The sequence below is a fragment of the Pantherophis guttatus genome, chromosome 4, assembly GCF_059756535.1.
Source record: "Pantherophis guttatus breed Tessera chromosome 4, ASM5975653v1, whole genome shotgun sequence".
Classification (NCBI taxonomy): Eukaryota; Metazoa; Chordata; class Lepidosauria; order Squamata; family Colubridae; genus Pantherophis; species Pantherophis guttatus.
Window position 1 is genome coordinate 20,227,439 of NC_142066.1, and position 72,089 is coordinate 20,299,527.

Sequence of the window (72,089 nt, forward strand, 5' to 3'; positions counted from 1 at the left end):
CTATTCCTCTGGACCCTAAGGACTTCCAAAGACAGAGCAAAGCAAGAACACAACCAAGACTACTGTTATCAATATTCCTTGTTCCTAAACATATTCAAGTAGCTTGAACAGAAAGACTACATGAGTCTAACTGTTTTGGGTACACATTTCTGCATTCAGATCAACCCAGAAAAACAGATCTGGATTCAAATCATATATCTATAAGCCATATCAATGATCATTTGTGGAAAGGACAGCTGTTTTGCTATGTTATACTTCAGGTTGTGGCTGATAATATGGCTTCCTCAGATCATGTGCCATGATGCTAAATGCACCAACAACAACCCAATTATTAAATACAAGTCTTATCATTCAGGTGATTTCAACATTGGTGGAATTATTTCTCTGATCTATGTGATGTCTAATTTGATAACTTTCAAAACAATTCCATCGGAAGAACTTCTTGATGATCCCATGTATGTAGATGTTATTCTTAATTCTACCAACACTCAAATATGGCTGGATAACGGGTCCGTGTGTTTTGGGAGGGCAGAAATTATTGCAATTTCAAATTCAACTCCTTTTAGTCATCTTTCCACTGCTCAGAGAGTCTATTCTTTTTATGACATACTGTACTTCATAGGTGTTGCTTATTTTTAAAGACAGTCCTTTTCTTCCAATTTCTTCAACTTCATAAAATTTACAAAACTGCACTTGCCTTGGTCTCACTTAACAGATATTGCAGTTTCCCCCCATTCTCTGCTTCCTGATTTCCCAGTATTTTCTATCCCAAATTTCCATGGCACACCAATTCAGCAATAGCATGTATGCAAACAATCAGCTTTTTCTCTTGACTGATTGAGTCTGACTGAAATTCATCAGTGAAGTAAAGCATATGTCAGGCTTCTGTATATGCCAGAGGCTCAACCAAGCTTGTTTGTGATTTTGAAGGATGCTTTCTATGTTGTTTTATGCTGACGTAAAGTCTATGCAAATTTTTATTTCATAGACTTTTCCAGTTCATATACTATTTAATCAGACACATATCAAAAGATCCTCACAGAGGATGTTTTGGGATGTGTAAAGGGGTGGGGCGTGGAATGGTGCTACAACAGACCTGGTATTTGGCTGTCCCTGCATGGCCCACATGAGATTATTAGAAATTAGAAATCAAATGTATAAAAGCATATGCCATGCATGCAATACAACTGCATTTTTATTTTGAAGGCAACATTTATTTCTTTATCAATTCCATCTGTTCCTACACACCTTCACAGTAATGTGTTCAGCTGTCCACAACAGTCGCATTTTCTCATACGGCTTCTAGGGAAAATTAAATTCCTACCTCCATTCTAGAAAACCAGCTAGAAAAATTCTTTAAAGAAGGAAAAGAGTTAAATAATTTAGAGGCAAAAGACAAGCAGAATCATTTTATGCAATGACTATAAGCAAAGCAGTAGCACCAATGGCAAATGTTTTGCTTTGAGAAGAACACTTGAATCAATCTTTTGCAGCAAAATCTACATTTTTAGGTACAAAAATAAGTTCATTGATTATTGTGTGAGATTCTTATGTTGAGAAATGAGTTTAACTATACCAGTGTAGAGAGGGAAGAGGGGAAGGTGAGAGACAGAATTCTTTTAAGTGTGACCATGTAGAAAACATAAACACGGAAGCACAATACTTTGGTCTTCACCTTATAGAACTAGCACTAACACTTAGACCACTTATATACCACTTCTTAGTACTTTACAGCCCTTTCTACGTGGTTTACAGAGTCAGCATATTGCCCCCAACAATTTGGGTCCTCATTTTACCAACCTCGGAAGGATGGAAGGCTGAGTCAACCTTGAGCCTGGTGAAATTCGATCTGCCAAATTGCTGGCAGCTGGTGATCAGCAGTAGTAGCCTGCAGTACTGCACTCTAATCACTTTGCCACTGCGGCTCATTATATGTAGAAAGAATGTTGCATCTTCAGTTGAATTTCACCTTGGCAGTTTCACAGTCTAACTCACCTATGTGATTACTTTTCTAGTGTCAAAAATCCTTGATATCAAAGAAAGGACTTCTTAGGAACTGAAGTCCATAGGAACTGGCAATGTTTCCTTTCCAAGTTTAATATATTGCCATTTCTAATATGGTTCAATGCACAACATTTAATCTTTCAAAATGATTGAAATAGCCCAATGCTAGAAAAAAAATGTATAGATAATTTAGTTATCTCAAAGAAATGGATACCAAACATGTTATTTGCAAATGAGCTGATTCTGTATTCACCTTTATGGAACAGCAAGGACAAGTATTTTCCAGTTTTTCCTTGGGGTGGGAGTAGTGGTGGGATTCAAATAATTTAACAACTAGTTCTCTGCCCTAATAATGCCCTTCCAACAACCAGTTCACCAAACTGCTCAGAAAGTTAACAACCAGTTCTCCCGAAGTGGTGCGAACTGGGTGAACCCCACCGCTGGGTGGGGGGATACAGTCTATTTTTTGTACCCAATGCTTACAGAGGTTTTTAATTTGATATGTAACAAATTATCTGTGTGGAAATGCAAGTCTTATGACAGAGGCATTAACCTCCCTTGAAGTATATTTCTACAGAATCATCTACATATCTTGTCCTTGATGTTTGCTGTAAAGGAGATCAATGAAAACCCTCAGATCTTGCCAAACAGCACTCTGGGCTTTAGGATATCTAACAGTTATTTCATGGCAACATGGACCTACCTGGCTTCTATGGAGCTTCTTTCTTCACATGACAGATTTGTTCCCAATTACAAATGCAGCATCCACCAAAACTCAATTTGCGTTATTGCTGGACCCAACTCTCATATCTCCCAGGTTATGGCAGACATCCTGAGCGTTTATAAAATTCCACAGGTAAGGCCTGCTCAAGAAAAAAAAAGCAGAAATGTTATTGATTTGTAACTTTCTCTTGAATGACATTTCTTCTGTTTGTTGTAACTAATGGCAACCAGAACATAATAAAATAACATCTGGCAACACAATACTTTCATACTTTTAATCCTAAATTACTAAAACTTGTACAACAGGTTTCAGAAAAATATGTCCTGTTTTAAGAGATATTTTTATTTTAATTTGAAATATTTATTTGTTGATTTCCATGAGAGCTGTATAGTTGTTAAGAGAATCCCAACTCTAAAATAACAAGAAAAATAATACTTACTGCACAGCTAAAAGATTAAAGCTGTTAAATAAACAAAACATGGCTGAACAGTGATTTCAAAATAGCATTTTGATTCAAATAGCAAAATGATTCAAAATACATTTTGGCTTGTCTGCAGACAGATGTCGAAGTGACTGATCTATAGAAGCTAGGAAAATTTTCATTGAAAAATTCAACAACCTTTTCACAAAACATCAATGAAGTTGCTTCCTTGCTCTCTCAATCCCTCAGTGGAATCTGGAGCAGGAGCCATTATCACCTTTGAGAAAATAGTTGGAAGTTATACCTAGAAGACATCTAGAATCATTTATAAAATTTAGAAGATATACAGGTGAAACTCGAAAAATTAGAATATCGTGCAAAAGTTCATTTATTTCAGTAATGCAACTTAAAAGGTGAAACTAATATATGAGATAGACTCATTACATGCAAAGCGAGATAGTTCAAGCCTTGATTTGTCATAATTTTGATGATTATGGCTTACAGCTCATGAAAACCCCAAATTCACAATCTCAGAAAATTAGAATATTGTGAAAAGGTTCCATATTCTAGGCTCAAAGTGTCCCACTCTAATCAGCTAATTAAGCCATAACACCTGCAAAGGGTTCCTGAGCCTTTAAAATGGTCTCTCAGTCTGGTTCAGTAGGAATCACAATCATGGGAAAGACTGCTGACCTGACAGTTGTGCAGAAAACCATCATTGACACTCTCCATAAGGAGGGAAAGCCTCAAAAGGTAATTGCAAAAGAAGTTGGATGTTCCCAAAGTGCTGTATTAAAGCATTAGAAAGTTATGTGGAAGGGAAAAGTGTGGAAGAAAAAGGTGCACAAGCAGCAGGGATGACCGCAGCCTGGAGAGGATTGTCAGGAAAAGGCCATTCAAAAGTGTTGGGGACTTTCACAAGGAGTGGACTGAGGCTGGAGTCAGTGCATCAAGAACCACCACACACAGACGGATCCTGGACATGGACTTCAAATGTCGTATTCCTCTTGTCAAGCCGCTCCTGAACAACAAACAATGTCAGAAGTGTCTTACCAAGGACCCAGAGTCTGGAGGAAGAATGGCTGTACACCGCCCTGAGTTCTTCGGGAGGGGGCGGTATACAAATTAAATTATAAATAAATATAAATAAATAAATAAAAATGATAGATTATATTAAAAAATCTTGCAAGAATTTAGAAGGGTTCTTTCTAAAAGGCTTTCTATATCTCCTCTACTTGTGGATTGAGATACTTTTTACATGATCATTGGCTAGTCTATGGCTCTGCCTCCAGCTTCTCAAGGTTATCCCCACATCCCATGTCCCAGATACTTTTTAAAATAACTATATCTATGTCTATCTCTTTTTCTATTTTCTTTTTAGCTCACATATGGCTCTGCTCCACTGATCAATAATGAGATTCATGCAGCTTTCTTTCATCAGATGTTTCCGAATGAGCACCTCCAGATTATGGGGATCCTCCAGTTGCTGCTACATTTTAAGTGGACCTGGATTGGGCTGATTTGTCAAGCAAATGAGATTGGTGAAAGATTTCTGCGGGAAGTTCTGGTTGTGTTTTCTGAGAAAGGAATCTGCTTCGATTACATTGAAGAGCTTCTAGTAGAAGTTTTTTCCAATGGAGTGGGAGAAAAAATGGATACATTTCTTAAAATGTACGAAACCATTATGACAAGTTTGTCCAATGTTGTGATTGTATATTGTGAAAACCAGCTCATGGCCCTTTTCAGAATGATCTCCTCTGTTTCAGAATATTGGGACACAACGGTTGAGAGAAAAGACAAAGTTTGGATTTTTCCAGCCCAGATGGAATCTACTTCAGTTCCATTTCAAAGAGACTGGAGTATGGACTACATTCATGGGGCTCTTTCTTTTTCAGCTTCATCAAAAGAATTATTAGGTTTCAGTAGGTTTCTTCAGATGGGAAACAGCATTCTAGGAAAGGAAGACAGTTTGTCAAGGGTCTTTTGGGAACAAGCATTTGGATGTTCTTTCTCACAAGCCACATTAAACCTCAAGTCAGAGAAAAGGTGCACTGGGGACGAGAAGCTGGAGACTCTTCCAATGTCTGTTTTTGAATTGAGCATGACTGGACAAAGCTACAGTATCTACAATGCAGTCTATGCTGTGGCACATGCTCTCCAGGCCATGCTTACATCCCACTCCAAACACAGAGCAATGGCCCTGGGTGGGAGACAGAACCCTCTGAATCCTCAAGTGTGGCAGGTAATTTTCTGTATTTATTAATCTAGAAGTTGATATTGCTTCCCTATCTACATCTGTCCACAAAGAATATGGAAACCAAATTAAATATAAGGTTGGAGAAATGAATTAAATGGATCACAATATCCACATCTTCAAATCCCATATAAAATGGTGGGTTTCTCCTAGATTGTTTTTTTAATGACACAAAGTTCCAGATATTTTGATTACTTTTCATATTTATATTTTATATTTTTTTTAATTTTTATTTTCCATTTTTCCAATTTACATAACAATAAGAATTTTTTAACAGTACTGAGACATGTGTCTCTTACAGTTATCTACATTTATTTCTATACATTTTTGTTTCTCTTTTCTAACCACTTATATCACTTATCCCAAACTGACATATTTATATTTTATATGAATTTTTTGTATTATTAAAAATGGTACCAGTTCTGTTTTGCAACAATGCAATGCTTCAGTAACCTGATGATCAAAATAGGCTTTCTACCAGGGGTGAAATCCAGCAAGTTCTGACAGCTTCTGGAGAACTGGTAGTGGAAATTTGGAGCAGTTCAGAAAATTGGCAAATACCACCTCTGGCTGGCCCCAGCGTGAGTTGGGAATGGAGATTTTTCAGTATCCTTCCCCTGGAGTGAGGAGGGAATGGATATTTTGCAGTATCCTTCCCCTGCCACACCCACCAAGCCACCCCACACCCACCAAGCCACGCCAACAGAACTGGTAGTAAAAAAGTTTGGATTTCACTCTTGCTTGTTACTATTGTGTCTCCTCAATACTATTTATTTTATTTAATTATTTAATTAAATTGTAGGGAAAGACCATAAAAAAAAGAACATCTTCCTAGTTGTTTAAGAATCATGCAAAAAACATTCTTTTCTCTGGAAATATTCACATGAGGCATCTATTTTCTCTCTCAACAATATAGCAGAGAATATTGAAAGGTCATTTGTGTTTAAAGATAAAGCATAACTATAAGAGGGAAGAAGAGGGACAAAACGTTGGTGGCTTCTGGCCATGGGAATGAAAATTAGAACACAGAGAGAAGAGTAGGCAGAGGTGAGATTGGAGAGGAGAATGCCAAATGATAGTAAGGAGATGAACATGGTACTATTGCTGGTGGCATCATGTACCTCTGAGTGATAGACAAGAAAAAAGGACTGTTGGGGGGGCGGAGCTGGCATCGCGATGGTACGACAGGCGATTTTGAAGCTCCAAGATCGCCGTCAATATCTTCATCACTGGACAGTCTGTTTTTGGACCTCACTGTCCTGTAGAGATGGTGATAGTGGAGGGCACATTCTGTTGATCCCAAGGACACCGCAAAGTCCCTGGTTGATCCAGGAGAAGCCCTTTTCTCCAGTGATGAAGAGGCAGCCATAAAAGCTGCTGAAGTTGGGACAGCTCCAGAATGAAAGAGATCGAGTGAAAGTGTGTCAGCTTGATGAGAGAACTTTTAAATAGATTATTTTGAGAGAACACCCTGAGGTCTTAAGGAAATCAAAATTGAAGACAGAAGAAGAGGAAGTGGCAGTATTAAGCTTGAGTCGAAGGTAGTTTTGCTTATTTTTCGATTTATTTTTATGTGTGGATGCTTAAGGACAATTTTATTTTGTAACTCAGACTGGACTGGATTGGATTGGAGATTTCCACTTTATCTACTCAAGTAATAACTTTTTAATGCCTTTTGAGTATAAATCCTTTATTTGTTTTCTTTTTATCTATTTTTCTCTTTCTCTCCATTTATATTTTATGGTGGATTGAACAGCAAGAAGGCAGGGAAGGTGGAGAAAATAAGTAGCACTGCCATCTAGTGGATTAGAAATATTGTTGCCTTTTTTTTCTTTGGCTTAAGAAAGTAACAACTGTGTTATTCTTTCAAGGACTCTGAGCCTAGTCATAGATAAGATAGTGGGAATAGCATCAAAGACAGTCTGTAGGATTGTTTATCCAGGTGGTCTTCTGGGAAACTGTCAGTGGCAGGAGTCTGAGATTGAGAAGAAGAAGATTACAGTGACTCTGGAAAGAGAGCTGTAAATATATATTTGAGATTCAACAAAAGAATATGTTTCTCTTTTCTTTTCTCGTTTTTTTTTTCTTTTTCTGGTGCTACTTCTCCACTCTCCCTTTATTAAATTACCTTTAACCGGACTGTGATTTTTTTTGAAGGACTTCTAATTTTTCACATACATATAGATTTTTTCCTCATGTTTGGCTCTTCTTTTCTTTTTTGGCATTTTTCTGTTCTTATTAAATTGGATTAAGGCATACAAGAGCTTGAAGACCTTTTCTTTTCTTTTTTTTTAATATACTTTATTGGTTTTGTAATTAAAAAAGAATAACAACAGATCTCTACTAAGATCAGCAGTGCAGTGTTTGTACATATTTACAAGATATATAATAGATATACTACACACTTAAATTGCAAGTAATAAGCACAGTAATAAGCATACCCTGACATCATGATTTTATCCTATTATTTAACCATTCATACTACTTTCCCCATATTACTCGGTGTTTAAACTCCTCGTCGTTGTTTAGCTCATTCGTTAGTTTTGACATTTCTGCGCATTCTAAAATTATATTTATTAAAATTTCCTCCGGTGGTATGGTTTTTTCTTTCCAAAATTTCGCATAGACCTTTTCTACCTTCTTTTTTTTCCTTCCTTTTTTGTGGTTTTTTGTGGTCTTTTTTTTTTTTTTTTTTTTTTTTGCTTACTGGTACCTGGGACAACATCTGTCCTATATATAAGTGGATTAAGGTATAGAAGAACCTGAAGATTTTCTATTTGTTTGAACCTTTCGCAAGCACCTTACAGAAATGTGTAGAAAGGCAATAGCTATTGGTTCATCTACACCAACTCCTTCCTCTTCACCATCTGGAGGACAATGATCAATACAGTGTTACAACAGGAGAAGGAAAAGGAAGTGACACTGCATATGATTTGGCAAGGAATTCAAAAAATACACACAAGAGTAGAGAATATTGAACAGAGAACAGAAAAAAACAGATGAAAAGGTGGAGAACATACAGCAGATGATGAAGAAATATGAGGATAGACTCCAAAAGATTGAGGAAAAAGAAGAACAAAGAGAGAGAAAAAATCAGTGACATTGACAGCAGATTGGATGAGGTCAAACAAGATAAAAGTGGAATATTGGGATGGGAGATGGATAGAGCAGAATTTTACCTCAGATTCCAAAATATAGAAGAAGAAGAAAAGGGTGAAAACATGACAGAAATAATGATAGAAATTCTAGCAGAAGCATTAGAAATTACTAAAGAAAAGATGATGGATGGCATAGATGAGATATTTCAAGTCTCTACAAGATATGCAATGAGAAACAAGTTACCAAGAGAAGTCCATATAAGATTCACTAAGAAATATTGCAGATTATTAGAGAGAAAACATTGAAGTGCTAAACAGAACTATTTTGAAGATGCAAATAAACCAGGTAGATGGTTAGCATACAAATTGAAAAAAGGGAGAGAATCAAGAAAAATAATACAACTAGTGGATGACCAAAGACAAACTAGATATGGAAATAAAGAGAAGAAAAAAATTATACAAGATTATTATAGAAAACTGTATGAGCAAGAGAACATAGATGAGAAAAGTGTTAAACAATACCTGCAGAAGGCGAATTTACCCCAGATTTCTAAAGACACTGAAATGATGTTAGAAGGAAATATAACGATGATGGAACTAACTGAAGCACTCAAAAAATAAAAGAATGGGAAGGCACCAGGCCCGGATGGATTGCCAGCAGAATATTATAAGACACTACAGGAATCACTGAATCTTCCATTGTTAGAAGTCATGAATGAAGTCATGTCAAAGAAGAAATTACCCAAGTCATGGTTAGAAGCATATATTACACTTATTCCAAAGGAAGACACTGACCCACAACAAATCAAGAATTATAGGCCTATTTCTCTGCTACATTCAGACTACAAAATCTTCGCTTATATATTGGCAGAAAGACTCAAAAGATATTTAAATAACTTTATACATTCTGATCAAAATGGGTTTCTGCCAAAAAGACAGAGGTTTTGGTTTGCCTAATTGGGAACTATATTATCAAGCAACAAGTTAGATGTGGATCAAGGAATGGATAACATTAAGAAATACTAGATTATTGACTTTAGAAGGACATGACTTGTTATTGGTTGGCATGCATTTTTGTGGTACAAGGAAACAAAAACACAGGGGTATTTTAGAAGGCACTTTATACAAGAGGCTTTGCTATTAAATTGGGAGAAGGTAAAAAGACAACATTACTTAAAAATTCCAGTCTGGTTATCATCTATTGAAGCATTCTCATATTCAATAATATTTAGAAAGGGACAAATTGTTAGATATAGTGAAATATTGAATGAAAAGGGTGAACTTAAATCTATGCAAGAATTAGAAGTACAAGGTATAAAGATGAACTGGTTTTCTTATTTGCAAATATAGTCTAGACATGATAAAGATTATAAAACAGAAGGTTTTTATAATAATTTGACTAGTTTAGATAAAATTTTAACAGGTACTGATGAAAACATAATTAAAAAACTATGGATATTTATTAGAGGTTAAATTGGAAGATGAACAAGTTAAAGAAACAATGATTACTTGGGGGGGGAATTTTGGACATAGAATTGATTTAGAGAAAGGGCAAAAACTGTGGTCGCAAAATTATAAAATGACAAGGTCAACTGCATATAAAGAAAATTTGTATAAGATGTTTTACAGGTGGCATTTACCCCCGATGAGAATAACCAGAATGTTCAAGAATAAATGTTGGAAATGTCATCAGATACCGGGCTCATATTACCATAAGCAGTGGATGTGTGTAGAAGCTAAACGATACTGGACTAAAATCCACACATGGGTGGAAAAAATGACACAAAAGCATATAGACTTTAAACCAGAGATCTTTTTATTGGGGATGGTACCTGAAATATACAATAAAGAATTGAGATATTTGATTGTGAATGTATTAACAGCAGCTAGAATTGTGTTTGCTAAAAATTGGAAAAATGAGAAAATCCCAACGCAAGAAGAAGTTATTAAGAAAATAATGGAGTGTGCTGAAATGAGTAAATTGACATTTGAAATTAAAGAACAAGAAGATAAACAATATTATAAGCTATGGGACTTATTCTACCAATGGTTAGATAAAAAAATATGGAAATGAAATATGATCTTTCTAATACAAGAAATGTAGAATTATATAAAATATAAGATAAAGATGTTCTATTATTGGAGCGATTTAAGAGAATGAAATGAATGGTATAATATAAATTAACTCAATTTTAGAATATCTGAAATGAAACGGAGGGAAGAAATAGCCATAGTTAAATATATGGTTAATTAGGATAATAAATCTATGGATATACATGAATAAGGTGAAGACACACAAAAGATTTGTAACCAACAGACATACTGTTTGTATTTGTGATTGAAGATAGCTTTTTATTTGTTTTTTTTTATATTTGTATAAAAAAAATTTTTTTCAAAAAAAAAAGAAAAGAAAAAAGGACTGTTAAGGTCTCTTAGCACTTCTGTGTGTCTCTGTCAGCCTTCTGGTTTCTGTTGATAGTAGTGAGGAATTAGTACTATTATTGTCATGCCCCTGTTGGAGTCTGAATCCGAAGGGGAAGAGGAACAGAGAGTGAGAGAGTGGATCTGTTGGCTGTGGAAGAAACTGGGGAAGTGCAAAGTCAGGCTGGGCAGAGCAGGGGAGAGGTAGAACAAGGGTGAGGGGGTTCAGATGAAGACCAAGGCCCACTCTCTCCTCATCCTAGGCAGCGCAGGGAGGAATAGAGAAGAGAGCAACATGGGTTGCATGGTTTACGAGGGAAGAAAGGGATCCGATCCTCTTTACAAGGCACAGCTGCTGATGGAGTTTAAAAGTAGAGGCAAATGGGAGGGGCGGTTGTCGGGAACAAATGCTGAGTTCATCTGGTGTTTATCTGAGTTCCTGGCATCCTCCCAACTGGTTTGATTTACTGCTGTGCTACTTCACTTCTGGAATTCCCTATTTTGCTTGCCCGGCCAGATTTATTACCTTGTCTTGCCTTGTTGGATTTTTTTGTTGAAAGTTTTCTGTTTACAACATTTGGGACTGAAGTATTGTCAGCCAAAGACTATTACAGGTTGGTGGAAGAGCTTCTCCAGCCGGAGAGTTGAAAGGGACATTGAAGGCACAGTTGGTGATAATAAAGGGACTCATATTGGTTCTCTGGCTGTGTTGCCTTTGTGTCACACCCTGGATCATCACAATTATCATCATATCAGTAGCATTATTACAATGCTGCGGGAACACAATAATATTGCAGGATTCAATCTGGGTCAGTCACTGGAGCAGAGTTTTAGTCTTCTGATCTTTCAGACTCATGCTGGAGCTCATCCTCAGGGAACTTCTCTCTAGCAGAGTGTGTGCTTTGTAGTATTTATATGTGTGTGGCTTTTTAGTTGTTGAGTTTAGTTGTCAACAACTAAAAGGCCAGGCACCACATAAATGCTACACATAGAATAGTCCAGAGAACACATTCTGGTGAGAGAGAAGTTCCCTGAGGATGAGCTTCAGCATGAATCTGAAAGCTTGGAAGACTAAACCAGTTCCAGTAATCCACCCAGATTGGATCCTGCAATGTTATCCTGGGACACATACATTTGTCTTCATTCGTAACACAATAATATCCTCTGAAACAATGTTGCTGTAGATTTTTGGCATTCTTGTATGCTTTTTTAGAATAGAATAGTATAGAATTCTTTATTGGCCAAGGATGACTGGACACACAAGAATTTGTCTTGGTGCATACGCTCTCGGTGTACATAAAAGAAAAGATACATTCATCAAGAATCATAAGGTACAACATTTAATGATAGTCATAGGGAAACAGTCAATATAAATCTTAAGGATACCAGCAACAAGGTTACAGTCATACAGTCATAAGTGGGAGGAGATGGTTGATAAGAACGATGAGAACAGTAATAGTAATGCAGATTTAGTAACTAGTTTAACAGTGTTGAGGAAAATATTTGTTTAGCAGAGTGATTTTATTAATTACGGTTATGTTCTTCCCTTGAGCTTCATCACTACCTAAGAAAAGTCTCATTTAACAACAGTGCTGGAGAAAATATTTTCTTTGACCAGAATAGGAAGGTTGCAACTGGCTTTAATATTATCAACTGGGTCACCTTCCCAAATCAATCATTTCTTAGGATCAAAATTGGAAAAGTACATCCATCAGCTCAACTAGAAAGCCTTCTCTCTCTATCAGAGGATGACATTGTCTGGCCCAACGCTTTTAAACAGGTACCTATTATTCATTTTTTTCAAGGAGGGGTTGAAAATGTATCAGCAAATATCTGATTCATTAATTTGTCCACCTGTTGAAGCAATTATTTGGAGATCATGCTGCAGCTGATCTCCAAATAATTGCTTCAACTGCTGGACAAATTAAGGAATCAGGTATTTGCTGATAGTTTTAAAACTACAGTGGGAGAAAAGTACATGAAAAGCAATATTCTAGATGCTCAAATTGATTTTGCAGAAAAAAAGTATCTCAAAACAGTCATTCCTACTTCTGAGCTAATTAGATAATTAGCCCTAATCCTTGAGATCTATCAGATGAATGAGAGACAGTTCAGTTTGCATGGCTCATTATGCCAGAATAGTATTTTAAGGGATAAGACAAGTCTTGTACACTAGCATAAAATGTTTGATAACTCTAATTAGGAGAAGGAGAAGGAGAAGGAGAAGGAGAAGGAGGAGAAGGAGAAGGAGAAGGAGGAGGAGGAGGAGGAGGAGGAGAAGGAGAAGGAGAAGGAGAAGGAGAAGGAGAAGGAGAAGGAGAAGGAGAAGGAGAAGAACTCTTTTCATGTATTCAAATTATGTTTATACTTTTACCTGTTATCTTATATATGCTTGACAAATAAACTTATGATGATGATGATGATGAAGAAGAAGAAGAAAAAGAAGAAGAAGAAGAAGAAGAAGAAGAAGAAGAAGAAGAAGAAGAAGAAGAAGAAGAAGAAGAAGAAGAAGAAGAAGAAGAAGAAGAAGAAGCAGCTAATCAAGGAGAGAAGCAACTTAGAACTAAGGAGAAATTTCCTGACAGTTAGAACAATTAATCAGTGGAACAACTTGCCTCCAGAAGTTGTGGATCCTTCAATACTGGAAGTTTTTAAGAAGATGTTGGATAACCATTTGTCTGAAGTGGTTCAGGGTTTCCAGGGGGTTGGATTAGAAGACCTCCAAGGTCCCTTTCAACTCTGTTATTCTATTCTATTCTGTTCCGTTCCGTTCCGTTCCGTTCCGTTCCGTTCCATTCCATTCCATTCCATTCCATTCTATTCTATGAAGAAGATATTTCTCAAAGTTTATCAATCTATTAGTAAATTGCTAATAATTAGAGTATAATTTGCTCTTTTTTAATTTACAGACTCAACCTTTTTCTTTATGCAATGAGCATTGCTCCTTGGGGTATAGCAAGATCAAAATAGAAGGGAAGCCATTTTGCTGTTACAAATGCCTTCATTGTCCAGAAGGGAAAATTGCCAATCAGACAGGTAAGAAATGTCATACAAGAATGTTTTTGATGCGGGTGGTCCTCTCAAATGTGGCGTGGCCAACATGAATGCCGATATAGCCAGCTGACACCATCACTGGCTATTGGGGGTGAATCACTCGCCCCCACGGAGAGGGCTCGTAATTTGGGCATCCTCCTGGATGCACGGCTGTCGTTAGAAGATCATTTGACGGCCGTGGCCAGGGGGGCTTTTTATCAGGTCCACCTGATATGCCAGTTACGCCCTTTTCTAGATCGGGACTCCCTACGCACAGTCACTCGGGCACTCGTCACTTCCCACCTGGACTACTGCAACGCTCTCTACATGGGGCTCCCCCTGGGGTGCACCCGGAGGCTCCAGCTGGTCCAGAACACGGCCGCGCAGGGGATTATGGGGGTGACAAGGCGCTCCCGTGTAACACCTCTCCTGCGCGAGCTGCACTGGCTCCCGGTGGTCTTCCGGGTGCGCTTCAAGGTGTTGGTGACCACCTTTAAAGCGCTCCATGGCTTAGGGCCGGGGTACTTATGAGACCGCCTTCTGCCACCAATAGCCTCCCACCGGCCAGTACGCTTGCACAGAGTGGGCCTCCTCAGGGTGCCGTCCGCCAGACAATGTCGGCTGACGACTCCCAGGGGGAGAGCCTTCTCTGTGGCGGTGCCCACCCTCTGGAACAACCTCCCCCCAGAGATACGTACAATAACAGACCTCCGGATTTTTCGTCGGGCCCTGAAAACCCATTTATTTCAACTAGCTGGGCTGGCTTGAGTTAATTTTAAATTGATTTTAAATTGGGTTGTTTTAATTTACGGCCAATAATATTTAATTATTTTAAATTGCTTTTAAATTTTGTATGTATTGTTTTTTACTCTGGCTGTTCACCGCCCTGAGTCCTATTTTGGAGAAGGGCGGTATAGAAATTTAAATAATAAATAAATAAATAAATAAATAAATGTTGATATCTATTAGTTGTGAAGGTCAATAGGTTCAAAGCACTACCCAGACTTCAGAGGCTGGGAATTTACCCTACATTTACCCTGGAGATAGAAATGGTTGCAACAACAACCACAGGATTGTCCCAAATCAACATGGTTCCAATTCACAAAAGGTCCAATAAACTGTTCCAAAAATTCCTTTATTTCACTGGTAACAAAACAAGGCTAAGGATCATTCCTAGCTAGGGTAGATCAATATATGGAAAACAGAAGTGAGATGTTTAAGTTCAAGGCTCAATTCAATTTTAAGCATGTACATAAAATCAAATGTTATCTGATTAATTAAAGTTAAATTTCAAGGTTCTGTTCTCATCCAATTTAGCATTAGTATTTAGGCTTACATACCCTTCCATAGCAATAGCAATAGTATTAGCAACTGGACTTATATACCACTTTACACAGCTTTACAGCCCTCTCTAAGCAATTTGCAAAGTCAGCATATTGCACACAACAATTTGGGTCCTCATTTTACCTACCTTGGAAGGATGGAAGGCTAAGTCAACTTTGAACCTGGCAAATTGCTGGTAGCCGGCAGGCAGCAAGCAGCAGATGTAGCCTGCAGTACTGCACTCTAATCACTGCACCACCATGGCTCATAGCACTTAACAGCACTGTCTGGATGGTTTACAATGTAGAAGCATTATTTACATGTTACCCCCACCAATCTGGGTCCTCATTTTTCTGATCTTGGAAAGATGGAAGGCTGAGTCAATCTTTTTTTTTTTGGGGGGGGGGGGGAATTTTATTAAATACATATTAAAACATTGGACACGGTGTAACCGTCCTGGCATTATCTTTGCCATACATACTAAAGATAAATACTAAATACTAAATAAATACTAAAATAAAAGATAAATATCATATATACCTTACTACTTATATACATTTATTCTATTCAGTAATTACATATATAAAGACATCATTCAAAAATTTGTCTCATCCACTTTCATTCTATTGTAATTACATACATAACCTTAGTTCTCCATTCTATGAATTCTAGTCGGTTCATATTTTTCGTCCCTCTTTTCCATTCCAACCATTGATAAAATTTGTTCCATATCTCATAGTATTCTGACTCATCTTTATTTTTCAATTCCAGCATTAATCTATCCATTTCCGCTCATGTCAATTTTTTTTTAATCACTTCATCTTCAAGGGGGATTTCCTTACCTTTCCAATTTTGGGCAAAGATCATTCTTGCTGCTGTTATAATATGTATTATTAAATAAATTACCCCTTTACTATATTTCCCCTTTATAATTCCCAATAGGAATAGTTCTGGTTTATATTCTATTTCTTCTCCAGTTAATTCTGCCAGCCATAAATGAATTTTCTGCCAATACTCCTTTGCTTTTTTATATGATCACCACACATGGTAGTACGTGCCTGATTCGTGGTTGCATTTCCAACATTTTGGTGATAAATTTCTAAACAATTTTGCCAATCTCACTGGAGGAAGGTGCCACCTGTAGAACATTTTATATAAATTTATTAAGGCTGAGTCAATCTTGATCCTATCAGGATCGAATTCCAAGCTGTGGACAGAGTTTGCCTGCAATGCTGCATTTTAATCATTGCGCCACTAAGGCTGACAATTTAGTTATAGGGCTTTCCTGGTCCACAGCTTTAAAAAAATAACTTAGACTTTCCCAACTTTCCACTCTGTATGATGATAGTCTGGAAATTCCAAGGACTGAAGCAGGAGTGCTATTCAGCAGGTTCTGACAGGTTCTGGAGAACCGGTAGTGGAAATTTTGAGTAGTTCGGAGAACCGGCAAATACCACCTCTGGCTGGCCCCAGTGTGGGGTGGGAATGGAGATTTTGCAATATCCTTCCCCTGGAGTGGGGTGGGAATGGAGATTTTGCAGTATCCTTCCCCTGCCATGCCCACCAAGCCAACCAAGCCACACCCACAGAACCGGTCGTAAAAAAAATTGGATTTCACCAGCGCTTGCTATTATTGTGTCTCCTCCTTCATGTCATTATTTACTTTATTTAATTATTTAATTAAATTGTAGGGAAAGACCATTAAAAAAGAACATCTTCCCAGTTGTTTAAGAATCATGCAAAAAGCATTCTTTTCTCTGGAAAAATTCACATGAGGCATCTATTTTCTCCCTCAACAATATAGCAGAGAATATTGAAAGGTCATTTGTGTTTAAAGATGGATGCATAACTGTAAGAGGGAAGAAGAGGACAAAATGTTGGTGGCTTCTGGCCTTGGGAATGAAAATTAGAACACAGAGAGAAGAGTAGACAGAAGTGAGAATGGAGAGGAGAATGCCAAATGATAGTAAGGAGGTGAACATGGTGCTACGGCTGGTGAAGTCATGTACCTCTGAGTGATAGACAAGATAAAAGGACTGTTAACATCCTTCCCCTGGAGTGGGATGGGAATGGGGATTTTGCAGTATCCTTCTCCTGGAATGAGGTGGGAATAGAGATTTTGCAGTATCCTTCCCCTGCCACACCCACCAAGCCATGTCCACCAAGCCACACCATGCCCACCAAGCCACGCCCACACAACCAGTAGTAAAAAAAATTGAATTCCACTACTGGACTGAAATACAATTCTTTGGAAAGTTGGGGAAAACTGAGCTAATTGTGAATGTGCTTGACAACTCTGTTTCATCTTTCAGATTTAGATGACTGTTTCCTGTGTCCTGAAGGAAACTATCCCAACAAGAACAGGGCGCTTTGCATTAAAAAACTCACATCTTTCTTGTCTTACAAAGAACCCTTGGGAACCACCTTGACCAGTGTTGCTTACTTCTTTTCTGTCATCTCAGTTGTGGTGCTGGGGATTTTTATTAAACACCAGGACACTCCAATTGTCAAAGCCAACAACAGGAGCCTGACTTATACTCTTCTCCTTGCTCTCCTGTTCTCTTTTCTTTGCATTTTGCTTTTCATTGGGCAGCCTAACCAAATAAAATGTCTCTTGAGACAAGCTGCTTTTGGCATCATTTTCTCTGTGGCCCTTTCTTGCATATTGGGCAAAACAACCATAGTGGTTCTTGCTTTTATGGCCACCAAGCCAGGCTCCAAAATAAGGAAATGGGTAGGGAAAGGACTAGCCAACACTATTGTGTCATCTTGCTCTCTGGTGCAAGTCACGATTTGCAGTGTTTGGCTGGCAATTTCTCCCCCATTTCCAGATTCAGACATGCATTCCGTGGCTGGAGAAATTGTCCTGGAATGTAATGAAGGTTCAACCATCATGTTTTATATTGTTCTAAGCTTTATGGGATTCTTGACCATTATCAGTTTCACAGTGGCATTCCTAGCCAGGAAGTTACCAGATAGCTTTAATGAAGCCAAATTTATCACCTTCAGCATGTTTGTTTTTTGTAGCGTTTGGGTGTCATTTGTTCCCACCTATCTGAGCACCAAGGGAAAATACATGGTAGCTGTGGAGGTCTTCTCCATTTTGGCTTCTGCAGCAGGATTACTGGGTTGCATCTTTTTCCCCAAATGTTACATAATTATTCTGAGGCCTGATTTGAACAGAAAGGAGCAGCTGATGAAGTAATAAAAGTGATTTCTCATTTCTTCTTACTATTCATTCGGTAAGCATCTTACTCTAGTTCAAGCCTCATTTTAATGAGTTGCTTTCAATTTGCTAAGCATTTTTTTTTTCAAAATAATCAGCAGCAATGTATGCAGTGTGCAGGAAAGACAACCCAATTGTTTATCTATGCAGTGGATAAAAGCCTATGGAGATTCTCAGTTATCTAGATCATGGTTGTCCCAAAGGTGCTTTTTCAGGAGACAACTGGACTTTCTTGTTTTTTTTCTTTGAAGATGTTTCACTTCTTATTCAAGAAGCATCTTCAACTCTGACTGGATGGTGGGGAATGGAAGGGTTTATATTCCTTGCAGACAGCTGGTCATTTGCATTCTTTTAGAGAGTCGTTGAAGCTACTTGGACATTTATCTGTGTCTTCAGGGTAACCCGAATAGTGCAAATGGGTGTGGACCCTTCTTGGTTGCAGGATGTTTTCTGTGCTGTGTCTCTTCACTGTCGAAAGAATGCAAATGACCAGCTGTCTGCCAGGAATATAAATCCTTCCAATCCACACCATCTAGTCAGAGCTGAAGAAGCTTCTTGGATGAGAAGCAAAACGTCTTCAAAGATGAAGCAAGAAAGTCCAGTTGCCTCCTGAAAAAGCACCTTTGGGATAAGCAGTGGATACATTTTCTTTTTAAGGTATAGAAATAGTCTTATATTGGAACTATTTATATTTGATCCCAAATAGCCAGTGTAAAAAAATTACCATTGTAGAAAATAAAGTTTAAATTAAAAATGTGATTTCTAGTCCAAAATGGTTAGTTTTCAAAACAAAATTCTAGAGAGAAAACAGGTGGGAAATTCCAACATTTTATTCCAAAAAATGGCTATCCTCTACAGTACTGTGCAAAAATATTAGCAAATATGCAACATTTCTGTAAATTGAGAATGCTTTCAGAAATAGCAATGTTAATCGTTTATTTTTTTATCAATTAACAAAATGGAAAATAAATGAACAGAAGAGAAATCCAGATCAAATCAATATTTGGCATGATCACCACTTGGGTTCAAAACTCATCAATTCTTATACACTTGCACAAAGTCAGGGATTTTGTAGGATTACAGTCCTATGGTATTGGTATGATTAACCAATTATATCCAGCTGGTGCAAGTGATCATCAATTTCATACATATGTTGAAACACAGTCATTAATTGAAACAGAAACAGTTGTGTAAGAGGCTTAAAAGTGGGTGAGGAACAACCAAATTCTGCTACTAAGCTGAGGTTGTGGAACACAATTTCCTGTCACAGGTCATACACCATGGCAAAACTGAGCACAGGAACAAGACACAATAGCCATAGCAATAGCTCTTAGACTTATATATCGCTTCACAGTGCTTTTACAGCCCTCTCTAACTGGTTTACAACTTTACAGAGTTAACATATTGCCCCCAACGATTTGGGTCCTCATTTTACATACCTTGGAAGGAATTTTACCTAGCAAAATTCTGATGAATTGGAAGAGGAAGAAAATGTTCATGGATTTGATCAATGCTTTGGAGTTAGCTTCAAGTCTTGACTGAATGAGTTCTAAAATCAAGATGTGCTGGTCAGGGAAGATGTTCTGAGTAACAATGGAAGAACTGATTGACTTGTGCTTCATACAAGGCTGTCCTGCTTATAGCAACTGTATTAGCAATGCTGCCCCTTTGGGTGGCCAATGTTGCTGCCAGAAGTAACTGCATTTTTTATAGACTTTTCCAGCTACCTGAACAGAATTATCAGTCTGGGAACCTCATCATTGCAGGAGTTTTTTCTCAGAGCTTCATCATGGCTAATCCTATAACTTTTATAATATACCCCACTCTTGAACGGTTTGAAGATCACTTGTAATGTTTAGGTTTTATTAGGATCACTACTAATATCAGTCTTTTGTAGAATATTCTCTTGCAGAATCTAGTGGTGTTAGGTTAAGGAGAAGTTAACAATTCCATCATTATGAGCCGAGGTGGCGCAGTGGTTAGAGTGCAGTACTGCAGCATAGAAATATGAATAATAAATAAATAAATAAATAATTGAGTTTTCTCAAATAAGCATTTATGTTTCCTGCTGTGTGATTGATGTGATTCCTGCAAAAGCTTGCTAAAATGCTACTGAGGTTAGGGGATTGCAGTGAACAAAACTTGACTTGAGGCTTCATTTGTATAGTAGTGGCAGGAATATCAATCATTCAATAGCAATAGCATTTAGACTTATATACCGCTTCACAGTGCTTTACAGCCCTCTCTAAGCAGTTTACAAAGTCAGCATATTGTGCCCCGAACAATCTGGGGTGCATTTTACCCACCTCGGAAAGATGGAAGGCTGAGTCAATCTTGAGCCTGGTGAGATTTGAACTGCCAAATTGCAGGCAGCCGGCAGACAGCAGAAGTAGCCTGCAGTAGTGCACTCTAACCACTGCGCCACCATGGCTCTATCACTGCAAATCAATCTTTATTGCAGTCACAAACCAGCAGATAGAAGTAGTAAGGATATGTCTTCTATGCTTTCTCTGGTTCTAATCCTTATACCATTATAACATACATGCACACATCAATGGACATGTAAATGTTCCTTTCTTCATAGTCATTGTCCAGCCAATTTATGTAGTATGAATTATATCCAGAAGGTACCTGTAGCTTCCAGCTATTTGAACACGATTGATGTTAAATCACCCAGATTCTTTAAATGGCAATAGTAAAACTCTCTTGTTTTAGTACACTGCAACTTATTTTCTGGATTTTGAAAATTAGGTTCAGTTTAGAACCTGAGAAGTATTATGGCACCACTATACATGCATGTGCATGCATTCATGTACAAACACACACACATATACATATACCGTATTTTTCCATGTATAAGACACTACTTTTTCTTTAAAATATTTATTTGAAAATGGAGGGGCGTCTTATACACAGGCTGCACATGCAGGATGAGCCTCTATCTTATATGCAGCTCTATCATTCCTCCCCATTGTAGCTGTTTCCTGTATCACCTTGCCACTCTAGGTTTCATCTCTATTGTTCCTGTGATGCATTTCCTGTTCTTGTTGTATTATTCACTCTAACAAGATGGCTTCTGCACAGTGATGGCTTATATTGTGCTTACTACAAGAAACTACATGAAACATGGGGGTGTCTTATACATGGGGGCATCTTAAAGATTGGAAAATACGTTATATTGTAAACTGAATGGTTTAGGAAATGTTTCATTCCTGCCACAACCCCCCCCCTTTTTTTGTAGATCTGTATTTTTTTTTCCATAGCATAGAAAATATGCATTTTCTATCCTATGAAAGAAGAATCGAAATTTACTTTTGTTCAAATCCAGGCAATGTGTTCCCATTTTCTAAAGAAAAAGAAAACCATTGCTCTAACATAATGTAATTATTATGTTTACTCTTGCAATTATGAAGTTGACTTCTCCAGATCCTTGGGGAATGCTAATCTATTGGAAAAAACAATAACAAGTCAAAACATGTAAAACTAACATGAGATCTATAATTCTTAATCTGTTGCACCGGAGATAACTTGCAGAGAACAATCATGGCTTCAATTCTCATAGTCAGCAACCAGTCAAGATAGACTGAGACCTTGTGCTAGACAGAGATCACTGTCTTTGCTTTCATTTCTCTGGCCAGAAAGTTCCACAGAAGATGATAACTTCGGCGTTGATGATAACCTCGGTATTATTGATATTAATGCTATTTCCACTGGCAGTATGCAAAGTTCCTAGCTTTAGATGTAATGTTAGTGAGCCTCTTCCTATTCATCATAAGTATTATAAACCCGGAGACCTCAGAATGGCTGCCATTATTTCTCACACTTACCGTTTTTCCAATTTGACTTTCTTTGAAAAACGTCCTTCTTCTGCACTCTTTGGTGATTTTGTGTAAGGACCTTTGATTTTCTTAATTAAAATTTATAGTCTCTCCAGGTGTGGCAAAACTGTGGGTACGAATTTTCTTCTCATTGTTTTCCAGCTGCTTTCTTACCTTTCTAAAATAACGAATGCTGATTTTGGCACCACTTTCTGTTTGGTGGTTTAATAGTTAGGCTTGCTTTGCTTTATTATTTATTTATTATTATGATTATTTATTTATTTGTCAAAGGCGTATTAGGTAACAAGTATAAACATGGATTGGATACATAAAATAGATACAAATACAGGGACGGCAGGCACACTGGTGCACTTATGCATGCCCCTTAAAGACATCTTAGGAATGGGGTGAGGTCAACAGTAGACAATCTTAGGTTGAAGTTTTGAGGGTTTAGGGATGAAACCACAGAGTCAGGTAGTGCATTCCAGGCATTGACTACTCTGTTGCTGAAGTTGTATTTTCTGCAATCAAGTTTGGAGCGGTTCACTTTAAGTTTGTATCTATTGTGTGCTCATGTATTGCTGTGATTGAAGCTGAAGTAGTCATTGACAGGTAGGACATTGTAGCAGATAATTTTATGAGTTACACTTAGGTCATACCGAAGGCAGCATAGTTCTAAGTTTTCTAAGCCCAGAATTTCAAGTCTGGTGGAATAAGGTATTTTGTTGTGAGCAGAAGAGTGGAGGATTCTTCTTGTGAAATATTTTTGGACACTTTCAATTGTATTAATGTCCGATATGCAGTGTGGGTTCCAGACAGATGAGCTGTATTCGAGAATTGGTCTAGCAAATGTTTTGTATGTTCTGGTTAGTAGTGTGATATTACCGGAAAAGAAGCTATGCAAGATTAGGGTTACAACTCTTAATGCCTTTTTGGCGATGTTGTTACAGTGGGCTTTGGCACTTAGATCATTAGATGTGAGTACTCCAAGGTTTATATAAAACCCAGTTTAACTGAAAATGGATTGGCTCTGTCCCTTTAAACAGTAGAAGTCTAAAGTCCAACCACTACATCTAAAAGGAATGATACTGTTTTGTACTGGTAGAAATGAGAACCCTTTATATGTCAAATATTAAGAATAGAATAGAATAGAATAGAATAGAATAGAATAGAATAGAATAGAATAGAATAGAATAGAATAGAATAGAATAGAATAGAATAGAATAGAATAGAATAGAATAGAATTTTTATTGGCCAAGTGTGATTGGACACACAAGGAATTTGTCTTGGTGCATATGCTCTCAGTGTACATAAAATAAAAGATACGTTCATCAAGAATCATAAGGTACAACACTTAATGATAGTCATAGGTTACAAATAAGCAATCAGGAAACAATATCAATATAAATCTTAAGGATACCAGCAACAAGGTTACAGTCATACAGTCATACAGTCATAAGTGGAAGGAGATGGGTAATGAGAACAATGGGAAGATTAATAGTAATGCAGACTTAGTAAATAGTTTGACAGTGTTGAGGGAATTATTTGTTTAGCAGAGTAATGGTGTTTGGGAAAAAACTGTTCTTGTGTCTAGTTGTTCTAGTGTGCAGTGCTCTATAGTGTCGTTTTGAGGGTAGGAGTTGAAACAATTTATGTCCAGAATGTGAGGGATCTATAAATATTTTCACAGCCCTCTTTTTGACTTGTGCAGTATACAGATCCTCAATGGAAGGCAGGTTGGGTAGCAATTGTTTTTTCTGCAGTTCTAATTATCATCTGAAGTCTGTGTCTGTCTTGTTGGGTTGCAGAACCAAACCAGACAGTTATAGAGATGCAGATGACAGACTCAATAATTCCTCTGTAGAAGTTGATCAGCAGCTCCTTGGGCAGTTTGAGCTTTCTGAGTTGGCGCAGACAGAACATTCTTTGTTGTGCTTTTTTGATGACGTTTTTGATGTTAGCTGTCCATTTTAGATCTTGCGATATGGTAGAACCTAGAAATTTGAAGGTCTCTACTGTTGATACTGTGTTGTCTAGTATTGTGAGATAACATCTGAAATCTTATGGAAATCTTCCAAAGTTTTGGCAGTACTGCTATGAAGTAAGACAAAATAGTTTTCTTGTAGTAAAGCAATGAGAAAAGCCTTAATGGACCTTTCAGAAGCTCTTCAAGTTCACCATTCCTGGAAATAGACAAATCTATGTAAATCAAGGCATGGGCTACATGTTTCCAAAACAACTAAGAAGAGGAGGTAGGCAAAGAGCTTGAAAAATGAAAGAATACTCACCGGGTACATACTACCACATGTGGTGGACATGTATGAAAGCAAAGAAATATTGGACAAAAATATATACATGATTAGAAAAAAATGTTAAAGCTGCATATAGATAGGTATAGTACCAGAAAAGTATAAGAGGAATTTGTATACTCTTGCAGCAGCAAGAATTGTATTTGCACAGTAGTGCAATTAAGGTAAAGGTAAAGGTTCCTCTCATATGTGCTAGTTGTTCCCGACTCTAGGGGGCGGTGCTCATCTCTGTTTCAAAGCCGAAGAGCCAGCTCTGTCCGAAGACTTCTCCGTGGTCATGTGGCCGGCATGACTACATGCCAAAGGTGCACAGAACGTGTTACCTTCCCACCAAAGGTGGTCCCTATTTTTCTACTTGCATTTTTTATATGCTTTTGAACTGCTAGGTTGGCAGAAGCTGGGACAAGTAACGGGAGCTCACTCTGTTATGCAGCACTAGGGATTCAAACTGCTCAACTGCCAACCTTTCAATCGACAAGCTCAGCATCTTAACCACTGAGCCACCGGGTCCCTTTGTAGTACAATTAGTGAGGTACTAATACCACTCTATAAAGCCTTAGTAAGACCACACCTAGAGTACTGCATCAGTTTTGGTCATCACACTAGAAAAAAGATGTTGAAACGCTAGAAAAATTGCAGAAAAGAGCAACCAGGATGATTAGGGGACTGGAAACTAAAACATATGAAGAACAGATACAGGAACTGGGCATGGCTAGTCTAGTGAAGAGAAAGACCAGGGGAGATATGATAGCAGTGTTGCAATATTTGAGGAGCTGCCACAGAGAGGAAGGGGTATTTTCTAAAACATCTGTAGGCCAGACAAAGAATAATGGATGGAAATTGAACAAGGAGAGATTTAATCTGGAAATAAGGAGAAATTTTCTGACAGTGAGAACAATCAACCAGTGGAACAGCTTGCCTTCGGAAGTTGTGGGAGCTTCATCACTTGAGACTTTCAAGAAGAGACTGGACTGCCATTTGTCAGAAATGATTTAGGGTCTCCTGCTTGGATGGAGGGTTGGACCTACAAGGTCCCTTCCAACTCTGTTAATCTGTTAAAAAGTACTGGAAACATTGAGGAAATATCGAGAGAAGAAGATGTAATTTAAAAAATATTAGGTTGTGCAGAAATGGACAGACTGACTGACATTAAAGATAGAAGAAAAAGAAGATACAGAGTATTTTTCAACATAGGACTTGTTTTATAAATGGTTGGATAATAGAGGTAGAAATTAGGAGCTGGAAAAGTATTATTATGTACAAATTGACCAAGACAATACACTGTTCACAAAGCACTTATGTATGTTAAAAGAAAATGTATAAATAAACTGTTTTGAAAAAATGAAAGAATACTAAACTATTTTATGAAAAATAAATCACGGAATATTTGTAAAACAAATATGTCCTGCATCTTAATTCTACTGAGGTGCGTTAGTTGGCTGACTATTTTCAGAGAAGTCATAGTGTTATCCCAGGATAAGGCCAGACAATCTAATTTCAAACAAGGTCTTTGCTAAAACCATCAACATCTCAAGATGTCCATTCCTCTCATTGTAGGATTCTGAAACAACACTACCAACATATCCTGGCTTTGGAATTTGCTATAAAAGAGATAAATGACAATGCCAAACTATTACCTAACATCACCCTGGGCTTTGACATCTACAATAATGATTTCAGGGCAAGTGCTATTTATCTTGCTTCCATGGAACTTCTTTCCACAAAACACAAATTCATCCCAAATTACAGATGTGATGTCCAAAACAATCTAATAGCAGTTATTGGGGGACCTAACTCTGATGTCTGTCTCAACATGGCAACTATTCTCTGCATGTACAAGATCCCACAGGTAGGTAGTCTGAGAAAAGCAATAGAGACTTAAGTAGTAAGAATCTCCTCTATCAAATATGAGATAATTTTGAGATCTAAGAATGGGAAAAATTGAACAAAATAGAGAAAAAACCCAAGGACTAACTCAAATATAAACTATACGCTCCAGGAATTAATGCACGCAATTCTTTTGGAATTGTCTACATCTTGTAAAGTGGGAACAACTCTTTATAACTGTTACCCAAATTCAAATAAATCCAAGCATGTAATAAAGTTCCTTTGTTTTATTTTTTCCCTGTCTCCTCCAAAATGCAAAAATTAATACCATCGTTATTTGTTATTATGAAGCAGGAGATATAATATTCAAATTATGACAAACAAAATAGAAAACAGACAGAAAGATAGTAAGGTTTAGATCAAAATGTCAATGAAGAATCTCAATCATCAAGACAAAGGTGTCTAAAGGTTGAAATGTGGGAACTGGACTAATTTTCGTTAGTTTGAGATGTTTTGTTGCTCATCCAAGCAGCTTCATCAATCAGAGCAAGTCAGTTAGGCAGAGAGTCATTTTCAGATTACAAATTAATAGAGTTGGAAGGGACCTTGTAAATCATCTAGTCCAACCCCCTGCCCAAGCAGACCCTAAACCATTTCTGACAGATGGCAGTCCAGTCTCTTCTTGAAAGTCTCAAGTGATGAAGCTCCCACAACTTCTGAAGACAACTTCTGTTCCATTGGTTGATTGTTCTCACTGTCAGAAAATTCTTATTTCTAGGGTGAATCTCTCCTTGTTCAGTTTCCATCCATTATTCTTTGTCTGGCCTTCAGGTGCTTTGGAAAATAGCTTGACCCCTTCGTCTCTGTGGCAGCTCCTCAAATATTGGAACACTGCTATCATGTTTCCCCTGGTCCTTCTCTTCACTAGACTAGCCATGCCCAGTTCCTGCAACTGTTCATCATGTTTTAGACTCCAGTCCCCTAATCATCTTGGTTGCTCTTCTCTGCACTCTTTCTAGAGTCTCAACATCTTTTTTTATAGTTTGGATACTGGATACAGTACTCTCGGTATGGTCTTACTAAGGCTTTATAGAGTGGTATTAGTACCTCCCTTGATCTTGACTGTATCTCTCTGTTAATGCAATTTAGAATTGCATTGGCTTTTTTGGCTGCCACCACACATTGCTGGCTCATATTTGATTGATTGTTGGAAAGAATCTACATACTTATTGAATTTTGTGTATTTTTTTTTTGTCTTCTCCTTTATTTAGTTCACATATGGTTCTGCTATTATGATGGAGGAAAAAAACCAAGGAGTCTTTTTCCATCAGATGTTCCCAAACATGGCCCTCCAGTATAAGGGTATTTTCAGGTTGTTGAACTTTTTTGAATGGAGATGGGTCGGTGTCATTTATCTGAATGACGTCTATGGCGAGAAATTTGTGCAGGATATACTTCCCATGTACTATAGAAATGGCATTTGCTTTGACATCGTAGAAATCTTACCAGAACCAACTTTTGCTGAAGGTGCTGCTGAAATGTTGGACAAAATAAACAAAATGTATCAAGCAATCCTAAATAGTCCTGCCAAGATATTCATAGTCCATGGTGAAATTCAGACCATCTTTGCTTTGAGGATGGTGCTTTATTTCTCAGAATTTGAGAATGTACCAATGGTGGCAAAGGTCTGGATTATGACAGCTCAAATGGATTTCACATCACTGTCCTTTCAAAATGATTGGAAGTTAGACTTCATACATGGTGCTATATCACTAGCGGTGCCCAGAAATGAGTTGCTTGGCTTCCAAAAGTTTGTTCAGGCCAGAAATCCTAAAAGGGAAGGAGAAGATGGTTTCATCAAAGCTTTTTGGGAACAAGCTTTTAAGTGTGTGTTTTCCATTTCTCTGGTAGACCAAGAAGAGAGCAAAATCTGCACTGGGGAAGAAAAACTAGAAACCCTTCCTATATCTGTTTTTGAAACAAGCCTGACCACTCATAGCTATATTATCTATAATGCTGTCTATGCTGTAGCTCATGCTCTACGTGACATGCATTCAGTTGAGTCCAGGTACAGATCAAGGACAAAGAGAGAAAGATGGAAATTTCTGCACAAACCTCTGTGGCAGGTAGTGGTCTTCCAAGCAGAATACAGTATATAAAGGTGTTCAAGAGATATGTAGGTATTCTTTTCAGTGGAATCAAAACCTACATTATTCACTCTGTTCTTACTAAGACTGGGATTGCAAGGTTTATTTTATAGGTAATTACTCAACATAATGAACAGCATAGAATTGTTCCATTCCATATCATTGATAGAAGTATTTTTGTACAATGTTTAATTATCTTTCTTGATTTAAAAAAAAACCCATCCACCATTGAAAATGTCAATGAAGACTCAAACAAGCAGGCTAAAAATCTGTAGAGATTCTCAGTCATCCAGGTCACGGTTGTCCCAAAGGTGCTTTTTTCAGGACCTCTTTATTTTTTTTTTTATTTTTTTCTTTGAAGACGTTTCACTTCTCATCCAAGAAGCTTCTTCAGCTCTGACAGGATAGTGGGGAATGGAAGGATTTATATTCCTTGCAGACAGCTGGTCATTTGCATCCTTTTAGAGGGTCGTTGAAGCACTTGGAGGTTTGTCTGTATCCTCAGGGTCACCCGATGCACTCAGTTTACACAGATAAACTTCCAAGTGTTTCAATGACTCTCTAAAAGGATGCAAATAAATAAATAAATAAATAAATAAATAAATAAATAAATAAATAAATAAATAAATAAATAAATAAATGAATGAATGAATGAATGAATGAATGAATGAATGAATGATTGAATGAATGAATAAATAAATAACTTTATTGTCATTGTACATGTATACGTGTATACATGTTGTACATGTATTTATTTATTTGTTTATTTGTTTATTTGTTTATTTGTTTGTTTGTTTGTTTATTTATTTATTTATTTATTTATTTATTTATTTATTTATTTATTTATTTATTTATTTATTTATTTATTTATTTATTTCCATATGCAGTGTATATTACAACTGACTAGTTTATTAACCTTTCTATTAAGTCAGATGAAACTTTTAGGGGAAATAAAGAACAACTGTAAATCTCAGATATGGAACACTGCTAAAAGAACCATGATGGTGCAGTGGTTAGAATGCAGTCCTGCAGGGCTAACTTTAAAGCTCACTCCAGGAGTTCAATTCTGAGCGGTTCAAGGTTGACTCAGCCCTCCATCCTTCTGAGGGGGATTTTTTTTTTTTCATTTTCAGTAAAATGAGGACCCAGATTGTTGGGGGAAATATGCTGACTCTGTAAACCGCTTAGAAAGGATTGTAAAGCATTGTAAAGTGGTACAAAAGTCTAAGTGCTATTGCTATTGCTATTTTATTGTTTTCAGTTGCTAAGTTATGTCCAACTTCTCGCAACCCCATGACCACAGTGCGCCAGGCCCCACTGTTCCCCATTGTTTCCCAGAGGTTGCCCAAATTCATGTTCATTACATCAATACCACTATCTAGCCATCTCATTCTCTGCCATCTCCTTCTTCTTTATCCTTCAATCTTTTCCAATATCAGGGTTTTTTCCAAGTAGTCCTTTCTTCTCATTTGGCCAAAGTATTTGAGTTTCAGCTTCAGTATCTGTCCTTCTAAAGAACAGTCAAGGTTGACTTCCTTCAAGTTTGACCGATTTGAACTCATTTAAGCTCAAATGACTTTTTCTTTTCTACTCTCTCTCTCATTCCTGATTTCAGTTGCACCACTTTCTGAGAAGTGTGTCATTTAATAACTCTGCTGGTGAAAAAGTTTCTTTTGATGAAAATGGTTCATTAATAGCAGGATTGGATTTTATCAACTGGGTTACATTCCCAAACCAAACCTTCCAGAGAGTTAGAATTGGCAAAATAGAGCCCATGGCTTCTCCCAAAGAAGACTTCACCATTCATGTGGAAGAAATTCAATGGCCCACCCCATTCAACCAGGTAAGATGCACATGCAATCCTGCCGTATAGCTTTAAGAAAGTGGAAAAGTGCTCATCAAGAGAATGCAAGAATCATCCAATACTCATTGTGGCCTGACTCTAATTTCTAAATTATTAATTAAATTTATATGTCACCTGACTCTCAGTGATACGTGGTAGTCAGAATCAGAAATATTCACAGCTGTCTAAGAAGCAACTTATTCCAAACTGTTTCAATTCTGAAGCATGGATTAGGACAGGGGTCAGCAACCTATGACTCCGGAGCTGCATGTGATTCTTTGGGCCCTCTGCTGTGGCTTCCTGTCAGGTGATCCCAACACTGGCTGGCCCTGCCCCTCACCCTCCCCTCCCAGTCACTCCTCGCCTGGCCTGAGAAGGTAAGGGCAATGGTGGGGGATGGAGAAGCAGCCAGGGCAGAGACAAGAGATAAAGAGAGAGAAGGAGAGAGTGGGGGAGAGAGGGAGGGAGGAGAGAGAGAGAGATGTCAAAAGGATGTTGTGGTTCCTGGTGTTTTTTAACAACTGGTTCTCTGCCCTAATGACCGGCTGGGTAAGTGTGGCTAGGAGGTCATGTGACCGATGGAAGTGAGTGACATCGAGTTGGCCACACCCACCCAGGTTTTGTAGCTCCCGGTGTTTTCCTAGTCCAAATGGCTCTTTGAGTATTTAAGGTTGCAGACCCCTGGATTAGGAAAAATAAACTGGATTCTGTACTGCTTTTTCCTTGGTTCTGGGACAGTAGAAATGTATGGGTTTTTAATTTATTTTCCTTTATCTGAACACAATGCAATTTTCAGAAAAATCAGAACAGAATGAAGAGGTGATCAAAGTTAAAGTTTGCAGTTTAGTTGCAATTTATGCAGAGGTGGTATTCAGCAGGTTCTGACCAGTTCTGGAGAACTGGTAGCGGAAATTTTGAGTAGTTCAGAGAACTGGTAAATACCACCTCTGACTGGCCCCATCCCATCTATTCTCTGTCTCCCGAGTCCCAGCTGATCGGGAGGAAATGGGAATTTTGCATTAACAAAATGCAACCCCCTGGAGTGGGGAGGGAATGGAGATTTTACAGTATTCTTACCCTGCTATGGCCACCAAGCCATGCCCACCAAGCCACACCATGCCCACCAAGCCACACCCAGAGAACCGATAGTAAAAATTTTTGAATCCCACCACTGAATGTATGTATTTGTTAAAAGGGATCATCACTTTTAGGTTGGGCTCAAATTTTGATGACTTCTGGAAGCATTCACATTCATTCAAGATTCTAGGTGAAGAGAATCAGACCCTCAAAATAATGTTATTCCATTCTATTTAGAGATGAAGCATATGTCAGTTCAAACAAATGTGATATACTGTATCATTGTGATATATTTCTCATTCTTCAACAGACAAAGCCTCTTTCTCTATGTAATGATGTGTGTCAGCTGGGGACTAGTAAGGCAAAGAAAGAAGGAAAACCATTTTGTTGTTATGATTGTTTTCCATGTCCAGAAGGGAAAATTGCTGATCAGAAAGGTAAGAAATCCTGGATAAAGATTCTTAAGAGGACAGTAGATCAAATAATCTGTTTTTTTTTGCAGGTGTTGCTAGTCACGGATGATGTTATCTAGTTTGGGTAATGAAACATTTTCAAGAAAACAACCAAACCAAGGATTGGTTCTAACCTGAGCTACAAATATTCTTCTTTATTGCAAATAATCGGTATATGGTACAGTATTTCCTGACTTGTCTATATAAAATCTTTTTCAGTTTTACAAAGTTTTTTAAATTTGGTTTGCTGGGCATGCTCTTCTCCATGTTTTACTTTATGTATACCATAGCTTTTATAAACAAAATTGCATTTTAAATAAAAAGGAGGTTTAAAGAATGTTTGTACTTATCCAGTAATAATTTCAGTTATCCTCATTCTCTCTCTCTCTCTCTCTTTCTCTATGTCTCTCTCTCTCTCTCTCTCTCTTTCTTTCTCTCCCTCCCTCTCTTGCTCCCCCCTCTCTCTGTCTCTCTTTCTCTGTCTTGTCTCTTTCTCTCTCTCCCTCCCTCCCTGTCTTTCTCTCTCTGTCTCTGTCTCTGCCTCTGCCTCTGTCTCTCTCTCTCTCTCTGTCTCTCTCTCTCATTCTCTCTCTCTCTCTCTCTCTCTCACTGTCTTTCTCTCTCTCCCTCCCTCCCTCTCTTTCTCTCTCTCTCTTCTATTCTAGAAATGTAGAGATTCAGTAAGTTAACTCACCCATATATGCTTGATTTGTGGCTTTTGAGACATCATTCTAGTTCTACAAAACCAAAATAATTTAGAAAATCATACATTTAATGTAATAAAAAACATACTTTGAGTATTATATAATATTGCAGCAACAGCACAAGAATGACTCCAAGAGCCACCTTCATCCTTATTGCCACATATTAGACACATTCATTGTGAAAAATTGGGGAATATCTACAGAAAACCATGCTATATTTTCAGTACATTCCTTCACTGAAATACTTAATTTATTAAAATATGTTAGTTTCATAAGATGGAAAATCAGATTGCATATTTCAGATATGGATGCCTGCATTCAATGTCCAGATGATCATTATCCAAGCCCTACCCAGGATTCATGCATTCCAAAGAAGAAAACCTACTTGTCCTATGGAGAAACCTTGGGGAGAACTTTGGCTAGCTTTGCTCTTTGCTCTACTTGTCTCTCTGCTTTCATCCTGGTCATGTTTGTTAAATACCATGATACTCCCATTGTCAAAGCCAACAACCGGAACTTGACCTATGCACTCCTTGGTTCACTTTCCTTCTCCTTCCTCTGTGCTCTCCTCTTCATTGGCCACCCAGAGAAGCTGACCTGCCTAGTTCAACAAACTGCATTTGGCACCATCTTCTCAGCAGCGATCTCTTGCATCTTGGCCAAAACCATCATGGTTGTTCTTGCATTTACTGCTATCAAGCCAGGGTCCAGGATAAAGAAATGGGTGGGCAAAAGATTGGCCAACTCCATCGTTCTTTCCTCCTCACTAATTCAAGTCATCATTTGTACTGTGTGGCTGGTCAACTTTCCCCCATTTCCAGATGTTGACATGCATTCAATGGCAGAAGAAATTATTGTAGTGTGCAATGAAGGTTCAGCTTTCATGTTCTATTGTGTTTTGGGATTTATGGGTTTCCTGGCCATTGTCAGCTTTGTAGTGGCTTTTCTGGCCAGGAGATTGCCTGACACGTTTAATGAAGCTAAGTTTATTACCTTTAGCATGTTGCTGTTTTGCAGTGTTTGGATATCTTTTGTCCCAACTTACCTGAGCACCAAGGGAAAGTACATGGTATCTGTGGAAGTCTTTTCCATTTTGGCCTCCAGTTTAGGAATTCTGGGTTGCATCTTTTCCCCCAAATGCTACATAATTTTGCTGAAGCCAAATCTTAATACAAGAGAACAGCTAACAAGAAAAATAAAATAATATCTAACACCCAAATCTGAAATAATGTACATTTATTCAAAGGAACACTATAGGAAAAAAGCTTGTGTGTGAAGATTTGAAGTTGATGGGCAGTTTTCTCTGTTTTTAACCCCTTTTAACCCCTTAGTAACATTTACTAATGTTGTTGTATCTTTTGATGTCTTTATGTAAAAGCTGGCTCTTCAACTATGACGTGGGTGTCAAACTCTCCGCGTCACATTGCTGTCACACGACGTTTCGTGACATTTTCCCCATTCACACAGCTGGGGTGGGCGTGGCCTGTGCGTGACACATCCAGCCTAAGGGCCAACAGTTTGACACCCCTGACCTATCGTGTCCTCTGCAGCATTTTTTGTAATTTTCCATAGGACAATAACATAATTACTATGTTGCCTACCAACTATTCTAGGAAGCACTGCTGACTTTAAATGTTTATAAAATTGTCCCATATCAGGGCAAGCAAAATGGGGATAGAGCTATTTTATACACTTAATAAGGAAAATTCAACTGCAAAAGTTCTGACCACAGAATGTTTAGCATTTCTATTAAGAACCGGTCCAAACCAGCTGAATACCACCTCTGTTCTTTCCCAATACCATTAAAACACAAACACAATCACACCCATCTATCAGACAGATAAATGACCTTCATGTACAGAATCTCCCCTTCTTTATTTTATAATGGAGGCATTCCCCTGAGCCACTAGCATGGACAACTTCTAAAACATTTGATGACTTCATATAATCAGTTCTCAGAACGTTTTATGTAGGAGTCTTTTCAGCCTCTCCAATGGCTCCTGTAAGGTCTCGCCTCTCCAAATCTTTGTAAGAAAGCAGGACTCTTGAAACTGAAGTGGTTCTGCCAGAATCAAAATAAAGTGTATGCAAGATATTCGGGAAAAAGGAGGTTTAGGCCTACCGGACTGGGAGTTATATTACAAAGCAGCGTCGCTAAACTGGATAAGAGACTGGATAGACCTTAAGAATAAAAGAATGCTATCACTAGAGGGCTTTGAATTACAACGCGGCTGGCATGCCTTTCTGTGGGAGGGAAAGGACAAGCACCACGGATATTTCCAGCAACATATTATCAGAGAATCATTGTACAAATCATGGCAAGATATTAGGAAACATTATATCAAGATCCCACGATGGCTATCGACAATGGAAGCACTAATCTATCCCAATGCCATGGATATAGAGAAAATGAGGACTTATAAAGAATTACTGAACAGTGCAGGAGAATTACAAACAAGACAAGAATTACAAAATCAGGGTATAGACATTGATTGGTGGCCATACATGCAAATAGAATCAAGATATAAAACTGATCGGGCACAATTCGGATTCCAAAATGAACCAAATGAATTGGATAAAATATTACAAAGTACAGATGAGAAAATGATTACCAAAATTTATAAGTACCTACTAAAATATAAATTAGAAGAGGAGGTTGTCAAAGAGAATATGATAATATGAGCCAAAAATATAGGATATACTATTGAATTGGATAAGTGGGAGAATCTGTGGAAGATAAATTACAGGATGACATTGTCTATACCCTACAAGGAAAACCTTTACAAAATGTTCTACCGATGGCACCTCCCACCGGCGCGCCTAGCCAAGATGTTCCCAAATACATCTCCGATGTGCTGGAAATGTAAATCACAGAAAGGGACATATTATCATCTCTGGTGGCTATGCCGAAGGGCAAAACAATACTGGCAACAAATTAAAACAATGATTGAAGAAATCACGAAACAAAAACTGGAAATGAGGCCGGAAACCTTTTTATTGGGAATAATTACAGCACAATATACCAAAGAAATAAAATATCTGATTATCCATATCCTCACAGCAGCACGTATACTCTTTGCCCAACATTGGAAATCTGAACAGTTACCCACAGAAGACAAAATAATAGCTAAAATTACAGAATGCGCAGAATTGGATAAGCTCACAAAAGAAATACAAGAGAAAGATGATACTGATTACTATTTAGTATGGCAAAGATGGTACAGCTGGCTGGAGGCAAAAATAGGAATATAAAGATGATCTTTCGACTATTCAGTGGAAATGCATAGAAGTAAATAAGGAGTCAACTATATATGTACATACATAACTAAGTAAATAGGTGACTGTAGATACTGATACAAATAGAAATATGAAAAATGACCCACCGTTGTAATATCTTCTAAGAGTCAGTCATTGGACTGAATTGATGTGTGTTCCTTTTGTATGTTGTTTCAATGTATTTATGTTGGTTTTGTTTTTTCTTTTTATCATTAATAAAAACTATTAAAAAAAAAAGAAAAGAAACTGAAGTGGTTCCAAAAGGAGCCATTTTTTTTTTTTGTTGAAAGGCTTGTGATAGCAAGAGGTCTAGTCAGGAATGAAATCTTCCCACTTAAAAACCAGCAATTTAAAGCAGTGCAAACAAAACACCTCCCACAGTACAGCAATGCAGGAAACAGAAACTTCATATAGAGAACTTTCCCAACAGGAAATAGAAACAGAAACTTCACATGGAGATCCCTCCAATCCTCCCCCTCCCACCAGAATGTCAGCATCCCAATAGCAATATATGGAGCTCCTCTCCATTACCACATTGGTGCTTCAGATGTCCTCTGCTCCCAGTCAAGGAAATACTTTACAAACTGGATGATTTACAAAATGTTTAATTTTCTTCTTTATTAAAAGTGTTTTTCATTTCATTTGCTTTTGGCCATCAAGATTCTAGGTCCATGATGGCGAACCTATGGCATATGTGCCAGAGGTGGCACACAGAGCCTTCTCTGTGGACACGCGCACTGTCACCATCTGGTCTTCTGGTTTCTGCTGTGCACATGCACACTGGCCAGCTGGTCTCCAAGTTTCTGGGGCTACGGTGCGCATGAAGACCAGTATGTGTGCCAGAAACCTGAAGATCAGGTGGCTGACGTGCACATGCTGGTCTCCAAGTTTCCAGGGCTCCAGCATATATGTGTGGACATGTGCATGTTTCAGTTCGCCATCACTGCTCTAGGTAGTGTTGTTCTATCTAGGGAACATGTTCAGACATTTTCAAAAGAACTGGGAAACTCTCAACAACTTCCTAAATCAGATGCATCTTTTCTTAGGATTCTGTAGCTATTCTCCACAGTTCTAGCTAAGATGTGGGAAAAGGGCATGTAAACAGAATAGAATAACAGAGTTGGAAGGTACCTTGCAGATCTTCTAGTCCAAACTCTTGCTCAAGCTGGAGATTCTATACGATTCTGGACAAATTGCTGTTTAATCTCTTCTTAAAAATTTCCAGTGATGGAGCACCCATAGGTAGGCAAGGCATTCCACTTGTTAATTACTTGGAGGCTGTGCGGATCTGGATGGGGAGGAACAGGCTCAAGCTCAACCCTTCCAAGACTGAGTGGCTGTGGCTCCCGGCATCCCAATATAGTAAGTTGACTCCATCACTGACTATTGGGGGCGAGTCGTTGGCCCCCACAGAGAGGGCTCACAATCCTGGAGTCCTCCTGGATATGCAGCTGTCCTTGGAGGAACATCTGACAGCTGTAACGAGGGGGACCTTTTGTCAGGTTCACCTGATTCGCCAGTTGCGGCCCTTTCTTGATCGGGATTCCCTGTGCACAGTCACTCACGCCCTCGTCACCTCTCGCCTTGACTACTGCAATGCTCTCTACATGGGGCTCCCCTTGAGGAGCACCCAGAGGTTCCAGCTGGTCCAGAACGCAGCAGCGCGGGAAGTGACAGGAGCAGCATGGCGCTCCCATGTAACACCGCTCCTGCGCAAGCTGCACTGGCTCCCGGTGGTCTTCCGGGTGTGCTTCAAGGTGTTGGTTATCACCTTTAAAGTGCTCCATGGCATAGGGCCTAGCTATCTTCGAGACCGCTTGCTGCTACCGACGATCTCCCATCGACCCATGCGCTCCCACAGAGAGGGCCTCCTCGGGGTGCCATCAGCCAAACAGTGCAGGCTGGTGACCCCCAGGGGGAGGGCCTTCTCTGTGGGGGCACCTACCCTCTGGAATCAGCTGCCCCCGGAGATAAGGAGAATCCAAGACCTCAGTGCCTTCCGTCGTGCCCTTAAAACCCATTTTTTCAAGCAAGCCGGGCTGATTTAAGAAGAAATTTTTAAATGTTTTAATTGGTAGTGAGTTTTAATTGAGCCAAATTTATATATCTTTTAATTGTTTTTTAATATTTGTATTGTATGTTTTTTTTTAATTTTGTACACTGCCCTGAGTCCTCAGGGAGAAGGGCGGTATAGAAATTTAATAATAAATAAATAAATAAATAAATTGTTCTCATTGTCAGGAAATATGTCCTTAGTTCTAGGTTCCTTTTTCCTTACTTGTTGTCATGCCTTCAGTTGTTTTGGAAAATAGGTTAACCCCCTCTTCATTGTGATAGCCCTTCAAATATCAAAACAGTGCAATAATGTCATCCCAGTCCTTCTTTTAACTAAACTAGACATACCCAATTCCTGCAATCATTCTTAAACCAAAGTGTCCTACAGCACTATCAGCTATGTATTTGCAGTAAGGAGGCTGGGTGAACTTAGTGTTAGACATTAAAAACAAGATGCTGTTTGGTCTACAAGAAAGGACGGGAGAAAACTATTTTTAAAAATGCAAAAGTTTTGTAAATAACTTCAGTGAGGCATTTATTCAAGACGAATTTACATATTTCAGAGATCACTTCAGAAGAGGTCCAAAAGCTTCTCTTTTCTTCACCGTCCCTGCAAGACGGCTGTGGTCGAAAGCTTCCTGGCAGCGGTTCGTCCGGCAGGATTTCGTATGGCTCATCAGAGCCCACTATTTTCCAGTCCATTCCCGCTGCAAGGTCAGCCAGAAGAATGTAAACAACTGGAGTGATTATAACAGAGAAGAAGCATAAAGTGTAAAGTGATGTTATTTAAAAATAAAATTGAACATGATAAAAAATGATGGAAAGAAAATAATATGGCAGAAGTTGAAATAAGAAGATATGGTGAAAAATGATAAATTTGTGAGAAAGGATGTATAAAAGAGATAAATATTGAAAAAAAATGGGACGATAAAGATATATTATAAGGATGATTTTGATTATATATAAGATGTATAAGATGTGACCTGGTCAGCACTCTGTTCATAAAACATGTATGATGAAAAGAATTTTTTTTCAATAAAACTTGTCTTTAAAAAAAGAAGAAGAAGAGGTCCAAAAGAAAGTAGGTTAGTTCTGAACATGTAAATCCACTATGGAGCACTGTAGTGTCAGGATATAATAGGTTTTCCTTTCAACTTTGTAAGCTCTCCATCAATTTTTTTAAAAAAGGCTGTATTTCAAAGGCTACAGCTGATTTTCCCTCTGTTTCTCAGCAATCTTTCCCATCACCAAGTCACTACATTCTTTTTTTTTAAAAAAGAATAATTAAACTTTTATTAATTTAAGAAACCACATAATACATTTATAAATGCAAGTAAAACAATTTACAACAAGCATCATCTTAATGACATCTACCTATAATATCTGAATTGTTATAATATCAATATCCTATATTCTTCAGTATACATTATTTCTCTCACCTTATATAATGATATTATTTTATTGATATCTGGTGTCTCTTTCTTAAATTTCATTTGATGTAAAAATTTATTTTACTCTATATCTTTTCTTTTATTTAATTTTTCTTTCTTTCTTCTTCTCTTTTTTTTCACTTCCCTCTAATCATTTATACCACTTTTGCCAGACCAGATAATATTCAGATTCTTCCTTTCCTTGGATCTCCTTGGTGAGTCTATCCATCTCAGTGCATTCCATAATTTTGGATATTAATTTCTCTTGAGTCAGGACCTCTTCTTGTTTCCAATTTTGTGCGTATATGATTCTTGCTGCAGTCAAAATGTGTGTTATTAAATATATTATTTCTTTTTCATATTTGCTTGTAGGTATTCCTAATAAGTAAGTTTCTGGTTTTAATGGTACCTTTTGAGTTATTATTTGTTCCAGTTGCATTTTTATATTGTTGCAGAATTTTTTAGTTTTGGGACATGACCACCATATATGATAGTATGTCCCTTTATGCGCTTTACATTTCCAACAGAGTTGAGATGTACTGGGAAACATTTTAGAAATTCGCGCCAGTGGTAGATGCCACCTATAGAACAATTTATAAGCATTTTCTTTGTATGGTACAGATAATGTTAATTTATTAATACTTTTCCACAAATTTTCCCACTTATTTAATTCTATTGCATACCCAAAATTCGTTGCCCATGTGATCATATTCTCTTTAACTACTTCCTCTGCTAGTTTATATTCCAATAGAAAATTATAAATGTTGGTTATTAATTTCTCATTGGGGCCTAATAAAATTTTATCCAACTGATTTGGTTCCATTTGAATTCCAGTTTTTTCCATATCAGATTTATATCTGGATTTTAATTGCAAATATGACCACCACTCTATTTCCACATTTTGCATTCTCAATTCTTCTCTTGTTTTTAGTTTTCTTTCTTCATTTAAGATGTCCTGATATGTTTTTAATTTATTTGTATCTATTGTATTTGGATAAATATATGCTTCCATTATGGAAGTCCACCTAGGAATCTTATCATAGTGATATTTTCTGATTTTATTCCATATTTTAAGCAAATTGTCTCTTACAATATGTTTGCGAAATTGTTCCTGTTTTGTAATTTTCTCTCCCCAAAGATATTCATGCCATTCCCTTGTCAAATCAAAACCTTCCAATACTAATGTTCTTATGTTTTTGAGTTCGATCCAATCTTTTATCGATGTTAACGCTGAGGCTTTGTAATAACTCTGCCAATCAGGGAGTCCCATTCCCCCTCTCTCTCTTTTGTCTTGTAAATGTTTTAATTTGATTCTTGCTTTTTCCCCCTGCCAAATAAATTATTTTTATTTATTTATTTATTTATTTTATTGAATTTCTATACCGCCCTACTCCCGAAGGACTCAGGGCAGTGAACAGCCATAAAATAAAACACATACATATACAAAATTTAAAATCGAATAAAATGAATTAAATAAATTTGGCTGAATTAATACCCATAATTTAAAATACCCATATTTTAAAATACAATTAAAATTTAAAATTTGCACTTAAAAGGGAGAAGATTTAGGCGAGGCCAGCTTGATGAAATAAAAGAGTCTTCAGCTCGTGGCGGAAGGTGCGCAGATCCGGAATCCTTTGTATCTCTGGGGGGAGCTCATTCCAGATCGTCGGTGCCCCCACAGAGAAGGCTCTCCCCCTAGGGGCCGACAGCCAACATTGTTTGGCCGACGGCACCTGGAGGAGCCCCTCTCTGTGGGAGCATACTGGTCGGTGGGAGGCTATTGATGGTAGTAGGCGGTCCCGTAAGTAACCAGGTCCTAAGTCGTGGAGCGCTTTAAAGGTGGTAACCAGAACCTTGAAGAGCACCCGGAAGAGCACCGGGAGCCAGTGCAGCTCGCGCAGGAGAGGTGTTACACGGGAGCTCCATGCCGCTCCCATAACCACCCGCACGGCTGCACTCTGCGCCAGTTGGAGCCTCCGGGTGCACCTCAAGGGGAGCCCCATGTAGAGAGTGTTACAATAGTCCAGACGAGAGGTGACGAGGGCATGAGTGACTGTGCATAACGAGTCCCGATCTAGAAAGGGACGCAACTGGCGAATCAGGTGAACCTGATGAAAAATCCTCCCGGTCACGGCCGTCAAGTGCTCTTCTAAAGACAGCCGTGAATCCAGGAGGATGCCCAAGTTACGAGCCCTTTCCGTGGGGGCCAATGATTCGCCCCCAATAGCCAGCGATGGCGCCAGCTGACTATATCGGGATGTCGGAAACCACAGCCACTCGATCTTGGATGGGTTGAGCCTGAGCCCGTTTCTCCCCATCCAGATCCGTATGGCCTCCAGGCACTTCAAGGGCATCGTTGGGGTGGTCCAGGGTGGAGATGTACAGCTGGGTGTCATCAGCATACTGATGGTACTTCACCCCGAAACCACGGATGATCTCGCCCAGAGGCTTTACATAAATGTTGAACAAAAGGGGCGAGAGAACTGATCCCTGCGGCACCCCACATATAAGGGGCCTCGAGGTCGATCTCTGCCCCCCTGTCAACACAGACTGCGACCGGTCAGAGAGAAAGGAGGAGAACCACCGTAAAACGGTGCCTCCCACCCCCAACCCTTTCAGCCAGTGCAGCATGATACCATGGTCGATGGTATCAAAGGCCGCTGAGAGATCTAACAGGACCAGGACAGAGGAACAACCCCTATCCCGAGCCCTCCAGAGATCATCAACCAACGCGACCAATGCCGTTTCCGTGCTGTACCCAGGCCTGAAGCCCGACTGGAACGGATCCAGATACGAATTTTAATATCATTCTGTCTAAATCTTTAAAATATGTTCTTCCTAGGTTTACTGGTATCACCCTAAATAAGTATAACACTCTTGGCAGAATATTCATTTTAATGGTAGCAATTTTGCCTAAAAGAAACAATTGGAGTTTTGCCCATCTTTCCAAATCCTTTTCTATTTGTTTAGCCAATTTAATATAATTGTCTTCCTTCAACGTTGATATTTTGTTTGTAATCCATACTCCTAAGTATTTAACTTTCTTTGCTGTTTGTATCCCTAATATATTTTCCAATTATTCTTCTTGATACTTGTTAAGGTTCTTTGTTAAAATTTTAGTTTTTTGTTTATTAATTTTCAATCCCGCTACTTCTCCATATTGTTGTACTTTTATCATTAATTTTGGTCCAGATTGTATGGGTTTATCTAAGATGAGTACTATATCATCCACAAAGGCTTGCAGTTTATATTCTTGATTTTTTATTTTTAGTCCAGTTATTTCTGTATCTTTCCTGATTTCTTCTAGTAATATTTCCAATGTTAATATAAACAATATAGTCACTACATTCTTATATGTAATGTAAACCAGGCTGGCCTGATTTTATATTGGTTTTTAAAATTGATACTGATTTTAATTGAAATGTTTTAAATTATGGGCCAAACTTTATTTAATTATTTTAAAACTATTTTAACTTTTGTGTACAAATGTTTTATTTTTGGCTGTTCACTGCCCTGAGTCTGAAAGGAGAAGGGCAGTATAGAAATTTAAATAATAAATAAATAAATAAATAAATAAATAAATAAATAAATAAATAAATGAATGAATGAATGAATGAATGAATGAATGAATGAATGAATGAATGTTTGGTCTATACAAAAGGTTAGAAATCAGGAAGCTATGAGTTCTCGTTCTGCCTTAAGCATGAAGGCCCACTGAGTGACTTTGAACAAGTCATTCTCTCTCAGTCCAACTCTCTCACAGTTTGTTATAGGGAAAATAGGAATAACAGAATAATAGACTTGGAAGGGACCTTAGAGGTCTTCTAGTCCAACCCCCTGCTTAGGCAGGAAATCCTACATCACTTCAGACAAGTGGTTAGCCAATCTCTTCTTTAAAAATTTCCAGTGCTGAAGCATTCACAACTTCTGGAGGCAAGTCGTTCCACTGATTAATTGTTCTAACAGGAAATTTCTCCTTAGTTCTAAGTTGCTTCTCTCCTTGATTAGTTTCCATCCATTGCTTCTTGTCCTACCCTCAGGTGCTTTGAAAAATAGCTTGACTCCCTCTTCTTTGTGGCAGCCCCTGAGATATTGGAACACTGTTAGTCCTTCTTTTCATCAAACTAGACATACCCAGTTCCAGCAACGGTTCTTCATATGTTTTAGCCTCCAGTCCCCTAATCATCTTTGTTGCTCTTCTCTGCACTCTTTCTAGAGTCTCAACATCTCTTTTACATTGTGGTGAGCAAATGTACACCTCCACCCCGGACCACCCCAACGATGCCCTTGAAGTGATGTCCCAGTGTCTGGAGGCCGTGCGGATCTGGATGGGGAGGAACAGGCTCAGGCTCAACCGATCCAAGACCGAGTGGCTGTAGTTTCCGACGTTCCAATATAGTCAGTTGATGCCATCGCTGACTATTGGGGGTGAATCGCTAGCCTCCACGGAGAGGGTTCACAACTTGGGTGTCCTCCTGGATTCACGGCTCTCTTTAGAAGAGCACTTGACGGCCGTGACCGGGAGGATTTTTCATCAGGTTCGCCTGATTTGTCAGTTGCGTCCCTTTCTGGATCAGGACTCCCTACACACAGTCACTCATGCCCTCGTCACTTCCCGCCTGAACTATTTTAACGCTCTTTACATGGGGCTCCCCTTGAGGAGCACCCGGAGGCTCCAACTGGCTCAGAGTGTGGCTGCATGGGTGGTTATGGGAGCAACATGGCGCTCCCGTGTGACACTTCTCCTGCATGAGCTGCACTGGCTCCCGGTGGTCTTCCGGGTGCGCTTCAAGGTTTTGGTTACCACCTTTAGAGCGCTCCATGGCTTAGGACCTGGTTATTTACAGGACCGCCTTCTACCACAAGCAGCCTCCCACTGGCCGGTACGCTCTCATAGAGAGGGGCTCCTCCGGGTGCCATCAGCTAAACAATGTCAACTGGCGGCCCCCAGGGGGAGGGCCTTCTCTGTGGGGGCACCCACTATCTGGAACGAGCTCCCCTCAGAGATACAGAGGATCCCGGATCTGCGCACTTTCTGCCATGTTCTTAAGACTCACCTATTCCAGCAAGCCGGCCTGGCCTAATTTTCTCTCCTGTTTTAAAATTCTTTTAAATCGAAATTTTAATTTGTTTTAAATTATTGGGATTTTTAATTGTCTCGGGCTAAATTATTTAATCTGGTTTTAATTATATTCTTAACTTTTCTATCTATGTATTTTATTTTGTGCCTGTTCACTGCCCTGAGTCCTTCGGGAGTAGGGCGGTATATAAATCTAATAAAACAAACAAATAAAACAAACAAACAAAACAAAACTGGATGCAGTATTCCAATTGTGGCCTTACCAAGGCATTATAAAGTGGTATTAGCCCTTTAATGAAGAATGGAGAAGGATTAATCGGTATCAGGGGTGGGATTCAGCCAGTTCATATCGGTTCGGGTGAAGCGGTAGTTGTGACCTGGCTCGCTCACCCGCCCACCTACCCCTTCGCTGCCTTCAGATGCTGTCCTATTTAGCTGCAATTTTTAAGCCGTGTGCATGCGTGAAAGCATGAGAGAGAGCAAACTGCATGCATAAAAGGCTGCATGGTCACATTTTTGGTGCTGGGGCAAACCGGTTATTAAATTAACTGAAGCCCACCTCTGATTTCATCAGAAAAGCTTTAATATGAAAGTCACTTTTCTCCTTGAATTAATGGAATTGTCTAGCTTGACTTTGCACTAAAGGATGACTCCTGATTTCTCTTTTAAAATGTGGGTTCATTAAACTTCTTCGGGTAACTCTTTGGATTTTTGTCAGGTGCTTTGTATTGATTTACTGTTGGGATCAACACTTGATTGGGCTGGATACTGGATGGGTACTTTCATTCGTTAAGCTGAAAAAAATTAATACATTTTTAATTTATTTTAGCTGTGCTAAGCAATACACAGTTCTATGGGGGAAAAGTAAGGAAAAACTTGTTTTCTTTTTAGATTTCAAAACTTAAATTTGAACTCTGCACCGTTTTATGCCATTATTAGAAATATACACCTTCCCAATAGATTAGAGTTATCAATTTGCTGCCATGCTAAAAAAAGATAAAGTAATTACTCTGGAAGTTGAGTGTGTGTGTGTGTGTGTGTGTGTGTGTGTGTGTGTGTGTGTGTGTTGCAATATTTTTAGGATCAGACTCAATAATAATAATGAGAGTTAGAGGTTCAAATATATTTCTCTTTAATTATAGTAGGCATTCTATATTCACTGAATATTCACAGATAGAAGCAAGGAAAAATGGCGAAGGTGGCTCCTTATATATACAAAGGGTGGAGCCAAGAGTGGGAGTGGTGAATTATGAATACATTAAGAAACAAAGAATAAGTTAACCCCTGATATCCCATATATACATTATTTACACATTAGAGAATAAGGCATTTACATCTGACAAATCCCCCTCTAAATGCCGGTTCGCTATACGACACCAATTACATTCAGATTCAGGACAATATAAGACATACAATTTAGAAGTTAAGTATTTGTGCTGTTTAGAAGGTAAAGGCTTCGTCAATATGTCAGCTAATTGTTCAGAGGTATCACAATGCACTGCTTTGATAAATCCATCTTGGGACAATTGTCTCACATGCTTAAATTTTATATCTATATGCCTGGATCTTTGTCCAATGGCATCGGATCTAGATATTTCAATGGCCGCTTTATTGTCTTCATGCATAACAAAAGGCAAAGCAGGTTTTTTCCAAACATCTGAAATTAAATCATTAAACCATACAAGGTTATTTGCAGCTTTGGATAAACAAACATATTCCGCTTCTATGGTTGAAGTGGCTACCAGTTCTTGTTTACCAGTGTACCAGTAAACTGGACAGTCATTTAACATAAAAATATAACCAGAAGTACTTTTTCTGCATGATGCATCTCCAGCCCAATCCGCATCTGCGTAACATGTAAGTCTTGGTTCTTTATTATCACTAGGCTCTAATACTAGACAAAAGTCTAATGTACTTTTCAGATATCTTAAAATTCTTTTGACAGCTTCCCAGTGATACATTGTTGGTTTACTAACGTGCCTTGATAATAAATTGAGTGGTAATGCAATATCTGGCCTGGTCCAATTAGATATATAAAGAAGTGAACCTATGACTGATCTATAAAATGTATTATCCTTGAATTCAGGGGAAGATTCATCATTATTTCTAAGGAAATCAGTTTGCATAGGAGTGTCACAGGGTTTGGCATTGTTTAAATTGCATTTGTTTAGAAGTTCAATAATCTTATCTTTTTGAGTAAGTTTGAAGCCCCTTCTAGTTTTGTTAATTTGTACACCAAGGTATTTGTTTACTTTACCTAGAGATTTCAACGAGAAATGTTCATTTAACTTGTTTACAAAAATTTCTCTTCTCTCTCTGTGTTTTCCTATATATAAAATATCATCTACATAAATCAATACAAACTCAACGTGATCATCACTCTTTTTGACAAAGAAACAGTTATCAGCAGTGGTAGCGTTGAAATCCATGGTTTTAAGTACTTTTACCAAGCAATCGTACCATCTTTTGCCAGATTGCTTTAATCCGTATAAACTCTTGTTCAATAGCCAAATTTCATTTTTATTAGTGTATTGACTGTGAGGTGCTCTTACGTATATTTCCTTATCTAGTTTTGCGTGTAGGTACGCAGTCTGTATGTCATATTGAAATACATCAAGATTGAGTGTGGATGCTACTACTAGAGCTGTTTTAACACTCTCTGTTCTCACTGTGGGAGAGTATGTGTCAGTATAGTCCTCCGGATATTTTTGTGCATAACCTTGTGCAACCAATCTAGCTTTGTATAAGGTATTGCCTCCTTCTAGATTTTTAATTTTATAAATCCACCTGGTACCAATAATTGTTTTATCTTTGGGTGCAATCGCAGGTGTGAATACATTTAATCCTTGCAAACTCTCCATCTCTTTTTTCATAGCTAGTTCCCATTTTTCTTTTTCTTCACGAGGTAGTTTTAATACTTCCTCATATGTATTAGGTGTTATTTGTTCACCATCCATATGCATTATGTAATCTTTGTATTTATTTGGTATTTGATTTCTGTTGTTCCTAATAGCTCTTTCTGGTTTGCTATGATAGTCATGCAAATATCTTGCTTCCTTTTTTGTTAATGTGTCTGTCTTTATTTTGTGTTGACTATTTGTCCATGTTTTGGTTTTGCTTTTACTTTTGTTAATATTTTGATTTTCTATCGTCCCTTCTTCACGAGATTTGGTATTCTTGCATTTATTCGGAAATATTTCATTAAGATGTAATTTAGACCAGTTGGCCTGTTCATGGAACACAGCTGTTCTGGAAACTATAAATTTATTATTATTATCAATGAATCTGTACCCTTTGGTGCCAGTTTCATATCCCATAAATCTTAATCTTCTGGATACGTTTTCTCCCTTTCTCCTCAATTGTTTGGGTATGTGTACGTCTGCAGTGACCCCAAATATGTGCATGTGTGCTAATTTTGGTTTCCTATTATACATCACCTCATATGGTGTCTTATTCACAATACTGGACCAGGTTCTATTTTGAGTGTAATTTGAATAATGTAGGGCTTCTGACCAAAATTGTTTGCCTAAACCAGCATCCTCTAATGTGCATCTAATCATGGTTTGTAATGTGGAATTCTTTCTCTCTGCAATCCCGTTTTGGAACGCAGAAAATGGACTAGACGTGTAATGTAGCATTCCTCTATCCTTTAACCATTGGGAGAATTCCTTAGACATGAATTCACATCCCCTATCTGTCATAATTTGTTTTATTCTGATATTATGTTGTGTTTCTATGCGTTTGTAAAATTCCTTAAATTTTTGAAAGGTTTCATCCTTGTGTTTTAATGTGTAAACAAAACCATAGCGACTGTAATCGTCTACTATTGTTAGGAAGTAACGTTTTCTATAAGTGATTGATGGAGTTAATGGACCAACTAAGTCCATGTGTACTAAGTCAAAAATTTTGTTAGTTGATCTGGTGGATTTTTTTGGTCTGGGACTAGTTTTTAATTTAGTAGATTTACATACTGAGCATTCCAAATAATTTTCACAATTTTTTATTTTGACACCTTCTGCGTGTTCAGTCATTTTTTGTACTACAGGAAAACTTGCATGTCCTAACTTCCTATGTAAGATATGAGCACACTCGTCATGAATTGGTTTACCTATTTTTGGTTTCTTCTCATTGTGTGTATCTGTGTGATCATGAGATATTTTACATTCATCATTGTCACTGTTACTAATATTTTCATCATCTGCCTCAATGCAATCTTCCATATTTGAATCAATGTTATGTAACCATCTTTCTTTTGTTATCAGATAGGGTAGGCCTCCTTTAATCATCACAGTGCCTACATTTGTTTTATTCTTCTCTAAAGTTGCCTTTCCCTTTGAAAAAACTATATTGATGTCAGAATCTCTGCTTAATTTTATGACACTTAGTATGTTATGAGGTATTTCTGGTATTAACAATACCCCCTCTATTTTTCCTAGACCAGGTAAGGTCACATTCCCTCTGCCTAATACTTGAACTTTTTCTTGATTAGCTACCTTTATTACAAACTTATCTTCTGTAAATGAAGACAATATATTTTTGTTATTAGTGGTGTGATTAGTTGCTCCAGAATCAATAAGCCAATTATTGTTCTCATTTGGTTGCGTTTTGGTGCTATCTTGTTTATTTAGTCCATTCAGTGAACCAGATTTTCTCTCTTTTGAATTTTCTCTGCCCCCTCTACTTTCTCTGTAATTTGGTGGGCTTCTATATTTATGTCTATCTGTGGAAGACTGTCTATAATTGTATTTATTCCTATATTCTGACCTATGTCTTTCCTTTGAAATTTTGGGACAATCTCTTCTATTGTGTTCTCTGGACCCACAATTGTGGCATTTAAAAGTTTCATTATATTTTTCTTGGAAAGCTACCTTCTTAAAAGGTTTGTGTTCTGTGTGATTGCTATAACGATTTTTTCTTGAATTGTCTTCTGCTATCAATTTGTTAGACAGACTTTCTATTGACAAATATCCTAGATTGATGGTGTCTAAGTGTGACATAAAACTATCCCATGATGAATCAAGTGAGTTGATAATAACACTTTTCATTGTTTGATCTGAAATCACTTCCCCCCTCAAATGCAGCTCAGCTCTTATTTTGTTTAAAGATATTAAATGCTCACTTATGGAAACCCCTGGTTTTACTCTGGAAGAAAAGAAGTCCTTAGACATCCTTGTGGTGGTAGCTACACTATCGCTGTGAAACAAATTAAACATGCATTGAATTATTTCTGAAACAGTTAGATTTGGTTTGATGCTATGATACATTGCAGGAGACACGCTAGATATTATTAAGAAAAATGCCTTATGGTGTAAACAATCTATTTTTAAAGTCCAAGGTCTTCTTGGGGGACTAGTGATAAAAAATAGTAAATTTTCTTTCATAAAGACAACCTGGAGCTGTTGATACCATTCTTGTAAATTAATGCCATCAACCCTAAGTTTTGGGAAGTCACTGGGTAAGTTACCCACATTATTTTGTCCATTACTTACAACCTGAGGCAGTCCGTGGTCTCGCAAGTGTAGGAAATTGCAAAACGGCATGGGAATGCTCGCAACGAGTCTGCACGGTTCTCTGGCCAGTTCAAGTCTTTCCGGACCGTCTACGTAGTTTCGCACATGCGCGTTGTTCATTTCTTCTTTGACGTCGTCGTGGAAGGTTCTCTCCATTGCAGCTCGCTCGCTCCGTTCCTCTTCAGACGAGTCGGTCTCTGGCTCGGTCTTAGGAGTTCTGATGGCGGTGACTGTTCTTCTCTTTCTTTTGGGTGCGTTGGCACTTGCTTCGGTCTGCGGTGTAGGGCGGAATCGACATGGCTCTCTGGGCTCGGGCGTCGTCGTTCTCGAAGTCAGGATGGGAGCGTGCAGGTCTTGAAGTATCGGCTTGTTCGCTTGCTTCTTCGTTGGCGCTTTGGAAATTTTTAATTTTGGCCCGAATGCAGCAAAAAGCGTCTTCATTGCTGACTTTACTTGGGATTTCGTTAAGTCGTTTTCATTTTCTGATTCTGGCTCTTTCGAAGAGTTTGAATCCTCCTTTTCACTTTCGTTGTCTGATAACGTTTTTCGCGCCAGAAATTTTGAACTGAGCATTTTGATTGGCTCTGCTTCGCTCACTTTGGGGGCTTGTTGAAACCAAGATGGCTGCCATTCAAAATTTCGCGCGGGATCACATCTTTTCTTTTTCATAACGACTTTCTCTGTAGTCATATCACTCACAGTTTTTTGGTCTTTGGGTTTCTCTTTAGCGATGTTTTTCTCTCTCGCTGCTCCGCTGTTCTTCAGCATTTCTTGGAGGTTCGCGATGAGGCTTTCATCATTCTTCTGGCTTTTTAAAAGCTTCAGTATCTCTGACCTGAGTTCGTTATTTTCTATTTCGATTTCCTCCTGGTCATCATTTTCATTTATTAGTTCTTCTTCTTCAGTGGTGTATTCTTCGGATTCTCTCGAAATCGCGTTTGTGGATTCGTTGATTATTTCTTGTTCAGTTTCTATTTCTTTGCTGTAGGCCCTGGTGTTGGGCCTATCTTTCTTAGACATTTTTAGTTATTTATTGAGTCAATTAACCATCCTCTGCTACCAGTTTGTTGCAATATTTTTAGGATCAGACTCAATAATAATAATGAGAGTTAGAGGTTCAAATATATTTCTCTTTAATTATAGTAGGCATTCTATATTCACTGAATATTCACAGATAGAAGCAAGGAAAAATGGCGAAGGTGGCTCCTTATATATACAAAGGGTGGAGCCAAGAGTGGGAGTGGTGAATTATGAATACATTAAGAAACAAAGAATAAGTTAACCCCTGATATCCCATATATACATTATTTACACATTAGAGAATAAGGCATTTACATCTGACAGTGTGTGTGTGTTTTCTTTTAGCCAGGTTTCTCCTGCTGCCCTATGCTCTCAGCATAGGGCAGCATAGGGCCTGCTGGCTGCCAGAAGAAAAAAGCCCAGAATCGAGTGGATGTGACTCCACTGAGCTAGGGATGTAGAAAGAAAAATCTTGGTTAAAGTAAGAAGAATATATATATATATATATATATGTACATACACATATGCATTACTGTTCTAGTCAGGGTTTTTCCTACATAAATCAAGATGTTTGTATAGCCATAGTTAAGTGATATCCCAAATCACTATTTTCTAGGCTTTATCAGACATTTAAGCAGCATTATGTTGTCTGGTGCAAGACTTAAGGGAGACTAGAATAGATCTATTTCTGCCTTATTTGGCTTCATCGGCTAGCCACACCCTCATTAGCCGATGAAGCCAAATAAGGCAGAAATAGATCTATTCTAGTCTCCCTTAAGTCTTGCAGCAGACAACATAATGCTGCTTAAATGTCTGATAAAGCCTAGAAAATAGTGATTTGGGATATCACTTAACTATGGCTATACAAACATCTTGATTTACGTAGGAAAAACCCTGACTAGAACAGTAATGCACATATAGACCTACGAAAAAAGGACAAAATAAATATTTGACTGTTACAGGGAGGAGTCATAAAATGAGGGTGTGGCTAGCCGATGAAGCCAAATAAGGCAGAAATAGATCTATTCTAGTCTCCCTTAAGTCTTGCAGCAGACAACATAAGTCTTGCAACTTAAGTCTTGCAGCAGGCTATTGCTTAGCACATTGTAAGCTGCCCTGAGTCTCTGGAGAAGGGCGGCATATAAATCAAATTAAAAAAAAAAACAAAAACATAATGCTGCTTAAATGTCTGATAAAGCCTAGAAAATAGTGATTTGGGGTATCACTTAACTATGGCTATACAAACATCTTGATTTACGTAGGAAAAACCCTGACTAGAACAGTAATGCACATATAGACCTATGGAAATATATATATATATATATATATATATATATATATATATATATATATATATATATATATATATATGTATATATATATATATATATATATATATATATATATATATATTTCTTTTGATTCATAGGTATAAATGTGCGATATTTTTGCAATCAGGGTTTTTTCTATGTTGAAAGATGTTAAAATGGCCATGGTGGGATGAAATCTCTATTCATCACTTTCAGACCTGTCAGACATTTTATGTTGTTTCTTCTGTGACTTATGGGAGACTGGGATAGCACTATTTCGGCCTTCTTGGACCTCTTCAGCCAGACACACCCATATTTTATGACTCCTCCCTGTAGAGGTCAAATATGAATTAAAAGAAATAAATATTTGACCTCTATAGGGAGGAGTCATAAAATATGGGTGTGTCTGGCTGAAGAGGTCCAAGAAGGCCGAAATAGTGCTATCCCAGTCTCCCATAAGTCTCAGAAGAAACAACATAAAATGTCTGACAGGCCTGAAAGCGATGAATAGAGATTTCATCCCACCATGGCCATTTAACATCTTTCAACATAGGAAAAAACCCTGATTGCAAAAATATCACACATTTATACCTATGAATTAAAAGAAATATATATATATGTGTGTGTGTGTGTGTGTGTGTGTGTGTGCGTGTGTGTGACTGCTTATTTTAATTTTCTTAGAAATCCATCAATATTGGTTATTATCAAAAAGAAAAGTGGTACCCTGAATAAAGTAACAGGAAAGAAAGAAAGAAAGAAAGAAAGAAAGAAAGAAAGAAAGAAAGAAAGAAAGAAAGAAAGAAAGAAAGAAAGAGGGGGTGGGGCGGGAGGGATTTTACTAAACTCAAAGGGGAAATCAACTATAACATTCTTTTTTTTTCATTTACTTCCATGGAAATTAAGTTCAAAAACATTCAATACTCCCTCATCTGTAATTACCAAAATAATCATTATTATCTCTGCTTCTTGTCTGGGTGATATCCATGGCAGTAGTAGCACAAATTTGTATTGAGACTAAGATATACTGATAATATCCATGCATCGTTCAGGCAAGGATTTTTCATGGCTGATGTAACAAGAGCACTTGCAATAGCATTTCTGCTGAATAAATCATCATTCAAGCAGAGACTCATATCTTCTTGAGTTTTATTTTATGCTTCAGTGAAAGATATTGGAAAGCAGATGGTAATGCAGAATGCTAATATTAATGAAGCTATTATTGGTGGGTTTTCCTTCTGTGGTATGCCAGTGTCCTGTGCACCAAAGGGCTACTCAGATATTTTTGCCAATCCTTCATAGATATTATCATGCTGGAGACCTCAATATTGCTGGTGTTACTTCTCAGAATTATGTGCTTTCACGTTCAATAACATTTTGCAAAGCTCCCTCACCTGAACTCTTTGATGATATCATGTAAGGAGTTACTGGTTTACTTACTTTAAATAAACCAATACAAAATGCACTCTATATTCTTCAAATGGTTATTTTTATGTTGTTGTTATTTTGGTGGATTTATACATTGAAATGCCTTGTACAAACTCATTCCTGTCTTCTTATGTAAGGTGCAGAATTCATATGTAACATATCAAGACGGGTACTATATGATTTATTTTCTTTTTTAAGAAACACTTTATTGCTAAATCCTTTTTCCATATTCATTTTCTTCCCCAAAATTATGTCAGTCAGCATTCCAGAAAACCCAGCTTTGCCAGTCTTTTAGCTGAGGGTAGTCCACTGCAGGCCATTACTCTACCACTTCAATGCTGCCAATGTCTTCTGTACGGTGAAATTGTTGCACATTTCATAACTTCCTGTTACACTCATGAACTGAACAGACTGTTTAAAAGAAAACCTTAATATTAGAGGTCGTCTTTGTAATATAATTTCATAATAATATATGGGAGCTAATTATAATATTCTTTTTGTGTGTTTTGACATGCTTAGAATGGATGGAAAGTAATTTTTATTTTTTTATTTTTTTTATTTGATTTATATGCCGCCCTTCTCCGGAGACTCAGGGCGGCTTACAATGCGTTAAGCAATAGCCTTCATACTTTTGTATATTTATACAAAGTCAGCTTATTGCCCCCACAAACTGGGTCCTCATTTAACCTACCTTAGAAAGGATGGAAGGCTGAGTCAACCTTGAGCCTGGTAAGATTCGAACCTGCAGTAATTGCAGGCAGCTGTGTTAATAACAGGGTGCTTTAAACCACTGTAGTACCAAGGCTCCTTGAGGGATAAGTTGTCCAAAGGATGCTTTTTCAAGAGACAACTGGACTTTCTGGTTTTTCTTTGAAGATGTTTCCCTTCTCATCCAAGAAGCTTCTTCAGAGCTGAAGAAGCTTCTTGGATGAGAAGCAAAACATCTTCAAGGAAAAATCAGAAAGTCCAGTTACCACTTGAAAAATGTACCTTTGGGACAACCATGACCTGGATGACTGAGAATCTCCATAGACATGAGGGATAAGTTGGTAGAGCACAGCAGAATTCATGAAAGATGACAAGCAGTTCTAATTTTTGCAATAAATAAACTCCTTTTTCTATATAATTCAAATAGAGAAAGCTTGGAAGGGTTAATGTTTGAATGATTCTGTATAGCACTCAAAGGCATGTCTGGATTCTTCTTAATAGAAGAGAACCTCTGCAACTCAGGATGTTTTTGGTATTTTTGGTGTTCTCTGAGCTTGGTTGTTTTCTTGTAGATATTTCATTACTCAACGAGATAACATCATCATCTTACATTTTAATTCTTAATTTTAATACATTTTGGTTCTAGAGCATCAGCCAGTGATCTTTTGAATCTTATTAGTTGAAGATACATTCATAGATTTGCTATAAAATAAATCAATAAATAATCACATTTTAGCATATTATTGCTGTAATTTTTTTTCAGTGGCGCACAATTATTTCCCCAGATTAAATTCAAATTGAAATTTTAAAAAGTAACTCATTAAGGATGCAAAGTTTCCCAACTTCACCCCTTCCCATGATAGGGGTGATGTAATCAACTTAGGTGTATCTTCATTTGTTCAATATAGAACAACTGAAACATAATAGAATAGAATAGAATAGAATAGAATAGAATAGAATAGAATAGAATAGAATAGAATAGAATAGAATAGAATAGAATAGAATTTTTTTATTGGCCAAGTGTGATTGGACACACAAGGAATTTGTCTTGGTGCATACACTCTCGGTGTACATAAAAGAAAAGATACACTCATCAAGAATCATAAGATACAACACTTAATGATAGTCATTGGGAACAAATAAGCAATCAAATAATATTAGGAAACAGTCAATATAAATCTTAAGGATACCAGCAACAAGGTTACAGTCATACAGTCATAAGTGGGAGGAGATGGGTGATAGGAATGATGAGAAGTTTAATAGTAGTGCAGACTTAGTAACTAGTTTGATAGTGTTGAGGGAATTATTTGTTTAGCAGAGTTTAGCAACTCTTGTACTACAACGTATGGATTGTTACACAATTTATATATTTCTTTGTAGGGTATTGACTCAGCATTACCAGCATATTCTGGCCCTGGTATTTGCTGTAAAAGAAATCAATGAAAACCCACATATTTTGCCAAACATCACGTTGGGCTTCCAGATCTATAACAGCCATTTCAGTGCAAGCTGGACTTATCTTGCCTCAATGGAACTTCTCTCCACCCAGAAGAGGTTCATTCCAAACTACAAGTGTGATAGTAGAAACTATGCAGTTGCAGTCATTGGGGGACCTAATTCAAATGTCTGCCTCCATATGGCCACCATCCTAGGTATCTACAAGGTTCCACAGGTAAGGATTTGTTGAACAGTTTTCGTTTGCAACAGATTTTCAAATTCTAACATAGCAATGTTGGTTTGAATAGTCATCCCTTTTTTAATCACTTTTCTGTGGATAAAAGTGTGCACCTCTATCCTTTTCGTACATGAAAATATCTACATTTCTTGAAGTAATATGTAAAAAATATGTACATTATGGAAATTTAAATGAAGAAATATGTGTATTAGGTAAAATCGTGTGCCTTAGAAAACATTGCAGTTGTTAGTTTTTGGTCTTATCAAAATCAATGTTATTGTTTATAATTTTGCTGCTGCTTGGCTGATTTTATTTGGCTACTGATTTAATGGTGTTTTTATGGATAACTTTATTTAATATGAAGTATTTGTATTGTCTCTTCTTTTGTTATACTATAGGAGATAACTTGTAAACTTTCAAATAAAATACCAGGAATGAATGATTTAACAACTAGGATGTGAGTTGGCAATGTTTTAGTCTTTGTATAACAGTAAAGTGGAATTTAAGTGGAATTGTTCAGTTATTAGGTATCCGAAATCAAATAAGGCAACGATAACAGTTCAGATGGATTGCAGAGTATAGTTTTGATCTGTTGTGTATTATTTGAGAGAAGGAATTACATATGAACTGCAGGCTGAGAGATTCTAATCTAAAGAAAGGGTGCAGAGAAGAGCAACAAAGATGATTAGGGGACTGGAGGCTAAAACATTTGAAGAATGGTTGCAGGAACTGGGTATGTCTAGTTCAATGAAAAGAAGGACTAGTGGTGACATGATAGCAGTGTTCCAATATCTCAGGGGCTGCCACAAAGAAGAGGGAGTCAAACTATTCTCCTAAGTCTGCATTACTATTACTATTAATCTTTTCATCGTTCCTATCACCCATCTCCTCCCACTTATGACTGCATGACTGTAACTTTGTTGCTTGTATCTTATGATTTATATTGATATTGATTGTTTCCTAGTATGATTTGATTGCTTATTTGTACCCTATGACTATCATTAAGTGTGGTACCTTATGATTCTTGACGAATGTATCTTGTCTTTTTATGTACACTAAGAAAATATGCATCAAAGACAAATTTCTTGTGTGTCCAATAACATAATATTCTATTCTATTCTATTCTATTCTATTCTATTCTATTCTATTCTATTCTATTCTATTCTATTCTATTCTACTCTATTCTATTCTATTCTACTCTACTCTACTCTACTCTACTCTACTCTACTCTACTCTACTCTATTCTATGCCCTGAGGGTAGGACAAGTGGCAATGGGTGGAAACTAATCAAGGAGAGAAGCAACTTAGAACTAAGGAGAAATTTCCTGACAGTTAGAATAATTAATCAGTGGAACAACTTGCCTCCAGAAGTTGTGAATGCTCCAACATTGGAAGTTTTTAAGAAGATGTTGGAAAACAATTTGTCTGAAGTGGTGTAGGGTTTCCTGCCTAAGAAGCGGGTTGGACTAGAAGACCTCCAAGGTCTCTTCCAACTCTGTTATTCTATTCTATTCAGTCTTTAAAAGATATCATAATTTTAAAAATTTGATCTCCTTCCATGTTGGTATATTAGAATCAGCATCAAACTTTAACCAACATACTACTTCCAGAAGCACAGAAACCTGTTTTGGAAATGTGTTCTTTCTTATCAATTCCTTAGCTGTCCTATGGTTCTGCTCCAGTGCTGGATTACAAACACCAAGATGCTTTTGTCCAACAGATGTTCCCCCAGGGCATCCATCAGTACAATGGGATTCTTCACTTGCTTCTTCATTTTAGATGGACATGGATCGGAGTGCTGTATCTCGATGATGACAATGGGGAGAGATTTGTGCAGAATGTACTCCCATCATTTTCTCAGAGTGACATCTGCTTTGATTTTATTCAAAGACTACCCAAACAAGGATTTTCTAATGCTATTGAAACCCTTGTGGAAGATGGGATTAAAACGTACAAGATCATCAGCAGGAACACTTCCAATGTCTTAGTCATACACGGAGAACTACAAACCATGTCAGTTCTTATCCTACTGCTAGGAATGCCCGAATATCTTGGCATGGACAAATCAAAAGGAAAAGTCTGGATTTTGACCGCTCAGATGGATTTTGTGTCTTATTCTTTTAAAAAAACACATGACATAGACTTCATCCATGGTGCTATATCCTTTGCAGTTCACTCAAAGGATGTGTTAGGATTTCACACCTTTCTTCAGACCAGGAATCCCACCGTAGAAAAAGAAGACGATTTTCTCCAGATTTTTTGGGAACATGCATTTGACTGTTCTTTACCCAAACCCAACATAGACAACTTGTCCGGGAGACCTTGCACTGGGAAGGAGAAACTGGAAAGTCTCCCTGGAACTCTTTTTGAAATGAAGATGACTGCCCACAGCTACAACATCTACAATGCGGTCCACGCTGTAGCCCATGCTGTGCACTTCATGTCTTTATCACAGTCCAGGCAGAGACAGATAGGAAAAAATGAGCCGCAGAAGAATCTTCTCAATCAAGACTCGTGGCAGGTAAAAACAAAATGGGAGGATGGAGCTATGATACAAAACAATCTACCAAAACTATAAATGAAAAGTGTAAGTTTTGAACCTAAAGTCAAAGTCTCTCCTGACTTCATTTAACCCTTAACCATAGTACGTCTGTGGTTAAGGGTTAAAGACGTACTATTTCGGCTATGCTATTACAGACATGAAGTCATAATGACCTCAGTAACAAAAAAAGATTCAATGTTTTCATGGTTGGATCCAAAGATTGATGTATAGAGCAGTAAACCAAAAAATGTATTGATCTCTTATCAAATCCACATCGCACAGGTCACTTTTTGTTTCTCCATCCTTGAACGTCAATATTCCGTCTCTAATTTTTACATTGGTCCACTAAATGATGGAACTAATAATTTCTTTAGAAAATAATAATTTCCAAATCTCTAGGGGAGTAGGTGAATTTTTGAGATTTCTAGCTGCTGGCCTAGTCCAGGTAATTGCAGAACAATATTATGACTAGCGGTTCCGGATCTATTGCTTCCAAAAGGTACAGAAGACCATTTGAATTTGTTCTTGCCATATAAATTATTGCACAACGTAGATTGTACCTGGTCATCAATTTCATTGGAAGCTTCATAATCGCTGATGTCAGAATCAGTGGCAAAGGCAGTTTCCTCATCGCCCATTAAAATTTTTTTGTCACAATCCAATTCCACTTCACTGAGATCACTCTCTGCTTCTCCATAGCATTTTAGAACAGTTTCTTCAAAGTTTGGATCAAATAAATAAACTGGAACTGAGACAGCTGATAGTAACAAGAATCACACTGATCTGAAAACAGATATCTTGACTACTGATGTTCCCTTTTTCCATGACTTTTAACAAAAATGAATGTCAAATGTAATTATTTCTGGCTTGAATATGATTTTAAAGCAATTTGTTGCCCAAGCTATGAAGGCAAAGCTTCGTAGAGGATATTGAAACATGGGCAGTGTGGCTATGAGATCTCTCTCCAGCCTCAATTGAATTTTTTAAAAAACCCTAAAGGTGAAAACAATTAAATTAGTCTGATCAAGTCTTCAGTTTCTTCCAACCTAGTTAAGTGCATTCTTGTCAATAATAATAATAATAATAATAATAATAATAATAATAATAATAATAATAAATAGATAATAGATAATATGTTTTGTCATTTGAATATAATTCCCACATGATTTTTTAAAATTTAATTATGAAACTTTACTGATTGTTGTTTCTATTTTCCCCAATATAAATATTATTTTATCCAATATGCTAAAGTGCCTCATTATTTTTTATTTTATAGAATGTTAATGTTGTGTATGCAAATCTATCATCTACCTATTTATCTGTCTGTCTGTCTGTCTGTGTATCTATCTATCTATCTATCTATCTATCTATCTATCTATCTATCTATCCATCCATCCAACCATCCATCCAACCATCCATCCATCCATCCATCCATCCATCCATCCATCCATCCATCCATCATCCATCCATCCCCTTTTTTGCATTTTTCTTTCAGTTTCGGCTCCACCCCTTTTTGAGAAAAGTTTCATTCAACAATAACGCTGGTGACATTATTTCTTTTAATCAAAATGGTGAACAAATAGTGGGATTTGATATTATAAACTGGGTAACTTTCCCAAACCAGTCTTTTCATAGAGTCAAAGTTGGAATGATAGACCCACATGCTTCTTCAAAAAGTGCATTTCTCATTGATGACGGTCATATTGTGTGGCCTGTCAGGTTTACCCAGGTAAGTATGCATCCGTTTAGAAGTTTTCAGACATTATTAACAAGTTAGAACTTTTATTTATTTCTGAACTGCTAATCTCTCTCAAGACTCTCTATGGGACACTGGGTTCTGTACAAATGTTAAAATATAAAAATAGTATATATAAAAAATTAACAATATAGAAGGATGCAAGAGTGATTAAAGATATTAAAGATATTGGGGTTTTACTTAGTGACAAGTGTATACCAAGAATTGATATCAGAGGACAAAGCAATGGAAGAGTCCTTTATGCATTGTGATATAAAAAAAAATAGCCAAACTATATTTAATACTGCATCCAAAGCTGCTATAAAATCTTCTTCTGTGTTACATTTTACGCTTTCTTTCATGTCTAGGGTTATCCCATTTCATTGTGTAATGACAATTGCCAAGAGGGTTATAGTAAAAGAAAGAAAGAAGGGAAGCCATTTTGCTGTTACGATTGTTTTCCATGTCCAGAAGGAAAGGTATCAAATCACAAGGGTAAGATATATTAGATAAGAAGATTCTTCTATCTAGCATCTAGTTGATATATAGGGGGAAGTATAACTCTGTAGTATGAATGTTTTGTGTTTGATTTGGAAAAGTTGATTCAGAATGCAGAGACGTACCAAAAGAGGACCTAATTGTAATGTACATATATAAAAGCCAAATATCACTCACTCATCACGAAATCTCCAGAATGGTAAAGCCTACAAACTTGAAATTTTGTACATATGTTCCACTTGACTTCTAGGTGCTTGCTAAGAAAGGATTTTTTGAAATGACCATCAGATCATTAGTGTTTCATATACAGTATTATATTCACATGCTCTGATGCCAAAGAGTTAGACATTCTACTCCCCTTCCCCACCTGAAAGGAACTCTGTCCCAATTGCCAGTTGCCGTATATTAACATGCTCTGATCCTACTTCTTGCTAAACCGGGTGTGAGCATGGCCAGTGCGTGACTCATTCGGCCTGCAGGCTGGGACATTCTTCTCCCTCTATTCCAACTGCTTGGACTCGGACTTTGGTTGAACCTCTGGGAGGGCGAAAACGGCTTCCCCAGGCTCTGGAGGCCCTCTGGATGCCAGAAACAGGCCTGTTTCTGGCCTTTCGAAACTTCTGGTAGGCCTGTTTTTCACTCTCACCAAGCCTCCACGTGCGCCCTGCACTCACCTGCATCCAAAATGGGCCGCATAGGGACTCCTGGGAGTGGTGAAGTGAGGTGGCAGGGCCAGTCTGGAGTGGGATTTGGGGGTTCTCTGAACTGCACAGAATCTTACCTAGAGGTTCTCTTGAACCCTTGTGAACCCCCACCAGCCCAGCCCTGAACTAAACTGAAACCACACTTTTATCCATTTCTAATTCAGATCTGCACCAACTTAAGAGTACGCTTCTAACAAAAGAATAATTTTGTTTATTTTTGGAGTCTTCATTATCCCTGAGTCTTTGGAGAGGGACGGCATATAAATTAAATTAAATTGGAAAAAAAATTGAATTGAAATAATGTAGTTTTGTAGGTTCTGTTGAGGTTCTCTGATAATCTGATCCAGCTTTACATGATTGAGTGCATATGTTTCTTTTCAGATGCAGACACATGTTACCCATGTCTGATAAATCAGTATCCAAATCCACAACGACGTTTATGCATTCCAAAAACTTCCAGTTTCTTATCTCTTAAAGAACATTTAGGGGTGTCGTTGGCTGTTCTGGCTCTTTTCTTTTCTTTCCTGACTATCCTGGTACTTTGGCTTTTTATTAAGCATCGAGACCTCGCAATAGTCAAGGCCAACAACCGGAGCCTCACCTACCTTCTCCTGATTTCTCTCCTGCTCTCCTTCATCTGTGCTTTATTGTTCATTGGGCCACCAGAAAAGATTACATGTCTCCTTCGCCAAACTGCTTTTGGCATCATCTTTTCACTAGCGGTTTCTTGTATATTGGCCAAAACCATCATTGTGGTTCTGGCTTTCATGGCCACCAAACCTGGATCCAAGATAAGGAAATGGTTGGGGAAAAGGTTGGCTTATTCCATCGTCCTTTCCTGTTTGCTTATCCAAATAATGATTTGTACTACATGGTTGACAACAGCTCCCCCATACCCAGATGCTGATGTTTATTCATTGAATACAGAGGTTATACTGGAATGTAATGAAGGCTCCTCTACCATGTTCTACTGTGTTCTGGGTTTCATGGGATTTCTGGCCATTGTCAGTTTTACGGTGGCTTTTTTAGCCAGAAAACTCCCGGACAGTTTTAATGAAGCTAAATTTATTACCTTTAGCATGCTGGTTTTTTGTAGTGTTTGGCTCTCCTTCATTCCATCCTACCTGAGCACTAAAGGAAAATACATGGTAGCCGTGGAGATTTTTTCCATCTTGACCTCCAGTTTTGGGTTACTAGGATGCATTTTTTTCCCTAAATGTTATATCATTTTGATGAAACCTGATCGAAAAATTGGAACATCTTTAACAAGAAGGAATCAATAAAAGGAAAAATTTCAAATCCCTCAATTTGGGGATGGGGGAGGGGAACTTCAGGATACATTCTACATATGATGCTGTTCAATAAATGTGGAAATCTTGTCTTTTGTGTTGAGTTATTTTGAGTGGGAACAGATAAGGTCGGTTGATAATTGTCTCTTTTCCATCTCCTTTAACATTTTCCAAACCTTGCTTAGGATGATTATCTGAAGGATGGGATGTATGTATGATGTTCTACAGTATAATTGATAAGTCTTCATAGTCAAGTGAAGACCTACCATGAAGGCTGAGGAACCAAAACAGATTTTGGGAGGATGGAGCCCTTCGCAATCCTGTTTTATGCAACTTACCAGGAAAGTAATAATGTACCTATAGCAACAAGAGAAGATAGACAAAGGTGATATTTCACATCCTTCCATAGACTAAATTCTACTTCTGAAAACTCCACCCAGTCTGCTCATGCAACAACAGGACCCTGGGATATTCCACAATTCCGTTCATATTTCATATGCTAATCTCTACATGAGATGGGTAGAAGATAAATCTAATAAATAAACAAAATAAACATTTTCCCCCTTTGGATTGGCCAGTACAGTATGTTTTTACACAAGGGATATTTGAGTGGGATATCTTTCAATGCTTGCACTGTACCACAAGTATCATGACACCATAGACCAGTGATGGCCAACCTTTTCAGCACCCAGTGCCAAAAAGAGAGCGCACAGACAAGTACACGCACTCGCCAGGGACACGCCCCAGAAGAGAAGCTGCCAAGTGGGCATACACATGCAAGGAAATGAACTTCTGGTTTCTGGTGCACACATGTGCACCAGCCAGCTTGTCTTCCAGTTATTGGCATGCATGTGCGTGTGATGATCAGCTGGCCAGTGTGAAGCTGAGACCAGAAGACCAGCTGATTGTCGTGCATGCATGCGCACCAGAAACCCAGCAGAGGAACGGGCGATGGCAGACATGCTAGCCAACATGGCTTTGTGTGCCACTTTGGGCATAGGTTCGCCATCATGGCCATAGAGGATCCTAACCTTCCTACTTCTTCAAGAGAATTCAAGGATATAATTGTGCCTTTAAAAAGGAGTAAAAGTTGACTGTTTATTTCAGATAGAATATTTTCATGATTAATGAAAGTGGATCCCACTGTCCGATTGGTAGTCAACAATTAAAGGAAAACCTTGTATCCCTGAATTGTCTTTTATCATTTCAAGTGGGGATTGGAACAGTGTTTTCAACTGTCATGATTCAAGTTTATGCCTTTGTCAACAAAACATCTGTGGCAAAAATGAAGATGTATGCAGAGAGGTCAACTCAACCTCTCTGGATATAACTGTGACTTCTGTTTTTATTTTTGTTTTCTTTTCTAAGGTGTTCAGCATGTATTTGGAATATTTTCTTGGGGGAAAATGCAATTATCAATCTGAAAAGATACCAATGAGTTAATTTAGGTTAGGATTCAGTTCAATATAAATGGCACAATTTTTGAATGAGTTACTTTCACATGCCCCTTTGTCAACCAATGAATACTTCATTGGTCAGCCAATGAATACTTCGGTTCAACCAAAACAATACAAGAGCACAAAATAGATACAAACTCATGGTAAACCAAACAAACTAGATTGCAGAAAATACAACTTCAGTAACAGAGTTGTCAACGCCTGGAATGCACTACCTGACCCTGTGGTTTCTTCCCCAAATCCCCAAAACTTTAACCTTAGACTGTCTACTGAAGACCTCACCCCATTCCTAAGAGGTCTGTAAGGGGCGTGCATAAGCGCACCAACGTGCCTACCGTCCCTGTCCAAATGTTTTCTTTTATCCATATCCTTTTGATGTACTTATAATTATGTTCACACTTGTATCTGTCATAAAATACAAGCTTGATGAAAACAAATAAATAAATAAAATAAATAAAAATAAATTACTTTTTTCCTCCCATGGCAAATACTATCAAGCAGGAATGACGATCTTCTCAACCTGTTTTGGGTTTCATTATGTAAGAAAACGAAATGAATGATCATCTGCTATCATTTCAATCTCACTGTTATGTGTCCCCAGAGAACATATGTGTCTGCAATCACAAAGGTTACTTAAACAAATAAAATGAATCAAGCTATATATAACACTTCCTAGAGTAGGATGAGTTAAAGGTTAGGTTATATAATATATATAACCTGTTAACCTTAATTTTCATTTAACTTGATAGGAGACACTGATGACAACTTATCCATGGACTTAAACACCCACAAAAAAGTTAACTGAACTTGCTGTGGACTCAAGACTGCAAAGCAACAGCAGCTTTGAGTAAATAATTATTATGAAAATAACCATAATTAAATTGTCATCTTTCTGTCTATCAGTGGTAGCAAAACTACATATCACATTCAATGGATTTTCTATCCCAACAATTGATCTATATGCCCAGGGCTTGGTTTTTCAGGATAGCTTTCTGCAATAATAGTCTGTTAAATCAAAATGTGACACTAAGATCTTCTCCGTCATTTTTTAAATCAACAAACAAGATGTTGGTGATAATTATGTTGGCATTTGCTTTGTTGCCTCATACGGCTAGCAAATGCCCTGTTGATAAATGTGCCACTCGGGTGCTTCTTCCAATTCTTCACAAATATTACCATTTTGGAGAATTTAACATTGCGAGCATTACTTCTCAGAGTAATGTGCTTTCACGTGCCTTATCCTATGAAAAAATACCATCTCCAGAGTACTTTGATGATATTCCGTAAGAATCTGGGATATTATTGAATCACAATGGGTATCTCTCCTGACTTTCTATCTGAGCAAGTTGCTTGATAGATGAACTTTTTTTTCCCGATTCATATCATTTGTAATGTGACCTCATTCTAGTTTTAGCAAAGAAGCATAATAGTAACATGATTCTTTATTAATAGAAGCCATACATTCTGTTCTTCCTAATATTTGTGTCCTTCTCTGTGGTTTTTGAGGCTGGACAGCTCCAGCTGTATTTTGTAATATCTTAAAGACTGCTGTGTGCTTACAAGGTTTTGTTTCTCCAACAAAAGCAACACATGTTTTCTGATTATTTTTATTCAGGGTGTATTTGCAAACAAGAGCTGCAGCCCTTATGTTACCTGGTTTTTTTAAAAAATTTTTAAGATACACTCTTTTCAGCAGCAATATTATTTTGTAATCATTTGCTTCGGCTCCCAAAATCACATCTGCTAAAATGAATGTACAGCTGTTGTACTAGATTTTTCCCCACATTAGGGAAAATGACTAATGTTTCAAAATTGGCGAACTACAGTATATTTTCAGTTGTGGGCAAATTGATGGGAACAGAATTCTGAACTGGAGGTGAACAATTCTCGGAATTTGTTTGTGTCTTCGGTCATAAACAGACATTAATTATTCCCAATCCTTGATTTTTTTAAAAAGGATCTTTTTCTTTTTCCTGCTTCTCCTCAAAATATCTTTTTAGCACATTCATGTGTTTTTGCATCTGCATGTCTATATGTGGGTGGGTAAGTGGATGGGTGTTATATCCACATGATAACACAAATATGAATTCTTCCCACATACTGAATCAAATGTTCTGGGCCCCTTTGAATATTTGCCCTCATAAACCTGATGACCATGAAGATGCTATGCTAGGCTTTATTCCTGTTGCTACCCTAGTATTTTGTTCTCCTTTTTAAAGGGAATAGATCATATGAAACTAACTTCAACAATGCTCTGGAACTCAGGTTAAGATATTATACAAGTGAATACACTAGAAGACTGGATTTTAACATCATAAATCATGCATAACTCTCTAGTCAGCACTGTGAATGAATGAAGGAGTATCATTTATAATCTTCACACAAATGTATGAATGGTTTGCCTTTACTGAATGCAGGCAGATGCATATTTCCCAAAACATCTAACAAAATTATTGTGATTAGAAGTTTCAAAATAAATATCACATACAAATTTCAAGCAGTGATACCTTACAGGAGTGTATATTCTCTTCCAAGTTACACTTCCCATTGTAAAAGGTATATAAACTATCTCTGATACAGCATCATTTGTTTGATATATATTTAATAGATGTATTACTATATTGAGCAAATATAACTTTTTGAAGCATATGGTTATGTCATATGTACTTTTTGTAGGGTATTGACTCAGCATTACCAGCATATTCTGGCACTGGTATTTGCTGTAAAAGAAATCAATGAAAACCCACATATTTTGCCAAACATCACTCTGGGATTCCAGATCTATAACAGCCATTTCAGTGCAAGCTGGACTTATCTTGCCTCAATGGAACTTCTGTCGTCTTGGAAGAGGTTCCTTCCAAACTACAAGTGTGACAGTAGAAACAATGCAGTTGCAGTCATTGGGGGACCTAATTCAAATGTCTGCCTTCATATGGCCACCATCCTAGGTATCTACAAAATTCCACAGGTAAGGATTTGTTGAACGGTTTTCGTTTGCAACAGATTTTCAAAATGTAACATAACAATGTTGGTTTGAATAGTCATCCGTATTTTAATCACTTTTCTGTGATAAAAGTGTGCACCTCTGTCCTTTTTGTACATGAAAACACCTACATTTCTTGAATTAATAAGTAAAAGATATGTACATTATGGAAATTTAAATGAAGAAATATGTGTATTAGGTAAAAACGTGTGCCTTACAAAATGTTGCAGATGTTAGTTTTTGGTCTTATCAAAATCAATGTTATTGTTTATCATTTTGCTCCTACTTGGCTGATTTTATTTGGCTACTGATTTAATGGTATTTTTATGGTTAACTTTATTTAATATGAAGTATTTGTATTGTCTCTTCTTTTGTTATACTATATTGGTTTTCTTTATATGTTGCCACTTTTTTTAGTTTGTAATTTCTATTCCAGATCATTTCCTATTCATCCAAATTTATATTATGTCCAATATTTTTGAACCATTGGCTCTTTTACTACCTCTTCTGCCCTGTCAAACTCTAATAGATAGTTGTATAGTCTGGATAGTATTTTTTTTTCTGGACTATCAGTAATTTGTCTAATCTATTTGTTTCCACATCAATACCAAATTCTTCTATATCTTTTTTGTATCTGGCAAGTATGACCACCAGTCAATATGTATTCCCTGCTCGCCTAGGGTTCGATTACTTTTGAGATTTCCTTGATTGTCTAAGAGCTCTTTATAACTAATCATTTTATTAATCTCTAATGTATTTGGGTATACCATGGCTTCCATCGTCGATAGCCAGTTCGGGATTTTCATATATTGTTTTCTTCTAATTTTCTTCCATACTTCTCTTATTTTATGTCTATGGAAATACATTTTTGTCTTTTTCTTTTTATCCCACAGAAAAGCATGCCACCCTTTTTATAGGTCGTGTCCCTCCAGAATTAAGATTCTTTTATTTCTTAAATTAACCCAGTCCCTTATCCATACTAGGGTGGCTGCTTTGTAATATATTTCCCACGCTGGGAGTCCAAAACCTCTCCTACTTCTATTATCTTGTAATAATCGCAATTTAATTCTGGCTTTTTTTCTGGCCCAAATAAATTTCCTAATAATTTTATTCATTTCTGAAAAAAAAAATATCCAGGATGGCAGGTATCATTTGGAATAAGTATAATAATTTGGGCAGGATATTCATCTTTATCAGTGCTATCCTGCCCAAAAGTGATAATTGCAGATTTCCCCATTTTTCTAAGTCCTGTTTTATTTTTTGAACCAGAAGTATATAGTTATCTTCTTTTAGAGCTGAACGTCTCGCTGATATCCATATCCCTAAATATTTAATTTTTTTTACTATTTGTAGGTCTAATTCTTTTTCTAATTCTTTCTTCTGAGTTTCACAGAAATCTGTTTTGGAAATGTATTCTTTCTTATCAATTCCTTAGCTGTCCTATGGTTCTGCTCCACTGCTGGATTACAAACACCAAGATGCTTTTGTCCAACAGATGTTCCCCCAGGGCATCCATCAGTACAATGGGATTCTTCACTTGCTTCTTCATTTTAGATGGACATGGATCGGAGTGCTGTATCTCGATGATGACAATGGGGAGAGATTTGTGCAGAATGTACTCCCATCATTTTCTCAGAGTGGCATCTGCTTTGATTTTATTCAAAGACTACCCAAACAAGGATTTTCTAATGCTATTGAAACCCTTGTGGAAGATGGGATTAAAACGTACAAGATCATCAGCAGGAACACTTCCAATGTCTTAGTCATACATGGAGAACTACAAACCATGTCAGTTCTTATCCTACTGCTAGGAATGCCAGAATATCTTGGCATGGACAAATCAAAAGGAAAAGTCTGGATTTTGACCGCTCAGATGGATTTTGTGTCTTATTCTTTTAAAAAACCACATGACATAGACTTCATCCATGGTGCTATATCCTTTGCAGTTCACTCAAAGGATGTGTTAGGATTTCACACCTTTCTTCAGACCAGGAATCCCACCTTAGAAAAAGAAGACGATTTTCTCCAGATTTTTTGGGAACATGCATTTGACTGTTCTTTACCCAAACCCAACATAGACAACATGTCCGGGAGACCTTGCACTGGGAAGGAGAAACTGGAAAGTCTCCCTGGGACTCTTTTTGAAATGAAGATGACTGCCCACAGCTACAACATCTACAATGCGGTCCACGCTGTAGCCCATGCTTTGCACTTCATGTCTTTATCACAGTCCAGGCAGAGACAGATAGGAAAAAATGAGCCGCAGAAGAATCTTCTCAATCAAGACTCGTGGCAGGTAAAAACAAAATGGGAGGATGGAGCTATGACACAAAACAATCTACCAAAACTATAAATGAAAAGTGTAAGTTTTGAACCTAAAGTCAAAGTCTCTCCTGACTTCATTTAACCCTTAACCATAGTACGTCTGTGGTTAAGGGTTAAAGACGTACTATTTCGGCTATGCTATTACAGACATGAGGTCATAATGACCTCAGTAACAAAAAAAGATTCAATGTTTTCATGGTTGGATCCAAAGATTTTTGTATAGAGCAGTAAACCAAAAAAAGTATTGATCTCTTATCAAATCCACATCGCACAGGTCACTTTTTGTTTTTCCATCCTTGAACTTCAATCTTCCTTCTCTAATTTTTACATTGGTCCACTAAATGATGGAGCTAATAATTTCTTTAGAAAATAATAATTTCCAAATCTCTAGGGGAGTAGGTGAATTTTTGAGATTTCTAGCTGCTGGCCTAGTCCAGGTAATTGCAGAACAATATTGTGACTAGCGGTTCCAGATCTATTGCTTCCAAAAGGTGCAGAAGACCATTTGAATTTGTTCTTGCCGTATAAATTATTGCACAACGTAGATTGTACCTGGTCATCAATTTCATTAGAAGCTTCATCATCGCTGATGTCAGAATCAGTGGCAAAGGCAGGTTCCTCATCGCCCATTAAAAATTTTTTGTCACAATCCAATTCCACTTCACTCAGATCACTCTCTGCTTCTCCATACCATTTTAGAACAGTTTCTTCAAAGTTTGGATCAAATAAATAAACTGGAACTGAGACAGCTGATAGTAACAAGAATCACACTGATCTGAAAACAGATATCTTGACTACTGATGCTCCCTTTTTCCATGACTTTTAACAAAAATGAATGTCAAATGTAATTATTTCTGGCTTGAATATGATTTTAAAGCAATTTGTTGCCCAAGCTATGAAGGCAAAGCTTCGTAGAGGATATTGAAACATGGGCAGTGTGGCTATGAGATGTCTCTCCAGCCTCAATTGAATTTTTTAAAAAACCCTAAAGGTGAAAACAATTAAATTAGTCTGATCAAGTCTTCAGTTTCTTCCAACCTAGTTAAGTGCATTCTTAATAATAATAATAATAATAATAATAATAATAATAATAATAATAATAATAGTAATAATAATAAATAGATAATAGATAATATGTTTTGTCATTTGAATATAATTCCCACATGATTTTTTAAAATTTAATTATGAATCTTTACTGATTGTTGTTTCTATTTTCCCCAATATAAATATTATTTTATCCAATATGCTAAAGTGCCTCATTATTTTTAATTTTATAGAATGTTAATGTTGTATATGCAAATCTATCATCTATCTATCTATCTATCTATCTATCTATCTATCTATCTATCTATCTATCTATCCATCCATCCAACCAACCATCCATCCATCCATCCATCCATCCATCCATCCATCCATCCATCATCCATCCATCCCCTTTTTTGCATTTTTCTTTCAGTTTCGGCTCCACCCCTTTTTGAGAAAAGTTTCATTCAACAATAACGCTGGTGACATTATTTCTTTTAATCAAAATGGTGAACAAATAGTGGGATTTGATATTATAAACTGGGTAACTTTCCCAAACCAGTCTTTTCATAGAGTCAAAGTTGGAATGATAGACCCACATGCTTCTTCAAAAAGTGCATTTCTCATTGATGACGGTCATATTGTGTGGCCTGTCAGGTTTACCCAGGTAAGTATGCATCCGTTTAGAAGTTTTCAGACATTATTAACAAGTTAGAACTTTTATTTATTTCTGAACTGCTAATCTCTCTCAAGACTCTCTATGGGACACTGGGTTCTGTACAAATGTTAAAATATAAAAATAGTATATATAAAAAATTAACAATATAGAAGGATGCAAGAGTGATTAAAGATATTAAAGATATTGGGGTTTTACTTAGTGACAAGTGTATACCAAGAATTGATATCAGAGGACAAAGCAATGGAAGAGTGCTTTATGCATTGTGATATAAAAAAAAATAGCCAAACTATATTTAATACTGCATCCAAAGCTGCTATAAAATCTTCTTCTGTGTTACATTTTACGCTTTCTTTCATGTCTAGGGTTATCCCATTTCATTGTGTAATGACAATTGCCAAGAGGGTTATAGTAAAAGAAAGAAAGAAGGGAAGCCATTTTGCTGTTACGATTGTTTTCCATGTCCAGAAGGAAAGGTATCAAATCACAAGGGTAAGATATATTAGATAAGAAGATTCTTCTATCTAGCATCTAGTTGATATATAGGGGGAAGTATAACTCTGTAGTATGAATGTTTTGTGTTTGATTTGGAAAAGTTGATTCAGAATGCAGAGACGTACCAAAAGAGGACCTAATTGTAATGTACATATATAAAAGCCAAATATCACTCACTCATCACGAAAT

General features: G+C 37.5%; 3 protein-coding genes across 3 annotated transcripts in view; all 3 read left to right on the forward strand.

The window, feature by feature from the left end:
• Nucleotides 1-291: 291 nt before the first annotated feature.
• On the forward strand, nucleotides 292-33,885 carry LOC132709357 (uncharacterized). Its single transcript, XM_087893480.1, has 11 exons — nucleotides 292-455; nucleotides 2,683-2,860; nucleotides 4,531-5,391; nucleotides 12,475-12,702; nucleotides 13,832-13,958; nucleotides 17,591-18,479; nucleotides 26,189-26,480; nucleotides 27,730-28,584; nucleotides 30,221-30,448; nucleotides 31,836-31,962; nucleotides 33,011-33,885. Exons 1-11 carry the CDS (start codon nucleotides 292-294, stop codon nucleotides 33,883-33,885), a joined length of 4,824 nt encoding a protein of 1,607 aa, XP_087749606.1.
• A 21,929-nt stretch (nucleotides 33,886-55,814) lies between these two features.
• On the forward strand, nucleotides 55,815-63,031 carry LOC117660133 (vomeronasal type-2 receptor 26-like). Its single transcript, XM_034408208.3, has 5 exons — nucleotides 55,815-56,170; nucleotides 57,834-58,694; nucleotides 60,211-60,444; nucleotides 60,819-60,945; nucleotides 62,034-63,031. Exons 1-5 carry the CDS (start codon nucleotides 55,844-55,846, stop codon nucleotides 62,933-62,935), a joined length of 2,451 nt encoding a protein of 816 aa, XP_034264099.3. The 5' UTR covers nucleotides 55,815-55,843; the 3' UTR covers nucleotides 62,936-63,031.
• A 2,432-nt stretch (nucleotides 63,032-65,463) lies between these two features.
• Nucleotides 65,464-72,089, forward strand: part of LOC148113861 (vomeronasal type-2 receptor 26-like) — an 8,988-nt gene continuing 2,362 nt past the window's right edge. The window contains exons 1-5 of the mRNA XM_087893481.1: nucleotides 65,464-65,681; nucleotides 67,075-67,366; nucleotides 68,817-69,677; nucleotides 71,163-71,396; nucleotides 71,771-71,897. Of these exons, the coding sequence (XP_087749607.1) occupies nucleotides 65,464-65,681; nucleotides 67,075-67,366; nucleotides 68,817-69,677; nucleotides 71,163-71,396; nucleotides 71,771-71,897 (1,732 nt within the window). The remainder of the gene's footprint in view (nucleotides 65,682-67,074; nucleotides 67,367-68,816; nucleotides 69,678-71,162; nucleotides 71,397-71,770; nucleotides 71,898-72,089) is intronic.

Excerpts from the sequence above, each read along its gene's own strand:
- LOC132709357 (XM_087893480.1), top strand. The coding sequence starts at position 292 with ATGTGCCATGATGCTAAATGCACCAACAACAACCCAATTATTAAATAC. Across the intron at positions 456-2,682 it reads GAACTTCTTGATGATCCCAT|TTATTTCATGGCAACATGGA; the intron begins GTATGTAGATGT and ends GATATCTAACAG. Across the intron at positions 18,480-26,188 it reads AGAAAGGAGCAGCTGATGAA|GATTCTGAAACAACACTACC; the intron begins GTAATAAAAGTG and ends CTCTCATTGTAG.
- LOC117660133 (XM_034408208.3), top strand. The coding sequence starts at position 55,844 with ATGGATTGTTACACAATTTATATATTTCTTTGTAGGGTATTGACTCAG. Across the intron at positions 56,171-57,833 it reads GTATCTACAAGGTTCCACAG|CTGTCCTATGGTTCTGCTCC; the intron begins GTAAGGATTTGT and ends TCAATTCCTTAG. Across the intron at positions 58,695-60,210 it reads TCAATCAAGACTCGTGGCAG|TTTCGGCTCCACCCCTTTTT; the intron begins GTAAAAACAAAA and ends TTTTTCTTTCAG.